The 72,089-nt window shown below is 33.8% G+C and overlaps 1 protein-coding gene and 1 pseudogene across 1 annotated transcript; both read right to left on the bottom strand.

The window, feature by feature from the left end:
• Positions 1 to 21,922: 21,922 nt before the first annotated feature.
• On the bottom strand, positions 21,923 to 50,832 carry LOC139847461 (G-type lectin S-receptor-like serine/threonine-protein kinase At2g19130; annotated as a pseudogene).
• A 261-nt stretch (positions 50,833 to 51,093) lies between these two features.
• Positions 51,094 to 51,612, bottom strand: LOC139849501 (uncharacterized). Its single transcript, XM_071839153.1, has one exon. The coding sequence runs from the start codon at positions 51,610 to 51,612 to the stop codon at positions 51,094 to 51,096; it is 519 nt and encodes a 172-aa protein (XP_071695254.1).
• Positions 51,613 to 72,089: the final 20,477 nt, after the last annotated feature.

The following is a 72,089-nucleotide window of genomic DNA, read 5'->3' as shown; positions in this document are numbered from 1 at the left end:
TAGTGATTGTGTCATGTATGATGCACTAGCAGATTTAGGTGCAAGTGTGAGTGTTATGCCTCTTTCCTTATATAAGAGATTAGGTGTAGGTGAGTTAACTCCAACGGATATGAGTGTTCGACTCTTTGATCAAACCATTAAGCACCCAGTTGGAATTGCTGACAACCTACCCATTCAAGTAGGCAATTTAACGTTTCTAGTCGAATTCATTGTCATAGACATAGAAGAAGACCCAAACATTCCTCTAATTTTAGGTCGACCATTCTTAGCGTCCACCAGAGCGTTCTTTGATGTAGGAAACGGTAGAATGACACTTAAGAGTGGTGACAAATCGATCACCTTTATGATTCAAAAGTCTAAATCTCCACCAACCAAAACCGTTGAACCAACAAAAACGATTGGTAATAACCATGTTGTTTTACCAACTCCAACGGTGATACTTAGCAATAATGAAACGCCTAAGTGTGGGGAAAATGAAGTAACACCTAATGATGACATGATAACAAAGAACCCCGTTGTTGATACGAAATTAAATGATCCTGTTATTAATAGTTCAATGAAAAAACTTATTAAACGGATTCGCGATGCTAGAACCAAGGGGAACTTTAAGTTATGTAACCGGTTAGTATCCAATCTATCACCTAAAGAAAAGGAGAAACTAGTTGAAATTGTGGATATTACACAGGAATCCGACCAATGGCTTAAAGAAAAAGTCACGGATATGCAAGTTGATTATGGACCAAGAGAAATTAACGATGAAGTTAATCACAATTTCGACACCACATCTACCTAAGTGTGGGGAGATTCAAATGTTCTAAAAAGATAATGCTGTCTAAAGTTATTTGTTCTGTTCTCGTGTAGTTCCGAGAATGGAATCCGATTGGTCTTTTCCGCTAGCAGACACTAAAGAACTAGTTTTCTCCCCCCATTCTGAATTTTTGTTTTTTTTAGGTTTTATATGAAATTAATATGCTTTTAAGTTTTGTGTGATATTTAAAAACAAAATTTACTTTAATTCATTAAGTTGAAAAAATGATTTCTAAAATTCGTCGTGAGTTGAAGACTAGGTCATTAAGCCGAAATTGCTTTACCCGAGGGTGGGACGGCAAATTTTGTTATCATTATTTTTAATTTTATTGATCTAAAGTATGCCAAAAAGATATTAGACTTTATAAATTTTTGAACGTGGGGTAATATACCCAACTTCAAAAATATGTATATATATGTTTGTATTTTATATTATGTACAAAACAGGGTAGAACAACGCACTTTCAAAGACTAACATTAAGTTCAGCAATAGCTACTGATTTTGACGACAAGAAGCAAAATATCAAATGTGATGTAAAATAATATGCTTACAAACTGGGTATTTTTAATCACTTTTCTACACTAATCACCCTCATGAATTTATAATTATAGTCTGATTTCATGCAAATGAGGGCATTGCATGATCTCAAGTGTGGGGAAGGGTTATAAATTCTCTCGGGTTTACACTTAGTTTATTTGCCAAATTTTGTGAAAATTTGAAAAATTTTCAATTAAATGAACTCAAAATCATGTTTATACATATTTATGAACGATGAAAACTAGGTGTTAATACCGAAATTATCGTTACCTCGAAAAGGACATAAATTGAGAAACAACTTAAAACGCTTGAATTCATTTAAAATGGAATAAAGGAGAATAAAAAGGCAAAGAAAGAAACTAAGTGTGGGGAGAATGTACCAAGTTATTCAATTAAAAACTATCTATCACATATTTTTGTACAAACAATTGAAAATACTTTTGTTTTGAACAATAATCAACTGTTTTATCCGATGAAAGAAAAGAAGAGATGGATCTACACGATGAATCAATTCCATCATTTGAAGGAAGTAAAGTCTTCCGAAAAAGACACGCGCTTCTTGATTTAGGTCATGAAGTTGTCGTCCAGACCAGCTGTAGGTTGACGAAAAATCTAGAAAAGTCATCTCTAAAATCAGCAGGAAATCCACGGACCTCAGCATCAAACAGGGTTGCCAAGTGGTCAGATTTATCCTAACCATGAGAAGGATTTATCTCGTACAATGGGGAGGCACCGTGCAAATTAGCTTGATAAGACTAATGAATCAGATCCCCAGAAAGGATAATCTCCTTAAAGATTAAAAATCAGCTTTTAAGACTGATATTACTCAATCCTTGAGATTGACCTTAAAGATTGAGAATTCAAACTCATGGAATTCAATGATATCTAAACTCGAGCTTGAACGAGAAAATATTTTGATCAAAAATACAAACCGATTTGTTTTCTGAAAACCCATTTTCAATGCGTTCATTACCATTGAACGTAAAATCCTAGGAATTCACCTGGAATTCATTAGGTCACCTGAACCAAATCGGGTGTCAACCGTAAGAACGGTGGTTGCATAGCATGGTCGGAGACAGGACCTTGTGCCAGACCGAAAAATCATAGGATGATCTTTACTATCGCTCCTACCAAGGATAGTTCTAGCATCCGACACGTTAAAAGACCATAATCATCTGCATGTCACGGGACATTGCCTTAACAGTTTCTTGTTCATCGCTTTCCTTTACAACCGGACGGTAGTTTGCCGAAAGGTAATATACGGAACACGTAAACTGGATGTGTGCTTTCCGATACCGGGATAGCAGTGGATTACACAAACCTAAATGTTTTTAGCCAAAATATTGATCCACAAATATATTTTGCAACACCAATGGTGGATCAAATCAGAAAACTTATCTAGGGTAAAATCTAGCTTGAATTTTCAAAAGATCAAATGTTTTCATAAAGATCCAATTTCCTTAAAGGATCTAAATTTTTATAGTCATGTGGGACTGTAAACCGCCTTTCAAATGTGCACTTTGCTTTGGAAACCGAAAGTAAATCGGCTATTTGATTGCAAGTGTCGTTAACCTAAACCCGAGGCAACTGTGGATGACACACCCACCTTTAACCATCATTACTGTCATTGTTTATACCGCTATATCAAAATCACTGATGTACAAAATGTGATGAATAAAAAAGTGATTCATGTATGTTTTTATTTCAAGTTCTGTATTGCTTGAGGACAAGCAACGCTCAAGTGTGGGGATATTTGATAGTGCTCCAAATGAACATATATTTTGTAGCAATATCGTTCCAATATGTAAAGTTTTTAAATGTAATTTCCTTATTTTTAGTTGTAATAGTTAAATAAATAAGTGCGAAGACGAAAGACGCAAATCGCTCGAAAATGAAGATTTAAAGACAAAAACGAAGATTTGAAAGACCAAAACGTCCAAAAAGCTCAAATGTACAAGATACAATTCAAAAGGTTCAATTTATTGATGAAGAACGTCTAAAAATGACAAGAGTACAAGTTACAAAACACAAAGTACAAGATATAAAATTGTACGAAAGGACGTTCGAAAATCCGGAACCGAGGCATGAACCAACTTTCAGCGCTCGACGCAACGGTGTAAAAATTACGAGTCAACTATGCACAAGAATAAAATATAATATTTAAATAATTCATAATAAGAATAATATTAAATAATAAAAAGTTGTTAATTGAGCATAGTTCAGGGGTCGTAAATGAAAATTTGAATTCTAATTTTCCTATAAAAGGAACGATGTATTACGATGAAGAGGAGAATTTTTATCCGATCTTTTTTTTCTTCGATCAATTATCAATATCAATTATCAATATCTATATTCTATATCTCTATCATAATGTTAATGTAATAAGATATAACAATAATCTTAATTTTAAGTTTAAATTATGATAATAATAAGATTTATGATAGAGATCATTTGAGTGTGTAAGTCGAAATTCTGTCCGTGTAACGCTACGCTATTTTTAATCATTGTAAGTTATGTTCAACCTTTTTACATTAATGTCTCGTAGCTAAGTCGTTATTATGCTTATTTAAAATGAAGTAATCATGATGTTGGGCTAATTACTAAAATTGGGTAATTGGGCTTTGTACCATAATTGGGGTTTGAACAAAAGAACGACACTTGTGGAAATTGAACTATGGGCTATTAATAGATGGGGGGTATTGTCTAATTGAGTGACAACTCATTGGAGTCTGTCGAACCTATCTTCAAATTAATTAACCTAATAATTAATAATGATTATGGTTGTCCTATTTAGTGACGTTCATATGGAATCTGTTATAATCATTTAATTAATCAATTGGGTTGGGTAATTGATTATTCATTCTGATCAAGTGGATGAATTAATATTCATAAACTAATTAAAACAGGGGTGGATTACATACAGTGATAACTGGTGTAATTGTTGACAGAAGTGATAACTGCGTCACAGTTTAAATCCTTAATCAGTTGGAATATTTGACTTCGGGTATAAGGGTAATTTGACGAGGATACTCGCACTTTATATTTATGACCGATGGACTATTATGGACAAAAACCAGATAGATGTATCAAATAAACCAGGACAAAGGACAATTAACCCATGGTAATAAATTAAAATCAACACGTCAAACATCATGATTACGGAAGTTTAAATAAGCATAATTCTTTTATTATATTTCTCATCGTATCTTTATTTACTGTCATTTTATTACTCGCAATTTTATTTTCTGTCATTTTATTTATCAATTTATTTTACGCACTTTAATTTTTGTCATTTATTTTTACGCTTAAAATCGACAAACCGGTCATTAAACGGTAAAACCCCCATTTTATAATAATACTACTACTTATTTATATATATATTTTTACAAATAAACTTAATAATATAGCGTTAACTTCACCAGCTCCCTGTGGAACGAACCGGACTTACTAAAAACTACACTACTTTACGATTAGGTACACTGCCTATAGTGTTGTAGCAAGGTTTAGGTATATCCATTCTATAAATAAATAAATATCTTGTGTAAAATTGTATCGTATTTAATAGTATTTTCTGCTAAAATTTAATAGTATTTTATACCCCTCTGCTTTGACATCAATATGCATATTGTTAATGTCGGTTACCAGGTGTTCAATCCATATGAATGATATTTTTGTCTCTATGCATGGGACGTATGTTTATGAGAAATGGAAATCTGAAATCTTGTGGTCTATTAAAATGATGGAAACGATTGTTTAAGTTAAACTAATGAACTCACCAACCTTTTGGTTGACACTTTAAAGCATGTTTATTCTCAGGTACGAAAGAAATCTTCCGCTGTGTATTTGCTCATTTTATAGATATTACTTGGAGTCATTCATGGCATATTTCAAAAGACGTTGCATTCGAGTCGTCGAGTTCATCAAGATTATTATCAAGTCAATTATAGTTGGATATATTATGAAATGGTATGCATGCCTGTCAACTTTCGATGTAATGAAAGTTTGTCTTTTCAAAAACGAATGCAATGTTTGTAAAATGTATCATATAGAGGTCAAGTATCTCGCGATGTAATCAACTGTTGTGAATCGTTTATAATCGATATGGACTTCGTCCGGATGGATTAGGACGGGTCTTCACATGTGATGGGTGTTTGTATTGGTAATGATGAACCGAAACATCACAGTTAATTTAGTGGTAATGGTTATTTTGTGAATTGTTTGTGACAGAGAACAGAAATCCCGAAGGTAGTAACTCGTGGTTGAGGGTTTGTGGTGTTTGTTTTGTTGGTGATTTATGGTTGTCGTGATTCTCATGGTGATAGTGGTAATGGTGGTTCTTGACAACAGGAAAGGAAAAGAAGTACCAAGTTGATGATAAAAAAAATTGGATATCGTGGTTGTGTGCATACGTGTGTTTATAAGTGTGTTCATTGTGTGAATGGTGTTGAAAGCTTTTATGAATTACTTAACATAAAAAAAAAAAAAAAAAAAAACTAATCAATTTGTGTACAAGTTGGTGTTTGACAGCATCCTCATCCAGACAAGGAGAATAGAACAAAAACTTTAAAAGTTGATAATGATTTAAATTGAAAATTGTACAATTTAAGATTCACATATCCTTCAGATTAGACAGGAGATCAAATTTACAACAGTTCCATGTTATGCAACAGATTAGGGTATAAAATGGAATACGTGATTTTATTTATATTTATTTATAGTAGTTATTGGTATCAAAAGTAATCACATATATAAATAATACTATCATAAGTATATTTATAACTTAATCACTCTATTTATTATATAATTAACTCTAATTTATCAGAGGTATTAATTCCAAAAATTATGTATATATAATTATATTTATATATATATATATATATATATATATATATATATATATATATATATATATATATATATATATATATATATATATATATTTACATATTTTTTTTTAAAAACAAATGTTCGTGAATCGTCAGGCATGGTAAAAGGGTAACTGATTATCCAAATATGAATTTCAAACTTTATAGACTCAACATTACAGATTTTGCTTATCGTGTCGGAAACCTATAAAGATTAAAGTTTAAATTTGGTCGGAAATTTCCGGGTCGTTACAGTACCCACCCGTTAAAAAAATTTCGTCCCCGAAATTTGGTAGAGGTTGTCATAAATAACAATAGAAATGTTTTCATGACGAATATGAGATGATAATTGAGTCTTATCATTATTGAGAGGTATAGATAAAACGGTTCGATCAAGTGAAGCGCACGAGTGAAACTATCACAGAAGAGTGAAATGAGTAATTATATAATTGTTTTAACCGATGACGTAGTTATAATTGATTTTCGGAATTCACGGGATTTAAAGAAAATCCTCATAATAAGATTTGGTGTTTTCGGCGATTTAGGAAGTCAAGATCTTCTTTGATTTAGTGCGGCAATTTGTTTCGATTTCCTTGTCGGATATATTGCTATAAATCCACCCCCTTCGTTTTTCTTATTCTCCACACCTAATATTCTTTCTCCCTCTACTTATTCCTTAATATGCTCCATCCAATCCTGATTCTTGATATTCTCTTAATCTTCACATCTGTTATCCTTCTCTTTCATCTACCACCGGAAGGATCTCTTTACTTCTACTATACTTTTGGGTTTATAGTATTTCTAGTTCTCCCGTGTCTTTATATTGCTATATGCATTGATATACACGGTTTGTAGTTTCGGAGTTGTTATCGGCCTTTATATTCTTCATTATTTTTCAAAGCCTCGTGCTTTCATTTTCTCTTCCCGACTTCGAGTCAAGCGAATAATGGTCCGGAATTTGTAGGTATGAAATTCGAAATGAATATAGTTAATGTCCTAAGAGAGAATTGGTAATGGCACGATTTTTGATTTGTCAAATTACCAGAATATACTGGAAAAGACCGAATCATCAAGAGAATATTCTCTTGATATGTTTAGAGATTGGATAGATTGTAAGAGCCGTGTAACATGGCACATGATGATGGTACTGTGAATCATCACATTCCATTAGAAACGCAGCATGACTTACTGTAATATAATGAAGTTGATCAAGTTTCATTATATTATACTAATTCACGCATCAGTTCCCAACACTGCTTCAAAACATTCATATTTTAAACTTGAAGATTTCAGAATTTAGAACTAACACAGTTTCTTTTATGTTGTAACGCAGATATTACGGGGAGATAGATGATTGCAGATAGGAATAGTTGTGAAAATATCTTTAGAAATATGGAGAATATGTATAGCGGAAAATATGAAGATATCTTATAATATCTAAGATAAGATGATGATGAATAATATCATCTGAAAAAGTTTAGAATAAGGAGTAGGGTTCATACTGACGGTTTCAACAGACACTGAATCATTTGCATTATTTGAAGGCAGGTTCATTCCTTGTATTTGTTCTTTGTTTCCTTCACGGTTAGCTCAATCCATTTTTTTTTCAACACTAAATTTTCTATCGAGCGTTCCTAACATTTCCTTCTTTATCATCAAACTTTTGGCCATTTAGGTCATCTAAAATTTTACTGTTTCCTCTGCATTTAATGCAGTCATATCTGAATCGTCGATTATCAATCCGAGGTGTTTTTGGGCGAATTGTGTTTTTAGATGATTAACCGCTTATGATAGTATGGTGGAATATAAAAGGTTTTCCGATAACGATGACGCAAGGACAAGGTGTATATATCGAGGTTATAATAAGACTGGTCTTACTGAGAAGTCGAAGTTAATTTGCTGGAGCTGTGACAAAATTGGCTAATTTGGAAAGGGATTGTAAAGTTATTTTGGGTAATAATAACACTAAAGGAATTAACACTGCTACGTTGACTCAGTTTCCGAGAGTTTTTAGTTGCATAACTATATGCAAAAATCTTTTCTTCCGTAGATGAAGTGCGATTAGTTCAATTTCTCGATTGAGGGATTTTCAAAAATCATGAAAGATTTAAACGCAAATTGTAACTGTCGAGGTATAAATGAGGTTTAAGATGAAATCAAGTGGCAAGCTTGAAGAATTATTTAGTTTCATATGTTATAATCAATATTTTAATTTAATTCATTTTAATTGTCCAAAGTTAGCAGTCCAATAGTCCGATGGTTCAATGATTCATATATATAATTTAATATATAATATTCGAATTAAATAATACGTATCGTGACCCGTGTACCGGTCTCGGTGTCGATCACAACTCAAAGTATATATATATTTTGGAATCAACTCCGACCCTGTATAGCCAACTCCCACCTTCACATATAGAGTGTCTACGGTTGTTCCGAAATATATATATAGATGGGTCGATATGATAAGTCGAAACCTTGCATACGTGTCCCGTTATTTAAAGTGCGTAAAAGTAAATAACAGAAATTAAATGACGATAAATAAAATTGCGAGAATGTAAATTGCGATAAATTAAATGTTAATCAGTTAGCTGGGAACAGTTAGCCGGAACAGTTAGCGTGAAATCCTATCACAATTCCAATTAATTAATTCGTTTGTTTCTAACACTTTTTATTTTTGTCCAATGTTTTCTTCGTTATGCCACTTGTTGGATTCTGATAGGTCAAAATCCAAATATGAAATTTGAATAGAAATGGTTATTCTGTGGTGAACGGATACGTATATCGGTAGTTGTAAGTAGGATAGTAAATGATCGTTGAATCAGATTCGAAGAATGTACAGTGTAACTTATTAATGTGAATTCTAAATATTCCTCGGGTACTACCCACCCGTTAAAATATTTTCATCATTAACAGTTTGTACAACAGAATTTTTAATTACGATCTTTATAAAAATATACTTGCATATATATATATTTTTTTTTCAGATGTGATTTTGGATTTAATGAGTCAATAAGATTTTATACTTATTTGATTTATTACTAGCACTTGATTACATGATCTCTAAAACTTTAGAGATTACATAATTACCATGTCGAACGAAGTTATAAATGAGATAGAACGATAAGTAAAGCGAAGATAATCGATATAGAATGATATGTAAAACGAAGATCATACTCGAAGTACAGATAGTGATATTGAGGTGAGTGATGTTGATATCCGAGGTACAAATTGTGATGTTGAGGTTTACGACGCGGTTGTGGTTGAGGGTGATATGGGTACTGTCGGTGTTGATGATGGTGGTACGGATTATGCTGCTGGTGCTGCTGCTGGTGTTTGTAACCTTCGCACCGTATTCTCCAAAGCCGTCACGCGAGCGCGAAGTTCGTTAACTTCTGCTAGTAGACCGGGATGATTGGTGGTTGGAGTGAGCGAATGAACAAGATCTGAAATATGAGATAGTATATAATCATGACGAGATACTCTAGAAATGAGAGTGAAAATGGTTTCTCGAACAGGTTCGCCGGTAAGTGCTTCAGGTTCATCGCCAAGAGGGCAATTTGGTGGATGGAAGGGATCACCCTCTTCATGTCTCCAGTGACTTAGTATATTACGAACCCACCCCCAATTCATCCAGAATAGATGATGGGAGATTGGTTGATCCATTCCAGTGATGCTGCCTTCGGAGCTTGAATGAAAATCCATATCGGCATAGCTGTCATAATCTGAGGAATTTGAACTAGATGCGGAATCCATCTTGTATAATCGGAAAAATGAATTTTTGGTATGAAATAGATTATAGAAGTTAGATTTGGTACTCTTCTATACATACTTTACATATGTATATATAATACCAAAATCCCGTAAATTACGGAGAATCTTTGAAAAGATGTCAACTAAAGTCCAAAGTAACAGATATGCTAAAATATGAATTTTGTCTATACACTATCGATGCACTAAATGCAGTAAGACGTGTCTAGACTTAAGAATGATAAGCAGAAAATTTCCTAAGGATGATAAGCAGATGGTTTCCAACTAGATATGATAAGCAAAACTTTTGACATATAGACACGGTCAAAGTCCAGACTCATTAATGTATTTTAACAACTACTAGTCAGACACACTAATGCAAGACCTGGTTCGCTAAGACCAACGCTCTGATACCAACTGTAAGAATCCGCAACTAATCCATCCGGACGAAGTCTTCAACAGTTGGTCCCATTGCGATGATCGACTCCAAGTTATGTCTTTAAAATGAGCAAATGCACAGCGGAAGACTTAATTCGTACCTGAGAATAACATGCTTTAAAACGTCAACATAAAGTTGGTGAGATATATAGGTTTGACGCTAGCAGCGTTATAACAATGGACCACAAGATTTCATATACATACATAATACACTCCTCGTGTATGAAAAGTCGTTGAGCACTTGGTAACCATACTTAACATTTAAATCACAGCAGCATATTCTTAAATAAACCCTACACCGTACCAAGTGTAGTAACGAAACGAAGTACTGTGCAACCGTTAAATGCTGGTCGTCCAGCCCGGTTGGGGTTGTCAGGCCCGATAGATCTATCAACAGGATTCGCGTTTACGCTCCTCACGTAAATATTAGCTACCAAGTATAAAGAGATATGCCATGGTACAACTCAACGTAGAATTTATATTTTTGATTACTTGTGTCCATAACGTAAATCATTTATAAAAACAGCGCATGTATTCTCAGCCCAAAATATTAGAGTTAAAGGGGAACTATATACTCACCATACTGTATTTTGTAGTAAAAATACATATAACATCATTGAACAAGTGTAGGGTTGGCCTCGGATTCACGAACCTATATCATTTATTTATTTATTTATTAATACACAAGATTATAATCGAGCAAATTTATTTATTATATCTTAATTTATATATTATATATTTAATTTGTGTGTATATATATATATATATATATATATATATATATATATATATATATATATATATATAAAATGGGTAATATTTTTATAGTTAATATATCTATATTTGTATACATACTGGTTGAATATTATATTTAAAAGAATTGATGGTTTATTATATGTAAGTATTTATATAAATAATTTTAATAGTTTTCGATACATATAATTAGGTGATATTTTAATATAATTACATTATAAAAAAATATATATTTCATGTACAAATATTTATTCGTTTTAAATAAAAAAAATATTTTTTTTGTTATTAGAAATGATAATATTTATGATAATAATAATAATAATAGTAATAATAATAGAAATCCTAGTATTATAAGGTTATACCTTTGTAGCATTAAAAAGGGTAAAACTGCCCGAGACGGGACTCGAACCCGCGACCTCCCAAATACCATCTAAACCCTTAACCATCCGTTCTGTTCTATCTTTCTGTTTTAGGTTCATTCGAAAAAATATAACCAGTGTATTTTTATCATCATCATAATCGTTTAAAACAAAAGGAACATGAAGCAATAGCAGTTATCATAGCAAGGGTTACTAGTCTGCATAACATCCAGCTTCATAAATCAGGCCTATTCTAATTTCGGCCCACCAGGATCCAATTTCGGCCCAACATAGATTATTTAGCCCAACGTAGTCAAACAAACCGATGGACCAAACCCAAGATGTATGGATCAATTTATATAACAAAAAAAATGTGCTGGATGTTTCAGAATCCAAGAAGGAAACGTCCCTGACCCCTCTCCAATTATTATTTCTGTCGTGCACCAACCATCAATCATCAACTCACTTTACTACTTTTCCTTTCTTGTTTTCTTTTGTTCAAAGATCATTTATAGGTTGATGGATTGTACCCCTTAACAAAAACGATAGCAAAAATATAATATAACAACAGCATGATATATTTATTATCGTTATTAAGAGGTACGACGGGTTTGTGATGTTTGGTTGACAATACAGCTACGAAACAACAGATATTTCAAGTAGCTCTTCATGATTTTATGTGGGTTTCTTTTCGAATAGAAGATAGTATCGAGGCCGGTATAGCAGCCAGCGGTGGTGATGATTGTGTTTTAATGGAGTTTGGTGGGTGGTGACCTTCATGATGCATATGGTGGTTCGAGATTGCTCAGGAACAGAAGGTGAAAGCTGCTCGTATTAGTCGTGGTATTTCACAGAAGATAGAAAATATAGAAACGGGTTTTGGTTCAAGTGGGTTTTTGTTGGGTGGTTTACGGTGGAATTGGGTTTGGTGGTTTAAGTGTTAGCCGAGAGTGGTGTAGGGGTTGTAGTCATTTACGTGGGTTTGTGATGGGTGTTTGTATTGGTAATGATGAACCGAAACATCACAGTTAATTTAGTGGTAATGGTTATTTTGTGAATTGTTTGTGACAGAGAACAGAAATCCCGAAGGTAGTAACTCGTGGTTGAGGGTTTGCGGTGTTTGTTTTGTTGGTGATTTATGGTTGTCGTGATTCTCATGGTGATAGTGGTAATGGTGGTTCTTGACAACAGGAAAGGAAAAGAAGTACCAAGTTGATGATAAAAAAAATTGGATATCGTGGTTGTGTGCATACGTGTGTTTATAAGTGTGTTCATTGTGTGAATGGTGTTGAAAGCTTTTATGAATTACTTAACATAAAAAAAAAAAAAAAAAAAAAACTAATCAATTTGTGTACAAGTTGGTGTTTGACAGCATCCTCATCCAGACAAGGAGAATAGAACAAAAACTTTAAAAGTTGATAATGATTTAAATTGAAAATTGTACAATTTAAGATTCACATATCCTTCAGATTAGACAGGAGATCAAATTTACAACAGTTCCATGTTATGCAACAGATTAGGGTATAAAATGGAATACGTGATTTTATTTATATTTATTTATAGTAGTTATTGGTATCAAAAGTAATCACATATATAAATAATACTATCATAAGTATATTTATAACTTAATCACTCTATTTATTATATAATTAACTCTAATTTATCAGAGGTATTAATTCCAAAAATTATGTATATATAATTATATTATATATATATATATATATATATATATATATATATATATATATATATATATATATATTTACATATTTTTTTTTAAAACAAATGTTCGTGAATCGTCAGGCATGGTAAAAGGGTAACTGATTATCCAAATATGAATTTCAAACTTTATAGACTCAACATTACAGATTTTGCTTATCGTGTCGGAAACCTATAAAGATTAAAGTTTAAATTTGGTCGGAAATTTCCGGGTCGTTACAAATGGAGGTACTGTTTTTATGTTTATATGTCATATTAAACTTTTTTTTTTAGCCAATGATTAGTTTTTTTATGGTTTATAATTTGGTTTGACTAATCTCTATTACATAATGGGTCATGTTTTTAGACTTGTAGCAAGCTTATACATTTTATGCATCGAACCAGCATTGTTATGCTTATAAAATCTATGATGGAGTTTCCATTCTCAGTAAATGGTAATTTGTGACCCGGATTTGTTTACATCGTTACCATTTGATTGAATGCTTTAATAGAAAAATTTATAAATATGCTTTAGAAGGATGATATTCAATTATTGGGTATTTGGGTATGTTATTAAACCTAAAAATAATTACATGATTTACAGGTGTTGCAGTTTTGGTTAGTGAGAATGAACTTATATTATCACTTTTTGCTGTTATCTTACACGGTACAAAAGTTTTAAACGTTTCATGCTTATTTGATTCATTACGTATGTATGTATATATGTGTATTTAGTGAATTTTTAGCTATCCACTATAATTAGTTTGGCTCTGAATGTGGTTATTTTTACCAAGCTATGCACTCTAATTAATAATACCCAGTGCTAAATGATCAAATTTCCGTTGACCAATACATGTGTAATCTGTGTTTCTAATACCTTTGGTTAATATTGGAGCTACTTTATCATATATCTTTTATTGTGATGCTTGCTGGTGTATGCTGAAACATGTGGTAACAATATTTACATATATTAATATTAATTTGGGAATATTGATTTGAAATAATATATACATCTCATATGTCAAATGCTAAATGTTTGGTGTTTATTTTAGGCAGCGTGTATATCATTGGCGCTTACTGGACATGACATATGTGGCAGTGCAAACAGAGGTTCGGGTTACGTATTTACATATTTGTATTAGAGGTGTCAATCTCGACCCATTTACATCTGTCAGTTATCGTAGTATGAGTTATAGACGGCCGATGGAATGAAGAAGTGATTTGATGACAATATACTTGAGCATTCAACCATTTTCAGGTTCGTACCAAAACTATCATTAAACGTATGTCACTCTTACTTGAAGCAACCTATGTGGTGGGTTGCAACGGTGAGCAATAATTTATAATTGAATACCTCATTTTTGGTCTATCATACATTGTATGTTTGGTTGGTTCCCCACAATAGTTTTGTGTGCTCCACATCAAACTCATATTAGTTCGGTCAAAAAAGTATGGTTCTTTGTAGCTTATTAAACAGGTTTGACTAATTTCTTTGATCATTTGTGCTTGAAGCATAAATGTAAATTATTAAGAACACCGGTCTTTATAAAAGTTCTAAACTATAAGTGGCACTTTGACCCATTTACTATTCACAAGTCAAGTGTTACGTTTTGTTGTGTTACGTTTCTTTACATAAATATAAAGATAAGTGTTACGTTTTATTGTGTTGTGATACAGATGACACTCTGCTGGTACCTATGATGTGAAAACTAAAATGGGAGGTCCTTCCGATAATATGAGGCATAAGGCTGAGCCATGTCCATTCATTTTAGGGTTAGTAATCAATATATTTATTGTAAGAATTGTGTATAATGTTGTGGATGTAAACATAATATGCATTTAATTTTTCTAAGCAGCTGGCCTGACCTTAATTTGGGTTCGACATAAAGACTCGGTGTAGGTTGTGACTTAAAGAAGGTTACGGTGAGTGTTGTTTTTAAGTTTATTATTAGTTATAATATAAAGTATAAATTGTTTTGTTTTAGTTTTTATGTAGTTTTTTGAATTATGAGGCAGGACAAGCATTTAGATCAAACTAGCATTACAGTTGTTTCAGTTACTAAGTTCTTAGGTCATTGGCTACTTGAACTATATCTAATTTTTTAATGATTTGAAGGATTAAAGACTACCATTCAAAGAATTCATGATTTTTATTTTTTATTTTTTTATGATTTAGAGTGGTCAAGTTCAACTGAAAACAACACAATTATTTGCACAATGTTTACTGGTATATGGACGTCTTGGTGCTGCCTTTTGAATTTTAAACCATGTAGAAAATGCGGAAGGGTCTTTGTGATGAGAGGTGACAGGAGAACGCACAAAAAAAGATTTGAGAAATTGTGGTATTGTAGTTGTGTATCCGATTTTAAACACAAGATGCCTTTGAAATATCATATAAAGGCGTTTAGGAGATGTATGAAATATCATACTATAAAGGCACTTAGGAATAGACGTGCTGCTTATGGTATTGACGATTGTTGATTTGAATTAGAAAAAGATTTAGCTAATTTTGTGATTGCACAAGACATTGATTATCTCATTGTCAACTTAAATATATTACTGCAACTTTAATATATTTTTCAAATGTTTGCATTTAATAGGCCTGTGATTTTGATATTTTCGTTTAAATAAACCCGTGATTTCACGGGTCATTTCACTAGTTAAATATTATTTGACAAAAAGTACATCATGAATTGATTTTTAAATATATTTTTATCCGTATAATGTTCATTATTATATAATATAAAAATAATATTTTAAAATCAAAGCTGAAAAAAAAGACATGTAAAGTTAAAACTGAATTATTAATATGAGACGGAGGGAGTAATTAATTAATTTGAATGATTTGGTACACGAAGGAAACTGAATTGACAATTATGTCTGTTACACGAAGAAAATTTCTATGCAATATTTGCAAACTAGATTGCGCGTTTACTTTTCACTTAAATGTCTGTTTTTGAACAACTCAGTAAATATAATTGTTGTTTATTTGTCACTAATATGACATTTAATCTGGATATTGGTCTGTTTTCATGAGACATAGAATCAAACAACCCTTCAAAATAAGAGGCAAATGAAAATAGAGACAAACTCAGAAAAAAAGTAAACAGCTCACTTTGTAAAAAAATAATTTAAAGACTGAACCCGGAATTTTATACAAACTACATGACATTGTAATTCTGTCTATGTATATATAACCTGCAGGCCTCGCAATTAGATTTACAAAACTCCACTAGTCATCACATAAAACTCCATCATATACATCCTTATCCTTAAATAACAAAATGCTGTTCACTAGACTATTACGAGTAATAAAATAACCAAATTTCTAGTAACTTCTTTAGCGATTCTTGCATACACACTAACCATGATTTATTAGCAACAGATAGTCAAGTATTGATGGATTGAAAAGTCAATCAGTCTTTTAATCAACAAAATGCACCTTGTAAGACCGGTACCAACAGTGTAATCTTTTGCTTCGTCATTTTATAAAGCTAGAAGACACCATAGGTACTTAGCCGTCATTTTGCATCGGTAGGATGAAAAAAAGATAAATCGTCGATAGCAAGACACACAAGGACACATGTGGTGGTGGACCCAAAAAAACAGACAATGTTATTAGATGGTTGGTTGTGCACGTATGACTCCATCTATTGATTAATAATTGTTATAATAAAATATTCATGGAAAATCGTGTGTACTTTTAACAATTCAGATTAACGCAGCGTATAATTAAAATAATAATCTTTTATTATTTTATGAACAAAAAATTACAAGATTAAATAAACACTTATTTAATAAAACATGCACACGATTAATTTATCCCAATGATCCAGTTACACCAATAATAATTGTCAACAATATAAAATCACTAGATGAGTTAACGGTATACCTTTGCGAATTGATGATGTCCATGAGTAGGTTGAAACGAACCACCTTTTTGCAGAGAAACTTAACGATCAAAAGTATGATCGTCTTTTAGGATAGTTTTTTTTTAAACGGCCAAAATAACAATAGAAAACTAGCGAGGAGCTAGAAAACTATTGATTAATAATTGTTATAATAAAATATTGATGAAAAATCGTGTGTACTTTTAACAATTCAGATTAACGCAGCGGATAATTAAAATAATAATCTTTTATTATTTTATGAACAAAAAATTACAAGATTAAATAAACACTTATTTAATAAAACATAATAAATGAATGGTTACTTTGATCTTTCTGTATCTCTCGTAAAAACAAAAGTAAGAAAAATACTTTTTGTTCTTTTTCTTATCGGAAAAAAAATCATTTATATTCAGGTCAAACAACAATTTATAATATGGAGTAATACGTACACCGACTTCAATTCAATTAACCAAAAATCCTTTCCTTTTATTTGGTGAACGTAGGCATCAAGCAAACAAAGTTGGGATTTATTTTTTTAGCCTATCACAAGTCAAAAAGTCAACATACATATATCTTCAACCGACTCAATTGTCTTTTGTGATACTCGGTCTAAAAATAAAACAAGAAAACGGAGTATATAAATAAATCAACTCAACAAGTTGATTGTAAAAATCCTTTCCAAATCTAGTTTCAACTAGTTTACCAAGTTATAATTATAATCAAATAATTCATAATTAATTATTTTAATGTGTTCCGTTACTCGAGTAAATTATATATACATCATATATATATATTTCATTTGACGTCTAGGTGTATATATGTGTGACCCTGAAGGCTCAAATAAATTTAGCCATATAGTTATTTGTTGTACCTTGCACATTAATCTTACAAATATGTGGGTCTAGTCATTTTAAGAAGGGGATGATTCTAACACACCCTTTTTTGATCCTCACACACATATTTTAACCTTTTACTCTTCTAATAATACTCCATTTCTTTAAATTGGTGTGTTAGGATCAAAAAAGTGTGTGTGAGAATCATCCCCCTTTTAAGAAGTATGTAATGATTGCAAGTGTTTAGTCTTTTTCAGTGTTTTTGAAAAAGTGATGTCGTGGAGCTAACGTGGAGCTCAGTCTTTCTAAAGAAACATGTCATGGTTGAGAGTAGTCTAACTACGTAAAAACGAGAAAACAAAATCTAACTTATATATAATTAGTCGATAAAGATGATGTCATAAGGTTGCCTAATCAAGCTCTAAAGAAGTGACTATGCCAGCTATCATTTTTAAATTCATTTGGATGATGTCATAAGATTACTTTCTCTCAAAAAATATCTCTTAATTTTAAGTTATTACTAACAAAAAAATTTATTATTATTTTTATTACTGGGTGTATGTTATTTGCTAGACGAAATCGCATCAATTCGTCTCTTGAATACTGGTGGGATATGGGATAGCATACTCTCTTTTTCGATTGGTGTATGCTTCTCTTTGAAAGTTGAATTGCATACGTTCTTTTTAAATTGATATATCTGTTGGAGGTTTTATTGAAACTTTCGTGTAGGGTAAAATAATCGATAGCCGGATAAATCACTGAATCGTGGTATCACTTTCCGAAAGTAATTATTCGACCCTTATTGCCTGGGTTACACGAATATCACTTTGGGATAAGACAGAGATTAGTTCTTGTTATTGGCAGTAAACAAAAACTCTTTTGCATAAGAGTATTAAGGTGTTTTTGTGTGTTTTTATTCTCATGAATGATAGTCCATATTTATAGCACCCAAAAACAAGTATTATTCCACGATGGAGATGTTTCACCTACTCCACGATAGAGATGTTTCACTAACTCCACGATAGAGATGTTTCACTAACTCCACGATGGAGATGTTTCACTAACTCCATGATGGAGATGTTTCACTAACTCCACGATGGAGATGTTTCACCTACTCCACGATGGAGATGTTTCACCTACTCCACGATGGAGATGTTTCACCAACTTTTTAACAGCAAAAGTGGGTGCAGGAATAATACTTCCGTAATCACTCAAATTTGTGATGATGGAAAACCACTTTCGGGTCCGGGTAATCTATCACTTAATAGGTGTACACTCCGTATCTCCTAACCCATTTACAAGTGTAGATTAAATCCCTCAATTACACTAAATTTCCAACAATCTCTGCAGCAGTGTTGCAAAAATCGGATAACTCGGTCGATTTCTCGGGGAGAAATCGGTTTGACCTCCCTGCCGAGAACTCGTTTTGGAATCAGCCAAAAAATCGGTCAACGACCAAAAATCGGTCAAATCTCGGTAAAATCGGTCAAATATCGGAAAAAAACTTGGTAAAATCTCAAAAGTCAACGAAAGTCAGCCGCCGATAACTCCCCGGATTCTCCCCAAGTTCTCCGAGTTCTCATTTTGGAGGCCCTACCGAGAACTCCCCGAGAACCGATTTCTGCAATCTTGCTCTGCATCCATGATTTCAAACTTATCTTTCTCAGTAAATACTGGGTTTCCATCACTTACTCTATTTATTATTCACATTAGAATCTTTTTATCTTCTCTGAGTTTCACTACAAGTTCTAGAACCCTCATAAATCACTTTATTATGGGTTTTATTAATAGCATGTGCAAGGCACGTGCAGTGGATTTGAACACAAGTGTGCAAGGCATGTGTGAACTAACCAAAGTAACAGAATCGTAACATATTAGTTATCGGTAGTTAGCTCAGTTGTGAGGAGGAGTAGCTTAAGATTTGTATGTGTGTCAACACAATTCTCTCCCTCTTTTCTCTTGTAATCTTGACTAGAATTTGAGTAACATCAATACAAGTTCAATTCGATTCAATTCCGAAGCTGATTCTTAATTCGACTCTTCCAGGTTGTTTCGAGATCTTTCTCGATTCATTTGAATTCAGAAAGATCATAACACACTTCATCTTTAGTCTCATCTAGAACCTTATCTTCTACCATATTTTCTGAAATTCAATAGCCATAAACCCTATTGGAGCTTTGTTGCCGATTCCCGTCTCTATTCACTAATTTTTAGCGATTTCGTATGCCTTCAATCCGATGAAGATTGCTGATATCCTTGAGTTTATCTCAATGACGGTAAACAAATGCCCGGTAATAAAGGTACCATATTTTTTCAATTACATTTGCTACCCCTGCTTACCAGGGTTCTTATTTGTTGTTCTATTATTTTCTGTTAGGGTTTTATGATAGAGCCGACACCTTCAACTCTTCAAGAGTAGCAAAATGGGTGTTTTAGTTATAGATGGCTTCATTTATTAGTACGAACTGGGCCAAATCATGAACACATTTAATTTCGTCTAATTAATTATTAATTATTATGGAGTATAAGAATGAGGAAATAATATATTGTTTTTGCTTAATGGTATGTATCCTTCATTATAGGTAATTCGATAGTGAAGTGTCAATTGGTAATCATAACATCGTTTTGATTCACATGATGTCTTACAATCACCAAGCTAATAAAAATCGAGGTGATCTCTCCTGACACATAAAAGGGGAGTAGAATTTATAGGGCATTAGTCTTTGCAGTTTACAAAAATGACTTCCTTTTATCAAGAGATGCATTCGGATGAGACTAAGAAAACATCTTTCATGTTATTTCTATCTCTTTACAATGGTTAATATAGCTAATGTTCAACTTATGGTTATTACGATTGTTGCAATCTATTACAAATCACTCCTTACTCTCTTGTTTGGTGAATTAAAACTATGGTCAACCATAATATATATTGAATATGTTCTGTTATGCAATGGAATGAAATGAAATGGATGGTTGCTATTAGTTCCCAAGTATGATTTTTTTTCTTTTCAAATTGTGTATACAAAATCGAGTTATTAGGGCTTGATTTCGTCTCTTTTATGGATATCCATGTAATATGATTTGTTAGTTACCAACTGTTTATTTACACAACTTGAAGATCAAAACTTGGGTGTTGGTTCGTGGTTGTAGTTACTTTAATGTCATTTTCTTATCTTACCGTAATTGTATTTCTGACTTTCATATTTATTGTATTTTTTGTGATTGAGATGTTGTAGGTGATTAAATAGCATACACAGTTGCTGCACAAGGCAAGTCATATATGATTACCCTTATTCCACGGTAGGTACTTTGTCTCTATAAATAAGGTTACATGGTTTCAAAAGTTGTTGTACTCACTGTGTACAGGAGGTTATGAAGTTTGTGGAGATTGTAATGATAGTCAAGTAAATAAATGGTATAAAGTTCAAGAAATTGAAGAAACGTGTGTCAATTATGAAGGCCATAGTTATCTGAAGACCATATGAGGATTAGTTTGACATCTAAAAGTCAAGCTGTAGTTTGGAATCATAGCACAAAATCAGAATTGTCTATTCAAATGTTTTAAAGGAGACAATTATGGAGTTACACAAAAAATGAAGACTTGAGAATATTTGATAGGGATATGTCCCTAATTCTTTGTGGTAGAAACTTTTGGGAATTATAAATCAAGATTCAGTTTTTGGTTGTATACATTTAGTTGTACTGTTGTTGATCATTTTATATGTTGGTGTTGGACAAAACTGAACTATAGAATGCAAGTTTCTTAGTATTTTTTTTTGTTCATCTTGATTGTGGTCTTAATTTATTTGGTGCAGAAACATGTATGTTAATGTTTTGTTTATTAACATTGTTTTGTTCATGAATTTAGGATAATAGCTAATGAGATGAGTGGCCATATAGCTGAAACAAGTAGTGGAGTAGTATCAAATCAAAAGTATTTGCGTATAAATAAATATACAATAAACAAATATAATTTCAATTAATCTTATATATAATAATTTTTTCTTTATACAGTATACGTTATAACTGTGTGCCGTTATACCTGTGTCATAATCTTATTAATTATTTTTTTCATTATCCCGTGTATTCACGGGTCATGAAATAGTAAAGACTAAAACCTCAAGAAGATGCCACCTTTGACTGCCCCGTACTTGTAAACTCGCTGAAAAAATTTACATCGTCCGTGTTATCAACATAATACTGGAATGATTCCGGAATACGAGGCATATCAACTTCCAAAACTCCTTCAAGTATAAGCTGGACTTGACTCATACTCGGCCTACTGTCTTCCTCATCTTGAATACACCAATACGCAACTTTTAATACTTTCATGACTTCTTCAACACAAGCTTCCCTATTTAGCCTACTATCAACTAGGCCAAGTATATCACCTCCCCCCATAACAACATCCGCAGCCAAACTTGTAGTGACCCGAACTTTTCCATGTTTATATATATTAATTGAGATTGATATTTACATGATTAAATGTTTCCAACATGTTAAGCAATCAAACTTGTTAAGACTTGATTAATTGAAATATGTTTCATATAGACAATTGACCACCCAAGTTGACCGGTGATTCACGAACGTTAAAACTTGTAAAAACTATATGATAACATATATATATGGATATATATATAGTTAACATGATACTATGATAAGTAAACATATCATTAAGTATATTAACAATGAACTACATATGTAAAAACAAGACTACTAACTTAATGATTTTTAAACGAGACATATATGTAACGATTATCGTTGTAAAGACATTTAATGTATATATATATCATATTAAGAGATATTCATACATGATAATATCATGATAATATAATAATTTAAAATCTCATTTGATATTATAAACCTTGGGTTAACAACATTTAACAAGATCGTTAACCTAAAGGTTTCAAAACAACAATTACATGTAACGACTAACGATGACTTAACGATTCAGTTAAAATGTATATACAAGTAGTGTTTTAATATGTATTTATACACTTTTGAAAGACTTCAATACACTTATCAAAATACTTCTACTTAACAAAAATGCTTACAATTACATCCTCGTTCAGTTTCATCAACAATTCTACTCGTATGCACCCGTATTCGTACTCGTACAATACACAGCTTTTAGATGTATGTACTATTGGTATATACACTCCAATGATCAACTCTTAGCAGCCCATGTGAGTCACCTAACACATGTGGAAACCATCATTTGGCAACTAGCATGAAATATCTCATAAAATTACAAAAATATGAGTAATCATTCATGACTTATTTACATGAAAACAAAATTACATATCCTTTATATCTAATCCATACACCAACGACCAAAAACACCTACAAACACTTTCATTCTTCAATTTTCTTCATCTAATTAATCTCTCTCAAGTTCTATCTTCAAGTTCTAAGTGTTCTTCATAAATTCTACAAGTTCTAGTTACATAAAATCAAGAATACTTTCAAGTTTGCTAGCTCACTTCCAATCTTGTAAGGTGATCATCCAACCTCAAGAAATCTTTATTTCTTACAGTAGGTTATCATTCTAATACAAGGTAATAATCATATTCAAACTTTGGTTCAATTTCTATAACTATAACAATCTTATTTCAAGTGATGATCTTACTTGAACTTGTTTTCGTGTCATGATTCTGCTTCAAGAACTTCGAGCCATCCAAGGATCCGTTGAAGCTAGATCCATTTTTCTCTTTTCCAGTAGGTTTATCCAAGGAACTTAAGGTAGTAATGATGTTCATAACATCATTCGATTCATACATATAATGCTATCTTATTCGAAGGTTTAAACTTGTAATCACTAGAACATAGTTTAGTTAATTCTAAACTTGTTCGCAAACAAAAGTTAATCCTTATAACTTGACTTTTAAAATCAACTAAATACATGTTCTATATCTATATGATATGCTAACTTAATGATTTAAAACCTGGAAACACGAAAAATACCGTAAAACCGGATTTACGCCGTCGTAGTAACACCGCGGGCTGTTTTGGGTTAGTTAATTAAAAACTATGATAAACTTTGATTTAAAAGTTGTTATTCTGAGAAAATGATTTTTATTATGAACATGAAACTATATCCAAAAATTATGGTTAAACACAAAGTGGAAGTATGTTTTCTAAAATGGTCATCTAGACGTCGTTCTTTCGACTGAAATGACTACCTTTACAAAAATGACTTGTAACTTATTTTTCTGACTATAAACCTATACTTTTTCTGTTTAGATTCATAAAATAGAGTTCAATATGAAACCATAGCAATTTGATTCACTCAAAACGGATTTAAAATGAAGAAGTTATGGGTAAAACAAGATTGGATAATTTTTCTCATTTTAGCTACGTGAAAATTGGTAACAAATCTATTCCAACCATAACTTAATCAACTTGTATTATATATTATGTAATCTTGAGATACCATAGACACGTATACAATATTTTGACCTATCATGTCGACACATCTATATATATTTCGGAACAACCATAGACACTCTATATGTGAATGTTGGAGTTAGCTATACAGGGTTGAGGTTGATTCCAAAATATATATAGTTTGAGTTATGATCAATACTGAGATACGTATACACTGGGTCGTGGATTGATTCAAGATAATATTTATCGATTTATTTCTGTACATCTAACTGTGGACAACTAGTTGTAGGTTACTAACGAGGACAGCTGACTTAATAAACTTAAAACATCAAAATATATTAAAAGTGTTGTAAATATATTTTGAACATACTTTGATATATATGTATATATTGTTATAGGTTCGTGAATCAACCAGTGGCCAAGTCTTACTTCCCGACGAAGTAAAAATCTGTGAAAGTGAGTTATAGTCCCACTTTTAAAATCTAATATTTTTGGGATGAGAATACATGCAGGTTTTATAAATGATTTACAAAATAGACACAAGTACGTGAAACTACATTCTATGGTTGAATTATCGAAATCGAATATGCCCCTTTTATAAAGTCTGGTAATCTAAGAATTAGGGAACATACACCCTAATTGACGCGAATCCTAAAGATAGATCTATTGGGCCTAACAAACCCCATCCAAAGTACCGGATGCTTTAGTACTTCAAAATTTATATCATATCCGAAGGGTGTCCCGGAATGATGGGGATATTCTTATATATGCATCTTGTTAATGTCGGTTACCAGGTGTTCACCATATGAATGATTTTTATCTCTATGTATGGGATGTGTATTGAAATATGAAATCTTGTGGTCTATTGTTACGATTTGATATATATAGGTTAAACCTATAACTCACCAACATTTTTGTTGACGTTTAAAGCATGTTTATTCTCAGGTGAATACTAAGAGCTTCCGCTGTTGCATACTAAAATAAGGACAAGATTTGGAGTCCATGTTTGTATGATATTGTGTAAAAACTGCATTCAAGAAACTGATTTCGATGTAACATATTTGTATTGTAAACCATTATGTAATGGTCGTGTGTAAACAGGATATTTTAGATTATCATTATTTGATAATCAACATAAAGCTTTTTAAACCTTTATTTATGAAATAAAGGTTATGGTTTGTTTTAAAATGAATGCAGTCTTTGAAAAACGTCTCATATAGAGGTCAAAACCTCGCAACGAAATCAATTAATATGGAACATTTTTAATCAATAAGAACGGGACATTTCAGTTGGTATCCGAGCGTTGGTCTTAGAGAACCAGAATTTTGCATTAGTGTGTCTTATCGAGTTTGTTAGGATGCATTAGTGAGTCTGGACTTCGACCGTGTTTACTTGAAAAATGACTGCTTAACAAATTTTGTTGGAAACTATATATTTTTAACATGTGAATATTATGTGATATATTAATCTCTTAACGCGTTTGATATTATGTGATAGATGTCTACCTCTAGAACAAGTCCCATTGACTCACCTAATAATAATGAAGAGTCAAATGTAAATTGGAATGATTCGTGGACTGATTCACAAGTTCCCGAAGAGGAACCGGAAGAAGAGTCGGAACCGGAAGAAGAATCGGAACCGGAAGAAGAATCGGAACCGGATGAAGAAATAGAACCGGTGGGGGAAATAATAAAACGGTTAAGTAAAAGAAAATCCTCAACCAACCGACCAAGGTTAATTATGGTCAATGGTGTTTCCGCCAAGGAAGCAAAATATTGGGAGGATTACCAATTCTCCGATGAATCGGATTCCGACGAGAATTTCGATGATGTTATAGAAATTACCCCAACTGAATTTAAAAAGGCAAAAGAAAATAATAAGGGAAAGGGCATAAAAATAGAGAAATCTAATTCCAACCCCGATGAACTTTATATGTATCGTCAACCCCCGAAGTCCTTAAGTTGTAACAATGACCCGGGAACCTCTAAACCACCAGGTTTTTCTAAACCGTTGTGGAAAACGACAGTTAGTATTAGGGGAACATCATATATCCCTAGAAACTTGGCAAAACGAACCAAAAACGAAGAAGAAGAAACGAGCGAGTCGGAATAAGATAGTTGTATTTGTGTGGTGTAATATATGTAATATAGTGTTCTTATGCTTTATGATATATGTAAAAATTGCTTGTATTAATAAGTATTTTTTTATGAATCTAACTCTTGTCTATTTTACAGTTTAAAAACACAAAATGGATAGACAACCCAATATTTTAAGAGACCTACCCGGAGACATGATTGATGAAATCTTGTCTAGAGTCGGCCAGAATTCCTCGGCACAACTATTTAAGGCGAGATCAGTTTGTAAGACATTCGAAGAACGTTCCAAGAATGTCTTGGTTTATAAGAGACTTTCGTTTGAAAGATGGGGGATATCACATTGAGAAACCCATAAGTTACGATGTGTTTACTTTGACGCATATATTGCGGGGAACCCAAATGCTATTTTACGCAACGGGTTAAGAAATTATTTTGACTCAATATATCCGAATATTGGACTTCGTGATTTAGAAAAAGCGGCTAACATGCAACATAAAGAAGCATGTTATGCTTACGGATTAGTAATGTTCGCTTCTCACCAAAGTGAGAACAAGAACATCGGGCTACAACTATTAAACAAAACGTTTCCACAAGTGACGGAGTCGGTAATTGGGGTAAGAAATGAGGTTTTTAGATTGTTACGGGACTGTTGGACATTACGTAACCCTCGTCCCTTTGACGATGTTACAACACGCTGTCTTATCAACGGCCATAACGGTTATGTTCCACAAGACCAAGGATGGGAAGTAATCCTAGTAAAACCAGAATGCATGACTTGTTTCTGGACGTATGAATTACGTGTCTTTATTGCCTTTGCTGAACGACTTGTGTACTAGCTAGAATTATCTTCACAACCATCTTGTATCAAATTTATTGTGTGCTATATTTCATGCTATATGTAAAATAAGCGGTATTGTAAGTTTGTAAAATATTGTGTAAAAGTTTGAACGCGAAATATTATTATAATCAGTTTTTCATATAGAATTGTAGTAGTTGAATTGTATATTAGCTACTAAGTATGAACTTAACGGGTAGGTACTACCCGAATTTAAACTTATAAAATGCTAATATGAAGAAAAAGCTTTTATAAATGAGTTCATATTATGCTACGAAATACTATTAACTACTCTTAATATTCTGTATGATTAACTTGTTCCACTTGACTATTTTGAAGGAAATGGCACCGACTACTCGACACACCGTGAATATGAATGAAGAGGAATTCCGTACTTTTCTAGCTTCAAACATAGCCGCAGTACAGGCTGCGCTACATACCAACAATAACCTTGGATCTAGTAGTACAGGAAATCGTGTAGGATGCACCTACAAAGAATTCACTGCCTGCAAACCTTTGGAATTTAATGGAACCGAAGGACCGATAGGATTGAAACGGTGGACCGAGAAGGTCGAATCGGTGTTTGCCATAAGTAAGTGTACTGAAGAGGATAAAGTGAAGTACGCTACGCATACCTTCACAGGTTCTGCGTTAACATGGTGGAATACCTATCTAGAGCAAGTGGGACAAGATGATGCTTACGCACTACCGTGGTCAGCATTCAAGCACTTGATGAACGAGAAGTACCGTCCCAAAACCGAGGTCAATAAGCTCAAGACAGAACTTAGAGGGTTACGAATCCAAGGATTTGATATTACCACGTACGAAAGACGATTCACAGAATTGTGCCTATTGTGTCCGGGAGCATTCGAAGATGAGGAAGAGAAGATCGATGCGTTTGTGAAAGGATTACCGGAAAGAATCCAAGAAGATATAAGTTGTAGCGACCCCGACAAATCGTCAACTGACGGCGTCGTCTACGTATGGTCCCATTACATGGTTATAAGTATTTATAACAAAGTTTGACCGAAAAATATGTCGCATACATTTCATAAAGGATGTTTCAATGTTTACAAAAGTAATTCTCAAGACAAGTACATAACAAAAGTTATTGTTCATATGAAACACGTGCGACATAGTTTAAAATAGCCAAAAAGACGCTCCACGTATGCAAGTATACTCGACATCCAATGCAAGTATCAAAAAGTATGTGCGGAAGCATGTATCACCTAAGTTCAAGAACCTGAGAAAAACATAGAGAATCTGTCAACAAAAACGTTGGTGAAATCATAGGTTTAAATAAGTAAGTGAGTAATAGTAAGTTGAACCACAAGATTTGCAACATCGATAAAGTCATAGTACATTCTAAAAGTTAATATTCACGAGCACACAATTATCAAAGCTTAACATTCCGTCCGTTGAACCCCGTAATAATAGTGTTAGAACATACACTGTTTCCCGAAAATATATTTCACCCGTAGACGGTAGCGAACCGTCCGAAGTGAGGGTTTGTCAAACCCATATGGCCATATAACATAAGTTCTCGCTTACACCATCTGATGTAACTAATGATAATTGAATTGAGGATTTGTGTTCAAACTCGTATGTAGAATGTTTGTTTTCCCTGTACTTGTGTTCACGTAGTTTAAAAGAACGTTTATGTTTTCTCATCCCAAAAGTAAGTTCAAAAAGAGTAAAAGTGGGACTATGATCTCACCTTTGATTGCAAGAGTGAAATAGTACTTCAACAAGTAAACGTGCAAAGAACAATGCTAGTCTCGACCTAAACAATTAGGTTGTATCAATAACGATAGTCACGAAGGGTCAAAGATGTTCAATTAGTCCTATGGCTCGTTACGACTCGATTATGTAGCATGTGAAATCAAATTGTCAAGTTCCATGCAAGGTACAAGTATATAAACAAGTTAGGAGGGTTGCATAATCATTTGGTTAAGTTTGACAAAAAGTCAAACTTTGGTCGGTCAAAGTCAACAAAAAGTCAACACGTTCGGGTCGGGTCCCGAACTATTTTTCTGAGGTTTTTAATCATGTATGAGCATGTTAGGACAAGTTACATGTGAATCGGAGGTCGGTAGCTAGTCAAACATTTCACGTTAAAAGGGACATGGAGGTCAGAATCTGTCCAGGCCATTTGGCGCGCCGCGCGGGGTAGGGTGCGCGCCGCGCGACCTGTAGTTCAGCTATTTTTCTGTCTTTCAAACTATGCACGAGCCAAAACCAATTCTAACATAACTCTTGACCCGCAAACACTTATAACGCCTATCATACATCGTTGGAAAGGTATTTTGACGAGGAATGCAACTAAACACATATCATCAATCAAACTTCCACTTATAACAACCAAAAACCACAATTAATGTTCCCCATTCAATGCATACAAGTCATAAATGCAATTTAATGATTTGGCAACCAAATTACACGAACGATATGCCGTAGCGAAGGTAATTAAGCATACAACACAACCTAACACTTACAATCGACATTTTCAAGCATTTAAAGCATCAAAAATCCATTCCTAGTTCATGAAACCCTAACCAAAAATCACCAAATTTCATAATCAAGTTTAAGAGGTTTCTTTGATAAATCTTTACATCCAAATGAAGCTAGTAACACTAGGAACAAGATTAAAACATGAACTCTTAACATCAAACAACATATAACCACTTAAAATTCAAGATTAAGCATGTGAACTTTCAATGTGAACTAGTTACATTAAAATAGCAAGAACAAGCATACAAAACACATAATCAAACTAGACTTGAGCCATAGACACTAATTAACAACCTTTTAATTCAAAAATCTCAAGAACACATAAAATTAGTGATTTTTGGAAAGTTACCCAAATTTGATGAGGTCGGTATGGAATCGAAGAGGAGATCACGAGGAGTTCAAATATGTAATTTGTTTGGCAAGATGACCGCTAGCTCGATTTTGGATGATGAATCTTTGTATGGAAGTTGAGAGAAAAGTTGAAGTAGTAAGAGTGAAAGAGATGAGATTGAATGGATGAGGATGAGGGTTGACTCTTTGACCTAGTCAAAAGTTTCAACCCTTGGCAAGTTTGGTCCCTTAACTTTGAATCGGGTGCGTTAAATTACCTACACAAGATATTTTGAAACGCGTATTAACGGGAGATGTTATAAACATATAACGGAGTTTGAAATAGTATAAAGGAAAAATAAACGGAAAAAGGCGGGATGTTACATTACCTACACCTTAAAAGAAATTTCGTCCCGAAATTTAAGCAGGCGTAGTAATCGTTGTTTCCTCCTCGGAATCCGACGATTCCGGAACCGGGAATAGATGAGGGTGTTTCTTTCGCATTTGATCTTCTCTTTCCCAAGTAAACTCGAGTCCCCTTTTGGCGTTCCAACGAACCTTAACAATCGGGATCCGGCTTTGTTTTAATTCCTTCTCGACGTAGTCCACAATTTCAACCGGTTCCTCCACAAAGTGGAGTTTGTCATTAATAGTGAGTTCCTCGAGAGGGACGACGATATCGGGCTCGGCAAGACATTTCTTCAAGTTAGATACATGAAAGGTAGGATGGACGGAGGTTAGTTGAGGCGGAAGATCCAAACGATACGCAACGGTCCCAACACGCTCTAAGATTTCGAAAGGACCAACATACCGTGGATTTAGTTTCCCACGTTTCCCAAAACGGATGACGCCTTTCCAAGATGCGACTTTTAACATGACGCGGTCACCGACTTGAAATTCGAGGTCCTTGCGTCTTTTGTCGGTATAGCATTTTTGACGACTCCGGGCCGTCCGAAGCCTATCTCGGATTTGAAGGATCTTTTCGGTTGTTTCGTGAATGAGTTCGGGCCCGGAAATTTGCACGTCACCCACTTCGGCCCAACAAAGAGGAGAGCGACATTTTCGACCATATAACGCTTCAAAAGGTGCGGCCTTAATACTCGCGTGATAACTATTGTTGTAAGAGAATTCGGCGAGAGGTAAGTGCTTGTCCCAAGCTTTTCCAAAATCAACAACGCAGGCTCGTAACATATCCTCTAAGGTTTGTATTGTACGTTCACTTTGCCCATCGGTTTGGGGATGATATGCGGTGCTCATGTCCAAACGCGTTCCCAACGCTTCTTGTAACGTACGCCAAAATCTAGAAACGAAACGACCATCTCGGTCGGAGATAATCGATAAAGGTACACCGTGACGGGCTACGATCTCCTTGATGTAAAGTTGTGCAAGTTTCTCCATTTTGTCGGTTTCTTTCATGGCGAGAAAGTGCGCGGATTTGGTGAGGCGATCGACAATGACCCAAATAGTATCATAACCGCCCGACGTTTTCGGTAATTTGGTGATAAAATCCATCGTGATCCTTTCCCACTTCCATTGCGGGATCTCGGGTTGTTGAAGTAACCCAGATGGTCTTTGGTGTTCGGCTTTGACTTTAGCGCAAGTCAAACATTTGGCAACGTATCTAGCAACTTCCTTTCTGATGTTCGGCCACCAATATTGTTCTTTAAGGTCATGGTACATCTTATTGGCGCCGGGATGAATCGAGTATCGTGATTTGTGGGCTTCGTCTAGGATGAGGTTTCGTAAATCGCCGTATCTAGGCACCCAAATTCTTCCGGCGTAATATCGAAGTCCGTTCTTCTTAACTTTGAATCGAGAGACGAGAATGTTTAAAAGTTCACGCCCGATGTGGTTGTCTTTAAGAGCCTCCTCTTGAGCTACCCGAATTTGGTTATTAAGGTTGGAGTGGATGGTGATGTTTAATGCTCGGACGCGAAGAGGTACCGTTCTTTCCTTTCGACTTAAGGCATCGGCCACTACATTTGCCTTCCCGGGGTGGTAACGAAGCTCGCAATTATAATCGTTCAAGGTTTCAATCCACCTTCGTTGTCTCATGTTTAGTTGCTTTTGATCGAAGATGTGTTGGAGACTTTTGTGATCGGTAAAGATAGTACTTTTGGTACCAAGAAGATGATGTCTCCATAACTTAAGTGCAAAGATGACGGCACCGAGTTCAAGATCATGTGTCGTGTAGTTTCGTTCGTGGACTTTGAGTTGTCGAGAGGTATAAGCAATGACTTTCTTTCGTTGCATTAATACGCATCCATAACCGTTTTTCGAGGCATCACAATATACAACAAAATCATCATTGCCTTCGGGAAGTGACAAGATAGGAGCGGTGGTTAGCTTAGTTTTCAAGATTTGAAAAGCGGTTTCTTGTTCGGATGACCAAATGAACTTTCGGTCCTTGTGAGTTAACGCGGTTAAAGGGCGAGCGATTAAGGAAAAGTCCTTGATGAATTTACGATAGTATCCGGCGAGACCCAATAATTGACGAATTTGAGTAGGAGTAGTAGGAGTCTCCCATTTACTAATGGCTTCGATTTTCGCGGGATCGACTTTAATGCCTTGATCACTTACAACATGACCGAGGAATTGAACTTCCTTCAACCAAAATTCACACTTGGAGAACTTGGCATAGAGTTGTTCTTTTCTCAAGAGTTCAAGCACGAGTCGGAGATGTTCTTTGTGTTCCTCTTCGCTTTTAGAATAGACCAAAATATCATCGATGAACACGATAACGAATTTGTCGAGGTAAGGTTTGCACACGCGGTTCATGAGATCCATGAACACCGCCGGTGCGTTAGTGAGACCGAAAGGCATGACAAGGAATTCATAACTACCATAACGAGTCCGGAAAGCGGTTTTGGAGATATCTTCCCCCTTAACCCTTAGTTGATGATAACCCGAACGGAGATCGATTTTTGAATATACACGAGAACCTTGTAGTTGATCAAAGAGATCATCGATGCGAGGAAGGGGATATCGGTTCTTAACCGTCAATTTGTTTAGTTCACGATAATCAATGCACATTCGTAGGGATCCGTCTTTCTTCTTGACGAACAAAATCGGAGCGCCCCATGGTGAATGGCTAGGTTGAATGAAACCACGGTCAAGTAACTCTTGGATTTGACTTTGTAATTCTTGTAATTCGGATGGAGCGAGTCTATACGGTGCACGCGCTACGGGTGCGGCTCCTGGAATAAGATCGATTTGAAATTCAACCGGTCGATGAGGTGGAAGACCCGGTAATTCGTCGGGAAATACATCGGAAAAGTCACTAACAATTGGCACATCTTCGATGCGCTTTTCGTCGGCCTCGACTTTCTTAACGTGAGCAAGAATCGCGAAACAACCCTTGCGAAGTAGCTTTCGAACTTTAAGGCACGAAACGAGATTGAGTCCGGTGCAATTTTTGTCGCCATAGACAATCAATGGTTCACCATTCTCGATAGGAATTCGGATTGCGTGAAGATCGCAAAGAATGTGAGATTTATTTTTGACCATCCAATTCATACCGATTATTACATCAAAACTCCCTAATTCCATGGGTATCAAGTCAATTTCAAATTCCTTACCCAAAATGTTCAAAGTACACCCCCGGTAATATGTGTCGGCACTTAAGAGTTTTCCGTCGGCCACTTCGATGGAATAAGTAGTATCTAAAGGGTGTGGTGGAGTGCAAAGGGTAGGAGCCAAAGTCTTAGACACAAAACATTTATCGGCACCCGAATCGAATAAGCAAGTAACATAAGAGTTGTTGAGAAGAAACGTACCCGTGACTAGTTCATTGTCATCTCGGGCTTCCTCGGTGTTGATGTTAAAGGCTCGGCCTCGGTTGTTGGGGTTGGCTTTCTTCTTCGGGCATTCGTTCTTATAATGGCCCGTTTGGCCACATTCATAACAAGTGACCGTCCTTGGAGGATTGGGCCCCTTTCGAGCAACGGGGGCGGCGCTTGTGCAATTGTTGGCCCTATGACCAACACCTTGGCAACGGTGACAAACTAGCTTGTTACATTCGCCGTGATGATGCTTATGGCATTTGTTGCAAAAAGGTAAGTTTCCGACATAACCCTTCTTGCCGTCGTTGTTGAAAGGCTTTTTGGTGAAGGTGTTGTTGTTGTAGTTGGTTGATGGAGTGGCTTCCCATTTCCTTTTGTTGCCACCCGACTTGTCCTCGGCCTTAGGAGCCGGCACTACGATTTCGTCAACCGTTTCGATTAATTGACGGGCCATGTTCATAGCGGCTTGATGAGTAGCGGGTTTGGATGACATCACCCCTTGTTTGATGCTTTTTGGAAGACCGAGCATGTAGAGCTCAATCCTTTGAGATTAGGGGTTAACAAGATTAGGACACATCAAGGATAGTTCGGCGAAGCGTTGATTATAAGCCTTAAGATCGTTTCCGACCGCTTTCAAAGCTCTTAGTTCTTCCTCAAGCTTTCGGGTTTCTTCGCGCGGAAAATATTCAACAATCATCTTTTCCCTTAGATCGGCCCAAAAGAGGGCATGAGCTTCATCGGTACCCACCGATTGAACATAGGTGTTCCACCATGTTAGAGCAATCCCGGAGAAAGTGTGGGTGGAGTATTTGACCTTGTCTTGATCCCGACAACCGCTTATGCTAAAGACGGCCTCGGTTTGTTCAAACCAACGAGTAAGCACAACCGGTCCCCCGGTTCCATCATAAGTGTGGGGTTTGCACCCCATGAAAGCTTTGTAGGAGCACCCTTCAGCGACCCCGACAAATCGTCAACTGACGGCGTCGTCTACGTATGGTCCCATTACATGGTTATAAGTATTTATAACAAAGTTTGACCGAAAAATATGTCGCATACATTTCATAAAGGATGTTTCAATGTTTACAAAAGTAATTCCCAAGACAAGTACATAACAAAAGTTATTGTTATTGTTATTGTTGTTGTTGGACGAGTGACCGGCCATGGCCGCATCCACGGCGGTGGCTATCATGCGTTGCAAAGCTTGTTCGGGAGTTTCATTGCGTCGTACACGGCGAGGAGGCATTGTTCCTTCAAAACAAAAGAATACCGTTGGTTAGTATTCTAAATAATACTAACCGCGATATGAAATAAAGATAAAGAGAAAATTATCCTTGACTCGCCTTAAATTCTTTATGGCATAATGTCGGTATGTTCATATGAGTCACCGTAATATAATTTCCGGGAATTATATTACCCTAATTCATATGTGCATTCGAAATTACATCATATAGTCAAGGTGGCGTGTCAATTAAATTATACAACGCAAGATTTAGATAGAATAAGAGTAGATATGAGTAGAAGAGTTAGAGTATAAATGCACAATTTGCCAAGTAATTCCTATGTCAAGTCTATATGCCGGTTGTAGTCTAGACTCACCAATGTACCCTATGACTCGGGGTCGACACCAATGAACTCTAAATCCCTACAACCAAGGCTCTGATACCACTTGTAGAGACCCCGACAAATCGTCAACTGACGGCGTCGTCTACGTATGGTCCCATTACATGGTTATAAGTATTTATAACAAAGTTTGACCGAAAAATATGTCGCATACATTTCATAAAGGATGTTTCAATGTTTACAAAAGTAATTCTCAAGACAAGTACATAACAAAAGTTATTGTTCATATGAAACACGTGCGACATAGTTTAAAATAGCCAAAAAGACGCTCCACGTATGCAAGTATACTCGACATCCAATGCAAGTATCAAAAAGTATGTGCGGAAGCATGTATCACCTAAGTTCAAGAACCTGAGAAAAACATAGAGAATCTGTCAACGAAAACGTTGGTGAAATCATAGGTTTAAATAAGTAAGTGAGTAATAGTAAGTTGAACCACAAGATTTGCAACATCGATAAAGTCATAGTACATTCTAAAAGTTAATATTCACGAGCACTCAATTATCAAAGCTTAACATTCCGTCCGTTGAACCCCGTAATAATAGTGTTAGAACATACACTGTTTCCCGAAAATATATTTCACCCGTAGACGGTAGCGAACCGTCCGAAGTGAGGGTTTGTCAAACCCATATGGCCATATAACATAAGTTCTCGCTTACACCATCTGATGTAACTAATGATAATTGAATTGAGGATTTGTGTTCAAACTCGTATGTAGAATGTTTGTTTTCCCTGTACTTGTGTTCACGTAGTTTAAAAGAACGTTTATGTTTTCTCATCCCAAAAGTAAGTTCAAAAAGAGTAAAAGTGGGACTATGATCTCACCTTTGATTGCAAGAGTGAAATAGTACTTCAACAAGTAAACGTGCAAAGAACAATGCTAGTCTCGACCTAAACAATTAGGTTGTATCAATAACGATAGTCACGAAGGGTCAAAGATGTTCAATTAGTCCTATGGCTCGTTACGACTCGATTATGTAGCATGTGAAATCAAATTGTCAAGTTCCATGCAAGGTACAAGTATATAAACAAGTTAGGAGGGTTGCATAATCATTTGGTTAAGTTTGACAAAAAGTCAAACTTTGGTCGGTCAAAGTCAACAAAAAGTCAACACGTTCGGGTCGGGTCCCGAACTATTTTTCTGAGGTTTTTAATCATGTATGAGCATGTTAGGACAAGTTACATGTGAATCGGAGGTCGGTAGCTAGTCAAACATTTCACGTTAAAAGGGACATGGAGGTCAGAATCTGTCCAGGCCATTTGGCGCGCCGCGCGGGGTAGGGTGCGCGCCGCGCGACCTGTAGTTCAGCTATTTTTCTGTCTTTCAAACTATGCACGAGCCAAAACCAATTCTAACATAACTCTTGACCCGCAAACACTTATAACGCCTATCATACATCGTTGGAAAGGTATTTTGACGAGGAATGCAACTAAACACATATCATCAATCAAACTTCCACTTATAACAACCAAAAACCACAATTAATGTTCCCCATTCAATGCATACAAGTCATAAATGCAATTTAATGATTTGGCAACCAAATTACACGAACGATATGCCGTAGCGAAGGTAATTAAGCATACAACACAACCTAACACTTACAATCGACATTTTCAAGCATTTAAAGCATCAAAAATCCATTCCTAGTTCATGAAACCCTAACCAAAAATCACCAAATTTCATAATCAAGTTTAAGAGGTTTCTTTGATAAATCTTTACATCCAAATGAAGCTAGTAACACTAGGAACAAGATTAAAACATGAACTCTTAACATCAAACAACATATAACCACTTAAAATTCAAGATTAAGCATGTGAACTTTCAATGTGAACTAGTTACATTAAAATAGCAAGAACAAGCATACAAAACACATAATCAAACTAGACTTGAGCCATAGACACTAATTAACAACCTTTTAATTCAAAAATCTCAAGAACACACAAAATTAGTGATTTTTGGAAAGTTACCCAAATTTGATGAGGTCGGTATGGAATCGAAGAGGAGATCACGAGGAGTTCAAATATGTAATTTGTTTGGCAAGATGACCGCTAGCTCGATTTTGGATGATGAATCTTTGTATGGAAGTTGAGAGAAAAGTTGAAGTAGTAAGAGTGAAAGAGATGAGATTGAATGGATGAGGATGAGGGTTGACTCTTTGACCTAGTCAAAAGTTTCAACCCTTGGCAAGTTTGGTCCCTTAACTTTGAATCGGGTGCGTTAAATTACCTACACAAGATATTTTGAAACGCGTATTAACGGGAGATGTTATAAACATATAACGGAGTTTGAAATAGTATAAAGGAAAAATAAACGGAAAAATGCGGGATGTTACATAAGTTCACACGAGCCCGCCTCCATACAACAGGCATGTAGAATGGCTCACAAACTAGTGAACCAGATTGAAGAAAGAATTAAAGAACAGACTGCTGAAGAGGCCAATGTGAAGCAAGTCAAAAGAAAGTGGGAGGAAAACGGTGATAAGAATCACCAATACAACAACAACAGCAATTACAACAATAATCGCAACAATTATCCCAACAATCGCAACATCAATCGCAACTACAACAAACGGTCCAACAACAACAACAACAACAACAACAACAACAACAACAACAATTACAACAATCATCCCAACAACAATAATAACCGCAACAACAACAACAATCAGAAGCAGCTATGCCAAAGGTGTGAAAAGTATCACTCCGGGTTCTGCACCAAATTTTGCAACAAGTGTAAAAGAAATGGTCATAGCGCAGTGAAGTGTGAGGTCTACGGACTAGGGGTTAACAGAATGAAAGGAACAAATGGTGTCGGAACGAGTAATGGCGGAGCAAGTAGTGTCGGAGCAAGTTATGCCAATGTAGTTTGTTATAAATGTGGAAAACCGGGCCACATTATTAGAAATTGCCCGAACCAGGAGAACACGAATGGACAAGGCCGCGGAAGAGTTTTCAATATTAATGCGACAGAGGCACAGGAAGACCCGGAGCTTGTTACGGGTACGTTTCTTATTGACAATAAATCTGCTTACGTTTTATTTGATTCGGATGCGGATAGAAGCTATATGAGTAGAGATTTTTGTGCTAAATTAAGTTGTCCATTGACGCCTTTGGATAGTAAATTTTTACTCGAATTAGCAAATGGTAAATTAATTTCAGCAGATAATATATGTCGGAATCGAGAAATTAAACTGGTTAGCGAAACATTTAAGATTGATTTGATACCAGTAGAGTTAGGGAGTTTTGATGTGATAATCGGTATGGACTGGTTGAAAGAAGTGAAAGCAGAGATCGTTTGTTACAAAAATGCAATTCGCATTATACGAGAAAAAGGAAAACCCTTAATGGTGTACGGAGAAAAGGGCAACACGAAGCTACATCTTATTAGTAATTTGAAGGCACAAAAACTAATAAGAAAAGGTTGCTATGCTGTTCTAGCACACGTCGAGAAAGTACAAACTGAAGAAAAGAGCATCAATGATGTTCCCATTGCAAAAGAATTTCCCGATGTATTTCCGAAAGAATTACCGGGATTACCCCCACATCGATCCGTTGAATTTCAAATAGATCTTGTACCAGGAGCTGCACCAATAGCTCGTGCTCCTTACAGACTCGCACCCAGCGAGATGAAAGAACTGCAAAGCCAATTACAAGAACTTTTAGAGTGTGGTTTCATTCGACCAAGCACATCACCGTGGGGAGCTCCTGTTTTGTTTGTCAAGAAGAAAGATGGTACATTCAGGTTGTGTATCGACTACCGAGAGTTGAACAAACTTACCATCAAGAACCGCTACCCACTACCGAGAATCGACGACTTATTTGATCAACTACAAGGCTCGTCTGTTTTTTCAAAGATTGACTTACGTTCCGGGTATCATCAAATGCGGGTGAAAGAAGATGATATTCCAAAGACTGCTTTCAGAACACGTTACGGTCATTACGAGTTTATGGTCATGCCGTTTGGTTTAACTAATGCACCAGCTGTGTTCATGGACCTTATGAACCGAGTGTGTGGACCATACCTTGACAAGTTTGTCATTGTTTTCATTGATGACATACTTATTTACTCAAAAAATGACCAAGAACACGGTGAACATTTGAGAAAGGTGTTAGAAGTATTGAGGAAGGAAGAATTGTACGCTAAGTTTTCAAAGTGTGCATTTTGGTTGGAAGAAGTTCAATTCCTCGGTCACATAGTGAACAAAGAAGGTATTAAGGTGGATCCGGCAAAGATAGAAACTGTTGAAAAGTGGGAAACCCCGAAAACTCCGAAACACATAAGCCAGTTTTTAGGACTAGCTGGTTACTACAGAAGGTTCATCCAAGACTTTTCCAGAATAGCAAAACCCTTGTCTGCATTAACGCATAAAGGGAAGAAATTTGAATGGAATGATGAACAAGAGAAAGCGTTTCAGTTATTGAAGAAAAAGCTAACTACGGCACCTATATTGTCATTGCCTGAAGGGAATGATGATTTTGTGATTTATTGTGATGCATCAAAGCAAGGTCTCGGTTGTGTATTAATGCAACGAACGAAGGTGATTGCTTATGCGTCTAGACAATTGAAGATTCACGAACAAAATTATACGATGCATGATTTGGAATTAGGCGCGGTTGTTTTTGCATTAAAGACTTGGAGGCACTACTTATATGGGGTCAAAAGTATTATATATACCGACCACAAAAGTCTTCAACACATATTTAATCAGAAACAACTGAATATGAGGCTGCGTAGGTGGATTGAATTGTTGAATGATTACGACTTTGAGATTCGTTACCACCCGGGGAAGGCAAATGTGTTAGCCGATGCCTTGAGCAGGAAGGACAGAGAACCCATTCGAGTAAAATCTATGAATATAATGATTCATAATAACCTTACTACTCAAATAAAGGAGGCGCAACAAGGAGTTTTAAAAGAGGGAAATTTAAAGCATGAAATACCTAAAGGATCGGAGAAGCATCTTAATATTCGGGAAGATGGAACCCGGTATAGGGCTGAAAGGATTTGGGTACCAAAATTTGGAGATATGAGAGAAATGGTACTTAGAGAAGCTCATAAAACCAGATACTCAATACATCCTGGAACGGGGAAGATGTACAAGGATCTCAAGAAACATTTTTGGTGGTCGGGTATGAAAGCCGATGTTGCTAAATACGTAGGAGAATGTTTGACGTGTTCTAAGGTCAAAGCTGAGCATCAGAAACCATCAGGTATACTTCAACAACCCGAAATCCCGGAATGGAAATGGGAAAACATTACCATGGATTTCATCACTAAATTGCCAAGGACTGCAAGTGGTTTTGATACTATTTGGGTAATAGTTGATCGTCTCACCAAATCAGCACACTTCCTGCCAATAAGAGAAGATGACAAGATGGAGAAGTTAGCACGACTGTATTTGAAGGATGTCGTCTCCAGACATGGAATACCAATCTCTATTATCTCTGATAGGGATGGCAGATTTATTTCAAGATTCTGGCAGACATTACAGCAAGCATTAGGAACTCGTCTAGACATGAGTACTGCCTATCATCCACAAACTGATGGACAGAGCGAAAGGACGATACAAACGCTTGAAGACATGCTACGAGCATGTGTTATTGATTTCGGAAACAGTTGGGATCGACATCTACCGTTAGCAGAATTTTCCTACAAGAACAGCTACCATTCAAGCATTGAGATGGCGCCGTTTGAAGCACTTTATGGTAGAAAGTGCAGGTCTCCGATTTGTTGGAGTGAAGTGGGGGATAGACAGATTACGGGTCCGGAGATTATACAAGAAACTACCGAGAAGATCATCCAAATTCAACAACGGTTGAAAACCGCCCAAAGTCGACAAAAGAGCTACGCTGACATTAAAAGAAAAGATATAGAATTTGAAATTGGAGAGATGGTCATGCTTAAAGTTGCACCTTGGAAAGGCGTTGTTCGATTTGGTAAACGAGGGAAATTAAATCCAAGGTATATTGGACCATTCAAGATTATTGATCTTGTCGGACCAGTAGCTTACCGACTTGAGTTACCTCAACAACTCGCGGCTGTACATAACACTTTCCACGTCTCGAATTTGAAGAAATGTTTTGCTAAAGAAGATCTCACTATTCCGTTAGGTGAAATCCAAATCAACGAAAAACTTCAATTCATCGAAGAACCCGTCGAAATAATGGATCGTGAGGTTAAAAGACTTAAGCAAAACAAGATACCAATTGTTAAGGTTCGATGGAATGCTCGTAGAGGACCCGAGTTCACCTGGGAGCGTGAAGATCAGATGAAGAAGAAATACCCGCATCTATTTTCAGAAGATTCGTCAACACCTTCAACAGCTTAAAATTTCGGGACGAAATTTATTTAACGGGTAGGTACTGTAGTGACCCGAACTTTTCCATGTTTATATATATTAATTGAGATTGATATTTACATGATTAAATGTTTCCAACATGTTAAGCAATCAAACTTGTTAAGACTTGATTAATTGAAATATGTTTCATATAGACAATTGACCACCCAAGTTGACCGGTGATTCACGAACGTTAAAACTTGTAAAAACTATATGATGACATATATATATGGATATATAAATATAGTTAACATTATACTATGATAAGTAAACATATCATTAAGTATATTAACAATGAACTACATATGTAAAAACAAGACTACTAACTTAATGATTTTTAAACGAGACATATATGTAACGATTATCGTTGTAAAGACATTTAATGTATATATATCATATTAAGAGATATTCATACATGATAATATCATGATAATATAATAATTTAATATCTCATTTGATATTATAAACCTTGGGTTAACAACATTTAACAAGATCGTTAACCTAAAGGTTTCAAAACAACAATTACATGTAACGACTAACGATGACTTAACGATTCAGTTAAAATGTATATACATGTAGTGTTTTAATATGTATTTATACACTTTTGAAAGACTTCAATACACTTATCAAAATACTTCTACTTAACAAAAATGCTTACAATTACATCCTCGTTCAGTTTCATCAACAATTCTACTCGTATGCACCCGTATTCGTACTCGTACAATACACAACTTTTAGATGTATGTACTATTGGTATATACACTCCAATGATCAACTCTTAGCAGCCCATGTGAGTCACCTAACACATGTGGGAACCATCATTTGGCAACTAGCATGAAATATCTCATAAAATTACAAAAATATGAGTAATCATTCATGACTTATTTACATGAAAACAAAATTACATATCCTTTATATCTAATCCATACACCAACGACCAAAAACACCTACAAACACTTTCATTCTTCAATTTTCTTCATCTAATTAATCTCTCTCAAGTTCTATCTTCAAGTTCTAAGTGTTCTTCATAAATTCTACAAGTTCTAGTTACATAAAATCAAGAATACTTTCAAGTTTGCTAGCTCACTTCCAATCTTGTAAGGTGATCATCCAACCTCAAGAAATCTTTATTTCTTACAGTAGGTTATCATTCTAATACAAGGTAATAATCATATTCAAACTTTGGTTCAATTTCGATAACTATAACAATCTTATTTCAAGTGATGATCTTACTTGAACTTGTTTTCGTGTCATGATTCTGCTTCAAGAACTTCGAGCCATCCAAGGATCCGTTGAAGTTAGATCCATTTTTATCTTTTCCAGTAGGTTTATCCAAGGAACTTAAGGTAGTAATCTAACGACCCGCCAAAATCGCTATTGACGCGGTACGTTAGAGATGGTATCAGAGCGTTGGTTCTAGGGAATTAGGTGCATTAATGTGTCTGACCTGGACCGTTAGGATACATTAGTGATCTAGTCTAGAACCGTGTCATTACAAGTAATGATGTTCATAACATCATTCGATTCATACATATAAAGCTATCTTATTCGAAGGTTTAAACTTGTAATCACTAGAACATAGTTTAGTTAATTCTAAACTTGTTCGCAAACAAAAGTTAATCCTTCTAACTTGACTTTTAAAATCAACTAAACACATGTTCTATATCTATATGATATGCTAACTTAATGATTTAAAACCTGGAAACACGAAAAACACCGTAAAACCGGATTTACGCCGTCGTAGTAACACCGCGGGCTGTTTTGGGTTAGTTAATTAAAAACTATGATAAACTTTGATTTAAAAGTTGTTATTCTGAGAAAATGATTTTTATTATGAACATGAAACTATATCCAAAAATTATGGTTAAACTCAAAGTGGAAGTATGTTTTCTAAAATGGTCATCTAGACGTCGTTCTTTCGACTGAAATGACTACCTTTACAAAAATGAGTTGTAACTTATTTTTCCGACTATAAACCTATACTTTTTCTGTTTAGATTCATAAAATAGAGTTCAATATGAAACCATAGCAATTTGATTCACTCAAAACGGATTTAAAATGAAGAAGTTATGGGTAAAACAAGATTGGATAATTTTTCTCATTTTAGCTACGTAAAAATTGGTAACAAATCTATTCCAACCATAACTTAATCAACTTGTATTATATATTATGTAATCTTGAGATACCATAGACACGTATACAATGTTTTGACCTATCATGTCGACACATCTATATATATTTCGGAACAACCATAGACACTCTATATGTGAATGTTGGAGTTAGCTATACAGGGTTGAGGTTGATTCCAAAATATATATAGTTTGAGTTGTGATCAATACTGAGATACGTATACACTGGGTCGTGGATTGATTCAAGATAATATTTATCGATTTATTTCTGTACATCTAACTGTGGACAACTAGTTGTAGGTTACTAACGAGGACAGCTGACTTAATAAACTTAAAACATCAAAATATATTAAAAGTGTTGTAAATATATTTTGAACATACTTTGATATATATGTATATATTGTTATAGGTTCGTGAATCAACCAGTGGCCAAGTCTTACTTCCCGACGAAGTAAAAATCTGTGAAAGTGAGTTATAGTCCCACTTTTAAAATCTAATATTTTTGGGATGAGAATACATGCAGGTTTTATAAATGATTTACAAAATAGACACAAGTACGTGAAACTACATTCTATGGTTGAATTATCGAAATCGAATATGCCCCTTTTATAAAGTCTGGTAATCTAAGAATTAGGGAACAGACACCCTAATTGACGCGAATCCTAAAGATAGATCTATTGGGCCTAACAAACCCCATCCAAAGTACCGGATGCTTTAGTACTTCGAAATTTATATCATATCCGAAGGGTGTCCCGGAATGATGGGGATATTCTTATATATGCATCTTGTTAATGTCGGTTACCAGGTGTTCACCATATGAATGATTTTTATCTCTATGTATGGGATGTGTATTGAAATATGAAATCTTGTGGTCTATTGTTATGATTTGATATATATAGGTTAAACCTATAACTCACCAACATTTTTGTTGACGTTTAAAGCATGTTTATTCTCAGGTGAATACTAAGAGCTTCCGCTGTTGCATACTAAAATAAGGACAAGATTTGGAGTCCGTGTTTGTATGATATTGTGTAAAAACTGCATTCAAGAAACTGATTTCGATGTAACATATTTGTATTGTAAACCATTATGTAATGGTCGTGTGTAAACAGGATATTTTAGATTATCATTATTTGATAATCTACATAAAGCTTTTTAAACCTTTATTTATGAAATAAAGGTTATGGTTTGTTTTAAAATGAATGCAGTCTTTGAAAAACGTCTCATATAGAGGTCAAAACCTCGCAACGAAATCAATTAATATGGAACGTTTTTAATCAATAAGAACGGGACATTTCAAAACTAGGAAAGAACGTAAAACTATAATCTTCAGATAGCTCTGCATTTCTCCTACCGTGTACTAATTCAAAAAGCATCATTCCGTAGCTAAAAACATCTGCTTTAGCAGTTACCGCCACCCCTGTTAACCATTCGGGTGCTAGATAACCTCGTGTACCACTCATACTTTGTCAAAACCTTACTAAACTCTCGACCCACAAGCTTTGCTAGGCCAAAATCAGCAATTTTTGGGCAAAAATTAGCGTCTAAAAGAATGTTTTATGGCTTTATGTCACAGTGAATTATACAGTCTCTGCACTTGTGAAGATAAACTAACCCTCTTGCTGTTCCAAGTGCAATATGATACCTCGTTTCCCATTTTAGAACATCGTTTTGGTCATGATGGAAAAGGTGGGAATGTAAAGAACCATTTGGCATGTATTCATACACCAATAACTTGTCGTTAACTTGTGCACAGAACCCTCGAAGGCATACAAGATTAACATGTTGGATGATCCCGAATGTACTGACTTCACTCCTGAATTGCTTATCTCCTTGGCTGACGCTTTCTAGTTTTTTCACTGCCACAATGGACGAATTACGTGAAATGTCCCGTTCATATTGATTATAAACGTTCCATATTAATTGATTTCGTTGCGAGATTTTGACCTCTATATGAGACGTTTTTCAAAGACTGCATTCATTTTTAAAACAACCATAACCTTTATTTTATCGATAAAGGTTTAAAAAGCATTACGTAGATTATCAAATAATGATAATCTAAAATATACCGTTTACACACGACCATTACATAATGGTTTACAATAAGAATATATTACATCAAAAATAAGTTTCTTGAATGCAGTTTTTACATAATATCATACAAGCATGGACTCCAAATCTTGTCCTTATTTTAGTATGCAATAGCGGAAGCTCTTAATAATCACCTGAGAATAAACATGCTTAAAACGTCAACAAAAAATGTTGGTGAGTTATAGGTTTAACCTATATATTATCAAATCATAATAGTTGACCACAAGATTTCATATCTCAATATACATCACATACATAGAGATAAAATTCATTCATATGGTGAACACATGGTAACCGACATTAACAAGATGTATATAGAATATCCCCATCATTCCGGGACACCCATCGGATATGATAATTTCGAAGTACTAAAGCATTCCAAATTCCAGAATGGGGCTTGTTGGGTCCGATAGATCTATCTTTAGGATTCGCGTCAATTTGGGGGTCTATTCCAAAATTCTTAGGCTACCAAGCTAAAAAGGGGCATATTCAGCTTCGATCATTCACCCATATAATGTAGTTTCATTTACTTGTGTCTATTTCGTAAAACATTTATAAAACTGCATGTATTCTCATCCCAAAATATTAGATTTTAAAAGTGGGACTATAACTCACTTTCACATATTTTTACTTCGTCGGGAAGTAAGACTTGGCCACTGGTCGATTCACAAACCTATAACAAATATGTACATATATATCAAAGTATGTTCAAAATATATTTACAATATTTTTAATACGTTTTAATATTTTAAGTTTATTAAGTCACCTGTCCTCGTTAGTAACCTACAACTTGTTGTCCATAGTTAGATGTACAGAAATAAATTGATATATATATTATATTGACCCAATCCGCAACCCAGTGTATACACGTCTCAGGCTAGATCACAACTCAAAGTATATATATTTTTGGAATCAACCTCAACCCTGTATAGCTAACTCCAACATTACTGCATATAGAGTGTCTATGGTTGTTCCAAATAATATATATAGATGGGTCGATATGATATGTCAAAACATTTGCATACGTGTCTATGGTATCCCAAGATTACATAATATATTAGAATACATGTATAATACCATATAAGTTAGCTAGGATATGATTTGTATAGAATTGTTACAATATTTCCCGTAGCTACGACAAATAAAAAATATCCAATCTTGTTTTACCCATAACTTCTTCGTTTTAAATCCGTTTTGAGTGAATCAAATTGCTATGGTTTCATATTGAACTCTATTTTATGAATCTAAACAGAAAAAGTATAGGTTTATAGTCGGAAATATAAGTTACAAGTCATTTTTGTAAGAGGTAGTCATTTCAGTCGAAAGAACGACGTCTTGATGACCATTTTGAAAAACATACTTCCACTTTGAATTTAACCATGATTTTTGGATATAATTTCATGTTCATAAGAAAAATCATTTTTTCAGAAGAACAACTTTTAAATCAAAGTTTATCATAGTTTTTAATTATCAAACCCAAAACAGCCCGCGGTGTTACTACGACGGCGTATGTCCGGTTTTACGGTGTTTTTCGTGTTTCCAGGTTTTAAATCATTAAGTTAACATATCATATAGATATAGAAAATGCGTTTAGTTGATTTTAAAAGTAAAGTTAGAAGGATTAACTTTTGTTTGCGAACAAGTTTAGAATTAACTAAACTATGTTCTAGTGATTTCAAGTTTAAGCCTTCGAATAAGGTAGTTTTATATATATGAATCGAATGATGTTATGAACATCATTACTACCTCAGGTTTTGTGGATAAACCTACTGGAAATGAGAAAAATAGATCTAGATTCAAAGGATCCTTGGATGGCTTGAAAGTTCTTGAAGCAGAATCATGACACGAAAACAAGTTCAAGTAAGATTATCACTCGAAATAAGATTGTTATAGTTATAGAAATTGAATAAAAGTTTGAATATGAGTATTACCTTGTATTAGAAAGATATCTTACTGTAAATAAGAAAGATTTCTTGAGGTTGGATGATCACTTTACAAGATTGGAAGTAAGCTAGCAAACTTGGAAGTATTCTTGATTTTATGAAACTAGAACTTATAGAATTTATGAAGAACACTTAGAACTTGAAGATAGAACTTGAGAGAGATCAATTAGATGAAGAAAATTGAAGAATGAAAGTGTTTGTAGGTGTTTTTGGTCGTTGGTATATGGATTAGATATAAAGGATGTGTAATTTTGTTTACATGTAAATAAGTCATGAATGATTACTAATATTTTTGTAATTTTATGAGATATTTCATGCTAGTTGCCAAATGATGGTTTCCACATGTGTTAGGTGACTCACATGGGCTGCTAAGAGCTGATCATTGAAGTGTATATACCAATAGTACATACATCTAAAAGCTGTGTATTGTACGAGTACGAATACAGGTGCATACGAGTAGAATTGTTGATGAAACTGAACGAGAATGTAATTGTAAGCATTTTTGTTAAGTAGAAGTATTTTGATAAGTGTCTTGAAATTTTTCAAAAGTGTATGAATACATATTAAAACACTACATGTATAAACATTTTAACTGAGTCGTTAAATCATCGTTAGTCGTTACATGTAAATGTTGTTTTGAAGCCTTTAGGTTAACAATCCTGTTAAGTGTTGTTAGCCCATTGTTTATTATATCAAATGATATGTTAAATTATTACATTATAATGATATTATGATGTATTAATATATCTTAATATGATATATATACAATTAAATGTCGTTACAACGATAATCGTTACATATATGCCTCGTTTCGAAATCCTTAAGTTAGTAGTCTTGTTTTTACATATGTAGTTCATTGTTAATATACTTAATGATATGTTTACTTATCATAATACCATGTTAACTATATATATATATCCATATATATGAAATCATATAGTTTTTACAAGTTTTAACGTTCGTGAATCACCGATCAACTTGGTTGGTCAATTGTTTATATGAAACCTATTTCAATTAATCAAGTCTTAACAAGTTTGATTGCTTAACATGTTGAAAACACTTAATCATGTAAATAACAATTTCATTTAATATATATAAACATGGAAAAGTTCGGGTCACTACATTACGCAATACACTCTTGAAAATAGAACCAAAACCACCACCTCCTAATTTATCGGAGAAATTTTTGGTGGCTATATGTAAATCTTTGTATACGAATGCTACCAACGTTCCCTCCATCACCGTTTTCCCAAATAACGCCTTCCTTTTGCTACACACAATAAACAAAATTAGTCCCGAGACAAGAACAACGCCTGTAAGGGACCCACCAACAGCTCCCAGATGGAAATTGTTTTTTTTTACGACTTGAAAGATCTTTCGTACATACTTCTATGTTGATTGCAAACTTTTCATAAACTGAATCCTCTGAAATAAGCGAACGTGACAAATATAAGAAAATATCACCATTCCAAATCTGACATGTTTTGAAGCTAAAACTATATGCATCAAAATTGCAGTCATCCAAGCAAGACCTTCTACAAGCTGATTCATCGTGTATTGAATCATCGCAATTTCCTACAAATGAGGAAACAAGTTTGACCGAGACATGACTTACGATGAACCCGGTTGGGTTTTCTTCTTTAACTCTACAATTCAACTTGGTTTTTCTCACACACCCTCCTAAAAAATCAGGCATAATCCAATCACTCAGTGACGCGGGTTTAAAATCTGGCAAACAATTACAAGACGGCCAACTATCATCATTGCAAACACCACCAATGGGGCTTTGCCTCATTGGTCACCATGTTAACATGGTGTTCGAGGAGACCAGGGTTCGAGTCTCGGGGGGGGGGGGATTTTCGTGAATTAACTTCGTGAGCTAACCACTAACATTGCCTTTCAAAAAAAAAAAAAAAAAAAAAAAAAAAAAAAAAAAAAAATCATTGCAAACACCAAAAGCACCACAACGAGCGTAAACTTGGCAACTATTTCGTGGTACCCTAAACAATCTATACCCTTGGGAACTTTCAAGCCCTGACGTCTGAAAAATCGACCCTGAGAAATCTATAACTAATCTAGAGATGATCGAAGAATTATATAATGAATAAGTGAAATAACTTCCATTTACATTGTCAATGTAGCTGAAATTAAATAAACAATCCTCGTTCATCTCCGGTATCGAACCGAAGATTCGAGTTCGATCGTTCCAAGATCCACTAGCCCAATACTGTAAACTATCTTCCCATCTAATTACGAATCGTTTCTCATATTCGTCAATATCCCAAGAATAGAGTCCCATTGCTGGATCATCTTTACTTTTCCACGAAGTCATAACTACTTTTGATCTTTTTATTTTATCGTAACCTAACCTACTTCCAGGCAAGAAGGTATCAGTTGGATGATCAAAACTTTGCCAAATTGGTTGACTTGAATTTGACCCATATTTCAAAACTAAATTACCATTGTCAAGAAGCACTACAGAGGCAGTACTTATAGCAGTGGAGGGCAAACTTGTTGACCAAATTTGAGTGTTTGACTTGTTTAAAAGCACTAAGTTACCGTCTTTGATTATCAAGGTAGAAGATGATGTATTAGAGATGGGCATGTCTCTATTTGCTACCCATACAGGTGTTGTTTTTTCTACTTTTTTGTGCGAAATACCTATGTAATAGTTGGAAGACATACCTGGTTTAAAGAAGCCCATTTCAAAATTACTAGCTTGTGAGACGAGTGTTTGGTTTCCAGATAGAGATTGGTTGACAAGTAAAGTATCAGAACCATATGAAAGAGCAGGGATGAGATAAAAACAGAGAAAGAAACATGAAGCTATTAAAACCATTCTTTATTAGACCATGAATAACCCTTTGTTCACTTTTTGGCTAAAAAGTGCAATCTGCCTATTACGTGTCAGTGTCAGCCTTTGACACCAAAATAACCCTGACGCCCCTTCAATGTCAAATATGTCCCATCAATTTTATTTTTTCTTTTTCTTTTTTATTTTATTATGAATACAAATTATATTACATATAATTAAAAACATATAAAAATTAACCATTACATAAAATTTAACCATTACATAAAATTTAACTATTACATAAATTTAACCATTCATGGTGCGGAATGCGGACGAAAGGTTCCAAATATGCTCAACTAGATCATCGGTTAGTTGGTCGTGCACCGTCATATCTCTTATTTCTCGGGTGATAACGTCTTGATCCCGTCCTCTATTCGGTATCCGTTCTGGACGATTCTCCATATCTTCGGTAATGAAATCTTCCTCCCAATCACTTAACACAAATCCTTGATCTTCCAAAATCATATTATGTAATATGATACAACAGTCCATAACTCTCCGCATCTTGTTTACCGATATAGTGCGTGCTGCTAACCTTAAAATATGAAATCGACCTTGAAGAACCCCAAATGCCCTCTCTACATTCTTTCGGGCACTAGCTTGAAACCTAGTAAACTTAATCCCTGGATCATCTGTCGGACACGCAAAACCTTTGACTAGAGTAGCGTAGTCAGGATATATACAGTCAGCTAGGTAATAGCCTTTTGTGTACTGATTACCGTTTAGAAATACCTTGCGATATTCGAGAAATAGTTCAATCCGCATACGAAAACGCCTTTTAAATTTATATGGCGGAAACACGTGTGTGTCACTAAAATAATCCTTCCATAAGTTTTCTCCGGCTTCTTCACGATTTCTTGGAATATAAATTCATGATCTTGGGGCACGCTCGGATTCGACTTCGTCATCATCATCTTCTAAATGTTGAATTAGTGCAATAATACGCTCGTCTTCCGAATCAGAATCGTAACTAAGTAAATACGATGCCATGAAAGAAAAATAATTGATAGATATGAAAGAAAATTGTATGATATAATTGATAGAAATGAAAGAAAAATAAAGGGAAATGGTGTGTTAAAGGTGTAGAATGTATGAGTTTATATAGATAAAAATATATAGAATTTAAAAAAAAAATCAAAAAAACACAAAAATAGCCGTTTGCCAACGGCTTTATTTTTCAGCCAATCCCCATCTGACACGTATCCCTGACGCTTCCTCTCTCTTCCGTGAAAAAGTTGACTAACACCCCGTTCGCGTCACCGGTAACGCCCCACTAGGGGCGTCAGGGGGCGTCACCCTCTGACGCCGCGTTAAAATTAGTCTTATGATCAACTTTTGCAAACACAAATAGACAAACTTAGAAATTGCTAAAGTTTTAGTACGCAGAGACTAGTACAGGACTTGTGCATTATGCTATTTTTTGTAAAGGCAAATACTAATAAAAATCAATCATTGATAGAGTAGCAGAGGCGATTCCAAGTGTAGATCCGTGGGTCATGGATACCGCTAGTTTAAAAATTTTTAGTAGATAGTACTCTGTAAATTGTATAGGACACAACTAAATTTAAATGTATGACCCCATATATTTTTTAAATCTATAGTTTTTCTTTTAAATTATATAGAAAATCACTAAATTATACTACTCAGATCTCATATATTTTTCAATTTTCTAATTTTTTAAAAGTAAACTACCACTAAAATAACAATTTAATATTGGTAATTAAAAAATTTTTCGGGACACTGCAATCGCCACTCTAGAGTAGCATGCAATTTGTCTATGAAGTATTCATTGGGAAAAAAAGTCAATTTTTTTAGTAACTAATTTTCCACGAAAGTATTTCTATGGTGAAGGTGTTGCAAATTTATTGGACACTTGTTACAAATAGTCAAAATAGTCTGCTAGACAGTGACCAAATGAAGTTAATGTACGCATCACATGGGGCGATTGGAAGGAGTTTCTATGTGGTTGTCATGTTCTTTGAATAGTATTTGGACTCTATCTATTATACTTTATTTTCTAAAGGAAAGATATTTTACTAAATAAAAAATAACTAGCAAGAAGCTAACAAAATAATACGGCCAAACAAGGGCATAATACGTCAATACCAGACCTTAAAAACGACATAACCAACAAGCAAGACATACTCGACTTAGCCAAACAACTTGAACCAACACGACAAAATCACCAACCTAAAAGACAACAACTTACACTTCGGCCAAACAAGGGCAAAACCAAAAGAAAACTACACACTAACCCAAAAAAGATCGAAACAAACTTAAAATCAAAATTCAATACTTTTAGGTTTATTGCAATGGTGATGGCTTTTTAGGCGTGTTGGTGATGGAGGTGAGGTGATTGACACTGACGTAACAGACAAGTTGATAAGATGGGAAGTATTGGAGTACGAGTTGAGTGTCGTGTTGAGGGGTAGGGTGGATATTTTTATGTTTAGTTTTTCTTTTAGTATAGTTTAATTTGATTTTTAATTTTAATTAGTTAAATTATTATTAATTATTAAAATAAAATAAATTAATAAAACACACTGGAGTAATTAATAAAACGATTATATTAATTAAAAAAGTTCTAAAATAGAAAATAAATAAAAAAGACAATAATTACAAGGGAGGTGATTCTCACACACCACTTTTTGATCCATGTACACTTTTGGAGCATAATATCACAGTTATGTCCCTAGAAAGTTGAACTTATATTATTAAAGTAAGTATAATTAAGGGTAAAATAGGTAATTGAGTGTACATGGATCAAAAAGTGATGTGTGAGAATCACTTCCCTAATTAAAAAGTCATAAAAAGTAAAAATTAAAGTAATATAATTATAATAAACTAGTTGTCATCCTCGTCCAACAATAAGATTAAGTCACTGTACTCTTCGGGCAATTTTATCGTCAACTTTTGAACACGTTTCATTTCCTTTGGGTTCGTGATGTTTAACTTTCAATTGATGCGATAAATTTTGTAGCGTCGTTCGCGCCTTTCATACGTATTGCTCGTGTAATTGTGTCCATTTGTACAAACATTATTTGTGCAACCGTGGTCTTGTACGCGTTAACTTCTTCAACTAACTTCCTCGAATCTTGAAGAGTTTGTTAAACGAGAGCTTGTCGTCGCAACGGAAGATACGGAACTCCTATCCGTTTTCCTTGCTCGATCTCTGTGATATCAATCGTATGGACTGCGTCTTCTGTAAAGACCCGTCCTAATCCATCCGGACGAAGTCCATATCGATTATAAACGATTCACAACAGTCGATTACATCGCGAGGTACTTGACCTCTATATGATACATTTTACAAACATTGCATTCGTTTTTGAAAAGACAATCTTTCAATACATCGAAAGTTGACGGCATGCATACCATTTCATAATATATCTAACTATCATTGACTTAATAACAATCTTGATGAACTCAAAGACTCGAATGCAACGTCTTTTGAAATATGTCATGAATGACTCCAAGTAATATCTCTAAGATGAGCAAATGCACAGCGAAAGATTTCTTTCATACCTGAGAATAAACATGCTTTAAAGTGTCAACCAAAAGGTTGGTGAGTTCATTAGTTTAACATAAATAATCATTTCATAAGTTTTAATAGACCACAAGATTTCATATTTCCATTTCTCATAAACATACGTCCCATACATAGAGACAAAATATCATTCATATGGATTGAACACCTGGTAACCGACATTCACAAAATGCATATAAGAATATCCTCATCATTCCGGGATCCTCCTTCGGACATGATATAAATTTCGAAGTACTAAAGCATCCGGTACTTTGGATGGGGCTTGTTGGGCCCGATAGATCTATCTTTAGGATTCGCGTCAATTAGGGTGTCTGTTCCCTAATTCTTAGATTACCAGACTAAAAAGGGGCATATTCGGTTTAATAATTCAGCCATAGAATGTAGTGTTTGATCACTTGTGTCTATTTCGTAAAACATTAATAAAATCAGCGCATGTATTCTCAGTCCTAAAAATATATATAAAAAGGGAGTAATGAAACTCACAGTAATGTATTTTGTAGTAAAAATATATATGACGATATTGAACAACAGAACAATGCAGGGTTGGCCTCGGATTCACGAACCTATATCATTAATGTATATTAACACATATATTTGTAATCGAACAAATTTATACATAATATATCTTAGTTTATATGTTATATGTATTTAATTTGTATATATTTAAAATAGTTAATATTTATATAGTTTAATATTATATTAAAAATCAATAATTTGTAATATGTAAATATTTATATAAATAATCTTAATATATATAATTATATGTAATATTAGGGTAGTTGTAATAAATATACTCGGAAAATACTTAGTTGTTATAATAATATTGTTAATATAAATGTAATGATGTTAATAATAATAATAATAATAACTTTATTACTAATACTTATGTTCCTACTAAATATAATAATACTCATAATACTTATTAAAATAATGTAAACTAAATTAATAAAAATCATAATAATAATAACTAACATAATAATAATAATAATAATAATAATAATAATAATAATAATAATAATAATAATAATAATAATAATAATAATAATAAGTATAATTTATGATAATAATAATAATAAAAAAAATTAAGAGAGTATACCCTTAAAAGTTTCCCCAAAAAAATTTTCATTGCCCAAGACGGGACTCGAACCCGTGACCTCTCGGAACTCCAACAACCCTCCTAACCATTCGTCCCCCATAGTTTTTCTGTTTTAATACCGTATCAAAATTTTATAACCCTTATAATCTATTCCTAATTTCTTCAACCCAACAGAGAACCTGAGCTGGGTCAAGGTCCAATGAATGATACATGTTCACGGCCCAATCAATATTTCTCGAGCCCACTTATCTCTTCCTTGTTTAAATAAGGCCCAGTCTTTAAGCAGATTTAATAATAAAAAAAAAAAATTCAGCTGCCTAGTTTCGAACCCACGACCTCTCGTTCAACACAACCACCCCTTAACCATCCAATCCGCTGTGTTTTTCTGTTGTACCTTGTAATCAAAAATTTACAACTCTTCGATAGATATAGATATATTAGTAATTATAATGATATTTATACCTAATCAAAACGTGTGGGGTTGCATAAAGAAGAATAAACAGCTCGATCAATCTATCATCTTTATGATTATCATCATCACGCCATTATTATCATCATATAGTCGTCATCATCATTCTAGCAACTTAACGATATCATCATCTTCTTTTGTAAATCCGTCCATCATCATCATAACCATTAACGTTCTTCCTAATCATCATATTTTATTATCTTTGAATCACAACAGAGAACCGAAGCAGATACATAGCAGGTGCAGTAGCAAACATTTAAGTGGGTTTGGTTTATGGGTTTACGAATAGTAACAACAATAGCAGCGTAACAATAATAAGTATGGTGTTTTTTTTTTGTTGGGTTCTTGCCATTTGAAACAGAAACAGAAATAACTTAGCTGCAACAACAGCAATTCAGAGGGATTCCGGTGATGGTTATCGATATTGGAGTGATGGCGAGTTAAGGTGGTGATTGCCGGTTTATTTGCTCGATCACCAAAAACAACATAGCGGTCTTGATGGCGATGATAATGTGGTTCTAAATAGGAAACATAAAATCACAAAAGTAACGATCACTTGGTTTCGGTGGCTCGTACCACCAGTCATTAATAGACACCACCACAAGCTGACAGAACATACAAGTAGGAGAGTGTAGTAGCAGTTTGTTGTGATGGTTGTTTGGGTTCACAACACTATCAGAGAAAGAAAAAAAAATGGAGAGGGTGAGAGATGGCGAATAGGTGGTGGTTCTAGTGTGGTTGTTTACTGTTGAAGGTGGTTGTGGTTGGAGAGTGACGAGGTTGAGCTGCAGTGGAGGGAGTGTGGTGGCCGAAGGGTTGAAACGAAACAGAAATAGATGTTTAGATAGTTTGAGTGTTAATGGTTTAAATATATGTATATGTATATTATATAAGTAGTTGGTAGATTTGTTGTGTCTAGTTGCACATAAAGGAATCCAAAATTAAATGTGGTGTGTTCTCTGGGTTTTGTAGAATAGAAAACAGGAAGAAAGAGGGGTGAGTTGGTGATTAGATATGCCAAGTGTTATATATAATATATAACATATAGATTAGTTTAGTAAAGAGAAATGTGAAACGTGCATGTATATATATATTATAATAAACTAGTGGATTATAAATTCAATATAGTACAGCAGCCTAAAACTATTCTACCGACAGTTTTCAGTTTTCAGGGACTGTGCTATAACGTGGTTCATTGCTAAACAGTTGAAATATAAAAGTGTTCCTAAAAATCCCAAATCTTTAGATTAAATATATTTAATTATTTCACTCATTAACTGTTTGAAACCTGATCAAAAAGATTCGATAATTATTTATTTTCTGTTCCAATTAATGTGTAAGGAGTGCTAATATTTAAACTTAAAAATGTAAAAATATTTTTAACAAATCTAAAGTCTTCGTAATCAATTTATAGTCCAACTTTTATTTCAATTCTTCATAAACATGTATAACATCTCTATTAAAACTAACAAAACATCAACCGAGTGTTACTGACGTTTACTAATTAAGCTCGAAATCATTCATTTTCCATTTACTCTCTCTATATATATAATCAGTTTTAAATAACAAGTTTTATCACATAAATATATATTATATATTCTTAAACAAATAGATTTAATATTATTTTATATATTTACAAGTAGTATTTATATACATATTTATATATATCTATATATTCTATAGTTTCCATTAATAGTATTTTATTTTATTTATTTTACAATATAAATACTAATAATCATAGTATATAATAATCTAAATTATATTTCAAATTATAAATACCTATTTAAATATATATGTTATCTATTTACAAATAGTTGTTCGTGAATCGTCGGGAATGGTCGAAAGTCAAATGAAAATATGAAACAGTTCAAAATATTTGTGACTCAACATTACAGACTTTGCTTATCGTGTCGAAAATATATAAAGATTAAGTTTAAATTTGGTCGAAAATTCCCGGGTCGTCACAGTACCTACCCGTTAAAGAAATTTCGTCCCGAAATTTGAGTGGGGTGGTCATGGCTAACAATAAAAATATTTTTATGACAGATATGAGTTGGTAAATAGAGTTTTATTATCATTGAGTAATATGGATAAAACAATTCGATTATCCGAAGAGCACAAATGAAGCTATCACTAAATAGTGAAATGAGAAAGACAAGTTTCATCATAACTTTTGACTAGTCATGGTTGAATTTAGGAAATAAGGTACGTCTTAACTTTTGACGGAGCCAGGGTTGAATTTCGGAATTTAATGGATTTAAAGAAAATCTTCGAAATCTAAAAGATTTGATTCTTCGGCGAATAAGGAAATTAAGATATCTATAATTAAATACGGTTATCTGTCTCGATTACTCCGTCTGATATTTCCATTATAAATTAAACTCTTCCGTTCCATTATTCTCATCATTCCTATTCTTTCTTTCTTAGTTCGTACATCCAGAAGATTGTGAAAATACTTAATCCCATTCTAATCCTTGATATTTTCCCAATTATTATTTTTGTCATTCTTCTTTTCATTCTTTCACCAGAAAAATCTGTTTACTTCTACTATCGTCTTGGGTGATACTATTCTTAATTATACCGTGTCTTTATATTGCTATTCGTATTAATATCCATGGTTTGTAATTTATGTGTTGTTATCGGGCTTTATATCTTCGCTTATACTTCGAAGTCCTTGCTTCTGTTTTCTATAATTATTGTCATCCCCAGTTAATACTCCCCCCTATTTGCTGCAATTTATACTCCAAATTCTATTTCGGAGCTTTGTCCCTTCATTTCTTCTTCTTGCGATTGGGCATCTCTTGTAATGGTCCAAAATTCGCAGATATAAGTTTCAGAATGAACATTGCTAATGTCCTAAGAAAGAAACGGTAATAGCACAATTTGACTTGTCAAATTACCAGAATTCAAGGAAAGATAAGACTATCAAGAAAAATATGTTCTTGATATGTTTATAGATTAGATAGAATGTAAGAGTCGTGTAACATGGCACATGATGATGGTACTGAGAATCATCACGTTTCATTAGAAACTCAGCATGACTTACTGTAATATAATCACGTTGATCAAGTGTCATTACATTATACTAACTCATGCATCAATTTCTAACACTACTTCAAAAACATTCATATTTTAAGCTCAAAGGTTTACAGTATATAGAAACTAACAATTTCTATATGATGTAGCACTGATATCACGAAGAGATTAATGATTTCAGATAAGAATAATTATGAAAATATCTTCAGAAATATGGAGGATATTTATAATGAAAGATACGATAATATCTTGGAATTTCTAATATCGAAGGATGGTGAAGAAAATTTGTCCGTAAAGGTTTAGAGTCAGGAGTAAGGTATTCGCTAAAGATTTCATCAGAAACAGAATCATCAAGATTCTTAATGTACAAGTTTAGTCCTTGTGATTTGTTCAGAGACTTCTTCGTAGTTTGCTCAATCAGTTTTTCAGTTTCAAACTTTTTCTGAGCTTTGCCAACATACAATTCTTTATCATCAACTTTTGGCTATTGAGGTCGTTTATAGTTTTTGTTGCTTCATTCAACTCTTCAAAATTCAGATTATTAATTCGCAGGCTGGGTGCTTTTCAGAATTTCAGAATGGAAGATCATCGTTCTAAGAGATAAATGTTATATAGATACATATAACTGTTGTTGTGGAAACGTTGCGAGACTCACAATACAGATTTGCTGCTTTCCGGTATTTGGTATGACAGTTCTCGTTACATGATGCGGATTAGTATATGATAGAGTTTCAATGAATATAATAATTTTTCGAAAAATTAAAGATCAATGAAGTTGCTGGTAAGTTTACTGCTAATGTGGTGGAATATAAACGATTCCCCAGTAATGATGACGAAAGGTAAACTTATATATCAAGGTTATAATAAAACCAATCAGGATGAAAAGTCAAAGTTGACTTGCTGAAGCTGTGACAAAACTGGCTATTTTGGAAAGAGATTGCAAAGTTATTTTCGGTAATAATAACGCTAAAGGAATTAGCACAGCTACGCGTTAAACGTTTACACAGGTTCCGAGTGTTTTCAGGTGCATAACTATATGCATCAATCTCTTCTTCCGTAGATGGAGTGCGGTTGGTTCATCCTATCGATTGAAGTATTTTCAAGAATCATAAAAGGTTTGAACGCAGATTGTAATCGTCGAGATACAAATGAGGTTTAAGATGAAATCAAGTGGCAAACTTGAAGAAATGTTTAGTTTCATACGTTATAATCAATATTTTAATTCATTTTAATTGTCCAATGTTATTAGTCCACAGTTAACAATCCAATAATTCATATATCGTTTAATATATAATATTCGAATTAATTAATACGTATCGCGACCCGTGTACATGTCTCAGACTCTATCACAACTCAAATTATATATATTATTTGAGAATCAACCTCAACCATGTATAGAGAACTCGATCATTACTGCGTATAGAGTGTCTATGGTTATTCTAAATAATATATGTAGATGCGTCGATATGATATTGCAAAACCTTGTATACGTGTCCCGATATTTAAAGTGCGTAAAATAATTAACAGAAATTAAATGACGATAAATAAAATTGCGTGAATATAAATTGCGATAAATTAACTGCGATAAATAAATTGCGATAAATAAAATGTAATCAGTTAGCTAGGAACAATTAGCTAGGAACAGTTAGCGTGGATCTTTAACAAAATTTCTCATTGTTAATTAGTCTGTTTCTAATCAATTTTTATTGTGTCCATTATTTCTTCATTATGCCACTTGTTGGATTCTGATAGGTCAAAATCTAAATATAAAATTGAATGAAAATGGTTATTTTGTGGTGAACGGATTCGTATAGCTGTGGTTGTAAGTAGGATAGTAAATAACAGTTGAATCAGATTCGTAGAATGTACAGTGTAACTTATTAATGCGAAATCCAAATATTCCTCGGGTATCACCTACCCGTTAAAATATTTTCACCATTAACAGTTTGTACAATAAAAATTTTAATTACAATCTTTATGAAAACATATATACATATATATTTTCTTCAGACGTAATCATGGATTTAATGAGTCAATGTGATATTAAACTCATCAGATTTACGGCTAGAACTAGAGTACATAATCTCTAAAACATTAGAGATTACATAATCATCACGAAGGACGAAGATAGTTTATGTAGAACGATTCGTAGAACGATGATTATGCTTGAGGTATAGATTGCGAGGTTGAGACGTGTGATGATGTTGTTGTTGTTGGTACTGGTTATGCTGTTGGTGCTACTGATGGTGGTACTATTGCTGTCAGTGCTACAAGTGTTGTTGGTGCTAAGGTTGGTGATGATGTTGGTGTAGTAAGTATAGCTTGTAGATCACGCACCATTCTTGTCAGGGTTTCTATCCTACCCTCTATCATTTCTATCCATCCACTCATCTGATTCGATAGATCTTGATTATCAATTCGAAGTTCCCTAACTTCTTCTAATATTCCCCTTCGATTGGTATTCGGAAGTAGAGGTTGAATATTTTTTGAGATTGCAGTAATGCGACCTTCGAGGCAGAATATTTTAGCAAGAAGGGTGAATACAGTGTTGCGCATAGGTTCACCGGTGAGTACATCATTTTTTATTCCAATCTTAGGAGAGGTAAGTTTTGTTCGCGGTAGGGCTCGCCTTCTTCGTTTCTCCATCGAGTGAGTAAGTCTTGGACCCACCCCCATCTTCTCCAGAAAGAAAAATAACTAAATGGTTGAGGCACTTCTGGTTCATTGACTTCGGAGTCTGCTTCAATATACATCTCGAAATCGCTTCTGGAACTAATGGAATCCAAGCTAGGTGTAGGATCCATCTCTCACGATCAGTTAAAGGGTTTTGATATGAAATGATTTTTGAATATCGAATGATATTCTAATTATATATAGAATATCGATACATACTTCCAAAGATCTCATGAATTACGGAGAATATTAAGGAAACGTGTCAGATAAGGTCTACAGTGACAGATACGCAAAGATTTGGATTTTTGTCTATACACTATTCATGTAATCATTGCAGTAAGATGTGTCTAGACTAAGAATGATAAGCAGGTAATTTCCTAAGGATGATAAGCAGATGATTTCTGACAAAAACGATAAGCAAAAATTTTGACATGCAGACACGGTCGAAGTCCAGACTCACTAATGCATCCTAACGACTATCAGTTAGACACACTAATGCAAGACCCGGTTCTCTAAGACCACCGCTCTGATACCAACTGTAAAGACCCGTCCTAATCCATCCGGACGAAGTCCATATCGATTATAAACGATTCACAACAGTCGATTACATCGCGAGGTACTTGACCTCTATATGATACATTTTACAAACATTGCATTCGTTTTTGAAAAGACAATCTTTCAATACATCGAAAGTTGACGGCATGCATACCATTTCATAATATATCTAACTATCATTGACTTAATAATAATCTTGATGAACTCAACGACTCGAATGCAACGTCTTTTGAAATATGTCATGAATGACTCCAAGTAATATCTCTAAGATGAGCAAATGCACAGCGGAAGATTTCTTTCATACCTGAGAATAAACATGCTTTAAAGTGTCAACAAAAAGGTTGGTGAGTTCATTAGTTTAACATAAATAATCATTTTATAAGTTTTAATAGACCACAAGATTTCATATTTCCATTTCTCATAAACATACGTCCCATACATAGAGACAAAATATTATTCATATGGATTGAACACCTGGTAACCGACATTCACAAAATGCATATAAGAATATCCCCATCATTCCGGGATCCTCCTTCGGACATGATATAAATTTCGAAGTACTAAAGCATCCGGTACTTTGGATGAGGCTTGTTGGGCCCGATAGATCTATCTTTAGAATTCGCGTCAATTAGGGTGTCTGTTCCCTAATTCTTAGATTACCATACTAAAAAGGGGCATATTCGGTTTAATAATTCAGCCGTAGAATGTAGTGTTTGATCACTTGTGTCTATTTCATAAAACATTAATAAAATCAGTGCATGTATTCTCAGTCCCAAAAATATATATAAAAAGGGAGTAATGAAACTCACAGTAATGTATTTTGTAGTAAAAATACATATGACGATATTGAAAAACAGAACAATGCAGGGTTGGCCTCGGATTCACGAACCTATATCATTAATGTATATTAACACATATATTTGTAATCGAACAAATTTATACATAATATATCTTAGTTTATATGTTATACGTATTTAATTTGTATATATTTAAAATAGTTAATATTTATATAGTTTAATATTATATTAAAAATCAATAATTTGTAATATGTAAATATTTATATAAATAATCTTAATATATATAATTATATGTAATATTAGGGTAGTTGTAATAAATATACTCGGAAAATACTTAATTGTTATAATAATATTGTTAATATAAATGTAATAATGTTAATAATAATAATAATAACTTTATTACTAATACTTATGTTCCTACTAAATATAATAATACTCATAATACTTATTAAAATAATATAAACTAAATTAATAAAAATCATAATAATAATAACTAACATAATAATAATAATAATAATAATAATAATAATAATAATAATAATAATAATAATAATAATAATAACTAACATAATAATAATAATAATAAGTATAATTTATGATAATAATAATAATAAAAAAAATTAAGAGAGTATACCCTTAAAAGTTTCCCCAAAAAAATTTTCATTGCCCAAGACGGGACTCGAACCCGTGACCTCTCGGAACTCCAACAACCCTCCTAACCATTCGTCCCCCATAGTTTTTCTGTTTTAATACCGTATCAAAATTTTATAACCCTTATAATCTATTCCTAATTTCTTCAACCCAACAGAGAACCTGAGCTGGGTCAAGGTCCAATGAATGATACATGTTCACAGCCCAATCAATATTTCTCGAGCCCACTTATCTCTTCCTTGTTTAAATAAGGCCCAGTCTTTAAGCAGATTTAATAATAAAAAAAAAATTCAGCTGCCTAGTTTCGAACCCACGACCTCTCGTTCAACACAACCACCCCTTAACCATCCAATCCGCTGTGTTTTTCTGTTGTACCTTGTAATCAAAAATTTACAACCCTTCGATAGATATAGATATATTAGTAATTATAATGATATTTATACCTAATCAAAACGTGTTGGGTTGCATAAAGAAGAATAAACAGCTTGATCAATCTATCATCTTTATGATTATCATCATCACGCCATTATTATCATCATATAGTCGTCATCATCATTCTAGCAACTTAACGATATCATCATCTTCTTTTGTAAATCCGTCCATCATCATCATAACCATTAACGTTCTTCCTAATCATCATATTTTATTATCTTTGAATCACAACAGAGAACCGAAGCAGATACATACCAGGTGCAGTAGCAAACATTTAAGTGGGTTTGGTTTATGGGTTTACGAATAGTAACAACAATAGCAGCGTAACAATAATAAGTATGGTGTTTTTTTTTTGTTGGGTTCTTGCAATTTGAAACAGAAACAGAAATAACTTAGCTGCAACAACAGCAATTCAGAGGGATTCCGGTGATGGTTATTAATATTGGAGTGATGGCGAGTTAAGGTGGTGATTGCCGCTTTATTTGCTCGATCACCGAAAAAAACATAGCGGTCTTGATGGTGATGATAAGGTGGTTCTAAACAGGAAACATAAAATCACAAAAGTAACGATCACTTGGTTTTGGTGGCTAGTACCACAAGTTATTAATAGACACCACCACAAGCTGATAGAACATACAAGTAGGAGAGTGTAGTAGCAGTTTGTTGTGATGGTTGTTTGGGTTCACAACACTATCAGAGAAAGAAAAAAAAAATGGAGAGGGAGAGAGATGGCGAATAGGTGGTGGTTCTAGTGTGGTTGTTTACTGTTGAAGGTGGTTGTGGTTGGAGAGTGACAAGGTTGAGCTGCAGTGGAGGGACTGTGGTGGCCGAAGGGTTGAAACGAAACAGAAATAGATGTTTAGATAGTTTGAGTGCTGATGGGTTAAATATATGTATATGTATATTATATAAGTAGTTGGTAGATTTGTTGTGTCTAGTTGCACATAAAGGAATCCAAAATCAAATGTGGTGTGTTCTCTGGGTTTTGTAGAATAGAAAATAGGAAGAAAGAGGGGTGAGTTGGTGATTAGATATGCCAAGTGTTATATATAATATATAACATATAGATTAGTTTAGTAAAGAGAAATATGAAACGTGCATGTGTATATATATATATATTATAATAAACTAGTGGATTATAAATTCAATATAGTACAACAGCCTAAAACTATTCTACCGACAGTTTTCAGTTTTCAGGGACTGTGCTATAACGTGGTTCATTGCTAAACAGTTGGAATATAAAAGTGTTCCTAAAAATCCCAAATCTTTAGATTAAATATATTTAATTATTTCACTCATTAACTGTTTGAAACCTGATCAAAAAGATTCGATAATTATTTATTTTCAGTTCCAATTAATGTGTACGTAGTGCTAATATTTAAACTTAAAAATATAAAAATATTTTTAACAAATCTAAAGTCTTCGTAATCAATTTATAGTCCAACTTTGATTTCAATTCTTCATAAACATGTATAACATCTCTATTAAAACTAACAAAACATCAACCGAGTGTTACTGACGTTTACTAATTAAGCTCGAAATCATTCATTTTCCATTTACTCTCTCTCTATATATAATCATTTTTAAATAATTTAAATAACAAGTTTTATCACATAAATATATATTATATATTCTTAAATAAATAGATTTAATATTATTTTATATATTTACAAGTAGTATTTATATACATATTTATATATATCTATATATTCTATAGTTTCCATTAATAGTATTTTATTTTATTTATTTTACAATATAAATACTAATAATCATAGTATATAATAATCTAAATTATATTTCAAATTATAAATACCTATTTAAATATATATGTTATCTATTTACAAATAGTTGTTCGTGAATCGTCGGGAATGGTCGAAAGTCAAACGAATATATGAAACAGTTCAAAATATTTGTGACTCAACATTACAGACTTTGCTTATCGTGTCGGAAATATATAAAGATTAAGTTTAAATTTGGTCAAAAATTCCCGGGTCGTCACATCTTCATCATCCTCATCCCCGCAAACCTCTCCCAATAAAAGTTCCACCAACCGGAGGAAAAGTAAGCCACTTCGATTTGTCTTTCAAAAATTTCCAAACTTCTTTAAATGCCCACGTTTTCATTTCACACATACAACACGCTTTAACCACACTGTCGTAAAAGTCTTGATCGTTGCGTTCGCTCTGTTTTTTATTGCATTTTTTTCCTTTGTAATATCCTTGAAAACCCTTACATCCTTTGTTCAAATAACGTCATTTACCCGATAGCGCATCTTCACCTTGGAACCATCCATAATTTGTTATCGTTGAACTTGTTTGCTACAGTGCCCCAAAACGATGATCGTATTTGAGAGTTTTCAGTAATCCAATCCTCGGAAGAATCAATTCAACATTGTGCTAACCAAACTTCTTCTTGCGATGTTCACACTTTTTTGTTCGTTAGTTCACGTGATTTGTCTTCGCCTTTTTCATGCATGGCTTCTTTTTTCCTCGAATTACCGGCTTCATTTTCTTGAATTTTTTCAATTTCTTAATGTGTTTGTTAAATTTTTTCGGTTTCTTGAATTTTACATATATATTATCTAGCATGCTTTAGACAATTTTGCTCCTGAACTTTTATTGGTTTAATTCTTTGCCAGGTAAGGTCATATTAAATTTTAATACGACCTTACGTAGAAAAGCATCAAATCAATAAAAGTGCAGGGAACTTTTTTTTACCCAAACCGATCCAACCTGACCCGCTTGAACCCGTTTAAAATTTTTACATGTTGACCCATGAATCATTTCAATCCAAAACAAGCCAACCCAACCTGACCCGTTTGTCAGGTATATATTAAAATTAAGTTATGAAAACATATGTCAGTACTTGGAAGGTAATGTGGTATCATTACCTTATATGAATGTTCTTCGGTAAATTGTTTAATGTTCGTGAGCAATGTGATTGTACTTAACAATTCATTTTCATATATAGACTCGGCTTACCCGTTCGGACGAATATTCTGATCCTATACTCTAATGTATGGGAGAGTGAGTTTTTCCATGTCCTTTTTTAATAGTTAATGTGATTTATTTCACTACTTATTGATTTTTATTTGTACTTGCACATTATTGTTGAATAACACTATATCCACAGCGAATTTTACTATTTATTTAGATAAGCGACTTCTGTTAGCCGGTGGTCAAGCAACGGCAGTTCAACGAGGGTTTGCATTGCCTACTTCAGCCGTTGATCGCCTTGGTTAGTTTGTCGTACTAAATTTTCTTTGAGAAGTGTCTTGGCTATTATAATCAATCCATTCATAAATTTTGTGCTCCTCTGATCATGGGATACAAGAGATTTTACAGGCAAGAAATGCAAGTAACTTCAAACTATTTCAAGGACGACTGCTTGAAGATTAACTGCATCATAGGACATTGTATGAATCGCTGTTTCTGCAATTGACATTGACTGCAGATGTTACATTCAATATATGTACCCGAGTCGGATAATGGATCAAATTTTGGTGGCTTTCTAGAAAATAGTTGTAGGTAAAGATGTTATATTTAATGTGGCCGGAGAAGAGTTATGTTCTCATAAGTTGGTATTGACTACTCGATCCTCTATACTTCAGTCTCAATATTTTTGACTAAACGATGTTCACAAGGTTACTGGTACTGAACCTGAGGTTTTTAACGACACTACTTACTGAGTCTATAGTTTGGGGCAACAAAAGAACTGCGATTTAAACGTAAATACGATGAAGTAAATGCTGCACTATTTCACCACTTATACTTTAGTAAAATTGTAGCTATTGCATTGAGAATTGCAGGTGATATAATTGTATTTTATCGAGTAGAAATATTGGGTGACACAAGACACTCTTCTTGATGGTATTTCATCTCATTACTTGTATTAGTGGTCATTCAAGTATCACTTGGTTTTAATGTTTGGCAACTCTAAATCACTCTACAAGGTACTGCATCTCCACTCCTAATTCATAAATGTTAATAACTAGATTAGAACGAAGCCTTAACGTGTTATTTCGGTGATAAATGGTGTTAGGGATCGAGAGAAACCGTAACTAGTCGATTAGGGTAAATGGAGAATGTAACCTATCAATGTAGGTCAAAACCCGTATATATACTACAACCCGGACACAGTCGGTCGACTGAGTCACTCAGTCGGTCGACTGTGTATGCAGTTTAACTTATTAATTGTTTAAATAATTAAGCACACACAAACATGAATATAATAAATAGTCATACAAATACGTTATTACATGACCGAATGTATTAAAACGATAAGAAATCTACGGCTGGGGATTCATGCACCAACAAACGTAACTTTGTTTGGGGGAAATTGAAACTTTATAGGGGTGCAAACGGTAACTTCACTATTTTACATAAAACCTCCTAAAACCCGCATATTTTTTTGACGGGTTTTACCTTTTCGCGGACACAGCCGTCAAACTCAAATTAATTTCACGAACTAAACGCAATAAGCTACATTCGAATCAGAGCCCCGACTTGAAAAGAAAGCTCAGCACCTAGTTCGGTAGAAAAGCTAAAAACTACGTTACACCATTTTGTACAAAATCGAACATAGCATATATAATCAAACAATGGACTCCCATAAACATGGCCCAAATGAGTACCGCAATAATCTTGGCGCAAGAACGTGCAAGTCCCCACGCGTAAAGTAAAGGGAATTGATATATTTACCATTGAAAATGATAGATCTATTATGTTTCTACATAAGATACTTGTAATACATCTACTTGACACACATGTGTGGTGAATCTATTATTTTTGATGTTGAAAATATCACTATCCTAAAATAAATATCACTATTTTAGTTATAGCTTACACCATTTTGTATCCACGTGAAAACTGAGGCTTAGCATGCGTCACTCATTTAGCGTTGATAGGAACTAGAAAGAGTTCGAACCGCGCGTTGCGGTGGTTGCATTTGGATCTATGTTATTTGGTACCTGTATGTAGTATCAACCGATATTTATGTAGAAAATATCTATATAAAAAAGGGGCATGAGACTTGAACCTATGTATTTTTCCTTAAAAACTCATAAACTTATCATGTGATATAGACATCCGCTTGATATAATTAGTTGAGTTTGTTTTATATATATATATATATATATATATATATATATATATATATATATATATATATATATATATATATATATATATATATATATATATATATAATTTATTGAAAATGATTTTCCTTTTAAAAAAACTCCGTTTCGAATATAATTAGTTGCGTTTTGTTCGTAAAATTATTTCGAGTTGAATGGTGAGGACGGAAAAACCTAACTCGCGACGAAAAAAAGAAAGAAAGATAAATCCCGTAAAAAAATTGAGTGAGTTTTATTTATTGGTTATTAAATTAAATTTAAAAGGTATATATTTGATCCCTCAAGTTACCCTAGTGATACCCTTAAAAAGTTACAATAGTTACCCCTTAAATTTGGTTCATTTGACATATTTCTTCCTTGGCCAAAACTACATCCATCTACATGTAAAACTACCAAAATTTTGGTGGCTATTAGTAGATAGGATATATATATATATATATATATGTATATATATATATATATATATATATATATATATATATATATATTTATATATATATATATATATATATATATATATATATATAATTTATTGAAAATGATTTTCCCTTTAAAAAAACTCCATTTCATTTTCCGCTGCGTACTCATTAAAGTTAAATTCATCATTTAGTATTGTTCTCGTTTATTATAATATGTTGGTATGTTTTGATATTAGTGACGTTCCTTCCAGACCCTATTGGGAGGACGTTACATATCCCTTTGAAAGATTACCTCTAACTTAGATCAACTTGTCTTCACCTTGGACAAACATTAATTCCCAATGGAATTTATCAACTCCACAGTTTCCTTTAAGGAAGAAGATAACTAAGCTAGCATATGCTTCTAGTTACATGAAATGTCCCGTTCATATTGATTATAAACATTCCATATTTATTGATTTCGTTGCGAGGTTTTGACCTCTATATGAGACGTTTTTCAAAGACTGCATTCATTTTTAAAACAACCATAACCTTTATTTTATCAATAAAGGTTTTAAAAACATTACGTAGATTATCAAATAATGATAATCTAAAATATACTGTTTGCACACGACGATTACATAATGGTTTACAATAGAAATATATTACATCGACATATGTTTCTTGAATGCAGTTTTTACACAATATCATACAAACATGGACTCCAAATCTTGTCCTTATTTTAGTATGCAATAGCGGAAGCTCTTAGTATTCACCTGAGAATAAACATGCTTTAAACGTCAACAAAAATGTTGGTGAGTTATATGTTTAACCTATATATATCAAATCGTAACAATAGACCACAAGATTTCATATTTCAATACACATCCCATACATAGAGATAAAACTCATTCATATGGTGAACACCTGGTAACCGACATTAACAAGATGCATATATAAGAATATCCCCATCATTCCGGGACACCCTTCGGATATGATATAAATTTCGAAGTACTAAAGCATCCGGTACTTTGGATGGAGTTTGTTAGGCCCAATAGATCTATCTTTAGGATTCGCATCAATTAGGGTGTCTGTTCCCTAATTCTTAGATTACCAGACTTAATAAAAAGGGGCATATTCAATTTCGATAATTCAACCATAGAATGTAGTTTCACGTACTTGTGTCTATTTTGTAAATCATTTATAAAACCTGCATGTATTCTCATCCCAAAAATATTAGATTTTAAAAGTGGGACTATAACTCACTTTCACAGATATTTCCTTCCTCGGAAATAAGACTTGGCCACGGATCGATTCACGAACCTATACAAATATGTACATATATATCAAAGTATGATCAAAATATAATTACAACCATTTTTATTATGTTTTAAAGATTTGAGTGTATTAAGTCAGCTGTCCTCGTTAGTAACCTACAACTAGTTGTCCATAGTTAGATGTACAGAAATAAATCGATATATATATTATCTTGAATCAATCCACGACCCAGTGTATACACGTCTTAGGCTAAATCACAACTCAAAGTATATATATTTTTGGAATCAACCTCAATCCTGTATAGCTAACTCCAACATTACTGCATATAGAGTGTCTACGGTTGTTCCAAATAATATATATACATGGGTCGATATGATATGTCAAAACATTTGCATACGTGTCTATGGTATCCCAAGATTATATAATATATTAGAATACATGTATAATACAATATAAGTTAGATAGGATATGATTTTTATAGATTTGTTAAACATTTCCTGTAGCTAAAAGGATCAAAAATATCCAATCTTGTTTTACCCATAACTTCTTCATTTTAAATCCGTTTTGAGTGAATCAAATTGATATGGTTTCATATTGAACTCTAATTTAAGAATACAAATAGAAAAACTAGAGGTTTATAGTCAAAAATTTAAGATATATCAATTACTAAAGAGGTAGTCATTTCCGTCGAAAGAACGACATCTTGATGACCATTTTGAAAAATATACTTTCACTTTGAGTTTAACCAAGATTTTTGGATATAGTTTCATGTTCATATGAAAAATAATTTTCCCAGAAGAACAACTTTTAAATTAAAGTTTATCATAGTTTTTAATTATCCAAACCAAAACAGCCCCCGGTTTCACTACGACGGCGTATATCCGATTTTATGGTGTTCATCGTGTTTCCAGGTTTTAAATCATTAAGTTAGCATATCATATAGATATAGAACATGTGTTTAGTTGATTTTAAAATTCAAGTTAGAAGGATTAACTTTTGTTTGCGAACAAGTTTAGAATTAACTAAACTATGTTCTAGTGATTACAAGTTTAAACCTTCGAATAAGATAGCTTTATATGTATGAATCGAATGATGTTATGAACATCATTACTACCTTAAGTTTTCTGGATAAAACTACTGGAAATGAGAAAAATAGATCTAGCTTCAAAGGAT

The sequence above is a fragment of the Rutidosis leptorrhynchoides genome, chromosome 5 (genome assembly GCF_046630445.1).
Source record: "Rutidosis leptorrhynchoides isolate AG116_Rl617_1_P2 chromosome 5, CSIRO_AGI_Rlap_v1, whole genome shotgun sequence".
NCBI lineage: Eukaryota > Viridiplantae > Streptophyta > Magnoliopsida > Asterales > Asteraceae > Rutidosis > Rutidosis leptorrhynchoides.
Note: the sequence above shows the minus strand (reverse complement) of the source record. Positions and strands in the feature narration are given on the sequence as shown.

Bases quoted from the DNA above. Each gene is read 5' to 3' on its own strand.
- LOC139849501 (XM_071839153.1), bottom strand. From the start codon at position 51,612: ATGCGGATTGAACTATTTCTCGAATATCGCAAGGTATTTCTAAACGGT.